This window comes from Arachis ipaensis, chromosome B8, assembly GCF_059453495.1.
Source record: "Arachis ipaensis isolate K30076 ecotype BB chromosome B8, ASM5945349v1, whole genome shotgun sequence".
Lineage (NCBI taxonomy): Eukaryota > Viridiplantae > Streptophyta > Magnoliopsida > Fabales > Fabaceae > Arachis > Arachis ipaensis.
Genome location: NC_142443.1, coordinates 131,913,035 through 131,985,123, shown reverse-complemented (window position 1 = coordinate 131,985,123; position 72,089 = coordinate 131,913,035). Strand labels below are relative to the sequence as shown.

At 32.0% G+C, this 72,089-nt stretch overlaps 6 protein-coding genes and 1 long non-coding RNA gene across 12 annotated transcripts; 5 read left to right on the top strand and 2 right to left on the bottom strand.

Moving 5' to 3' along the window:
* The first annotated feature begins 13,735 nt into the window (after window positions 1-13,735).
* On the top strand, window positions 13,736-20,124 carry BB (RING/U-box superfamily protein). Its single transcript, XM_016315791.3, has 8 exons — window positions 13,736-14,095; window positions 14,594-14,793; window positions 15,823-16,051; window positions 16,436-16,470; window positions 17,952-17,996; window positions 18,851-18,978; window positions 19,506-19,614; window positions 19,698-20,124. The coding sequence occupies exons 2-8, from the start codon at window positions 14,650-14,652 to the stop codon at window positions 19,746-19,748; spliced, it is 741 nt and encodes a 246-aa protein (XP_016171277.1). The 5' UTR covers window positions 13,736-14,095; window positions 14,594-14,649; the 3' UTR covers window positions 19,749-20,124.
* A 5,680-nt stretch (window positions 20,125-25,804) lies between these two features.
* On the bottom strand, window positions 25,805-27,897 carry LOC110266072 (uncharacterized). 2 transcript variants are annotated; one of them, XM_088497090.1, is made up of 2 exons: window positions 27,163-27,897; window positions 25,805-26,765 (listed from the first exon to the last, which is right to left on the bottom strand). In XM_088497090.1, exon 1 carries the CDS (start codon window positions 27,409-27,411, stop codon window positions 27,208-27,210), a length of 204 nt encoding a protein of 67 aa, XP_088353216.1. In that variant the 5' UTR covers window positions 27,412-27,897; the 3' UTR covers window positions 25,805-26,765; window positions 27,163-27,207. The 2 variants fall into 2 exon arrangements, with proteins under 2 accessions (XP_088353216.1, XP_088353215.1); XM_088497089.1 differs by having other exon boundaries at window positions 25,805-26,834; window positions 27,163-27,896.
* A 12,166-nt stretch (window positions 27,898-40,063) lies between these two features.
* On the bottom strand, window positions 40,064-44,316 carry LOC148549881 (uncharacterized). Its single transcript, XM_088495828.1, has 5 exons — window positions 44,172-44,316; window positions 43,039-43,958; window positions 41,538-42,094; window positions 41,183-41,465; window positions 40,064-41,101 (listed from the first exon to the last, which is right to left on the bottom strand). Exons 1-5 carry the CDS (start codon window positions 44,314-44,316, stop codon window positions 40,064-40,066), a joined length of 2,943 nt encoding a protein of 980 aa, XP_088351954.1.
* Window positions 44,317-45,449: 1,133 nt separating this feature from the next.
* On the top strand, window positions 45,450-47,940 carry LOC148549880 (uncharacterized). 3 transcript variants are annotated; one of them, XR_015896170.1, is made up of 4 exons: window positions 45,450-46,489; window positions 47,185-47,313; window positions 47,557-47,694; window positions 47,790-47,940. It is a non-coding gene; the product is annotated as an uncharacterized LOC148549880 (long non-coding RNA). The 3 variants fall into 3 exon arrangements; XR_015896169.1 differs by lacking the exon at window positions 47,790-47,940 and adding an exon at window positions 47,034-47,116 and having other exon boundaries at window positions 47,217-47,313; window positions 47,557-47,665; XR_015896168.1 differs by lacking the exon at window positions 47,790-47,940 and adding an exon at window positions 47,034-47,119 and having other exon boundaries at window positions 47,217-47,313; window positions 47,557-47,665.
* A 602-nt stretch (window positions 47,941-48,542) lies between these two features.
* LOC107611515 (uncharacterized) lies at window positions 48,543-52,541 on the top strand. Of its 3 annotated transcripts, none has more exons than XM_021109883.2 (5): window positions 48,543-48,988; window positions 49,068-49,202; window positions 49,375-49,481; window positions 50,099-50,787; window positions 51,916-52,541. In XM_021109883.2, exons 4-5 carry the CDS (start codon window positions 50,230-50,232, stop codon window positions 52,399-52,401), a joined length of 1,044 nt encoding a protein of 347 aa, XP_020965542.1. In that variant the 5' UTR covers window positions 48,543-48,988; window positions 49,068-49,202; window positions 49,375-49,481; window positions 50,099-50,229; the 3' UTR covers window positions 52,402-52,541. The 3 variants fall into 3 exon arrangements, with proteins under 3 accessions (XP_020965542.1, XP_020965543.1, XP_020965541.1); XM_021109884.2 differs by having other exon boundaries at window positions 48,735-48,988; window positions 50,203-50,787; XM_021109882.2 differs by having other exon boundaries at window positions 48,735-48,988; window positions 50,104-50,787.
* Window positions 52,542-57,931: 5,390 nt separating this feature from the next.
* On the top strand, window positions 57,932-59,041 carry LOC107611517 (uncharacterized). The gene has a single exon (XM_016313432.2). It carries the CDS (start codon window positions 57,932-57,934, stop codon window positions 59,039-59,041), a length of 1,110 nt encoding a protein of 369 aa, XP_016168918.1.
* Window positions 59,042-59,173: 132 nt separating this feature from the next.
* On the top strand, window positions 59,174-60,193 carry LOC107611518 (uncharacterized). Its single transcript, XM_016313433.1, has one exon. The coding sequence runs from the start codon at window positions 59,174-59,176 to the stop codon at window positions 60,191-60,193; it is 1,020 nt and encodes a 339-aa protein (XP_016168919.1).
* Window positions 60,194-72,089: the final 11,896 nt, after the last annotated feature.

The window sequence follows — 72,089 nt, the reverse complement described above, 5'->3', positions numbered from 1 at the left end:
AGTCCGCTTAAGCAAGTGTCGGGGGTTCGAATCCTGCCTTGTGCATGCAGCAACCCATTGGCCAGCGGCAAACCCTTAAATGGAGCTCAGTACCGCGACGGATTAGTCCTTGACCTGCCGGGTTGGGGGATACCGTGGAAAACCAAAAAAAAAAATTTCGGAGATGTGTGTGACTCCGGATCCATGATGACAGGTGGAGAGCAAGTGACGAACTCATAGTCGAAGGGTCATGAACGAAAGGATTCAAGTCTTTTGGAATCAAACAAGGCACTTGACAAGAATGATTAATTACATTGACCGAATAACTGTTGACATGTGTCTGTAAAATAGTGGTCGAAAAGATCTATAAATAGAAGTAACGTGAGACTGATGACAACGGGTTAGAACTTTAACCTATACATTCCAGAAACTTCAAACGGTTCACCAAGTTTGATCCTTTGAATAAGGCTCTTTCCATGATTTTATTTTATAGTCTTTATATTTTTGTACTTTATAGTTTCTTGTAAAGTTCTTTTCTAAACATTGTCAAATTCTCTTTTATATGTTGTTTTCGAAATTCTATATATATATATATAACTGAATTGTAACACTTTGAAGTTATTGTAACAACTATACACAAGTTATAATAATAGAATAATTAATTACTAATTCTTGTGTATGCAGTAATTTATTGACTAATAATAAATTTTTAAATAAAATTTAAATTTTATAATAAATTAGTTCTTAATCTGTTTGACTGAAAAATATAGTGAAAAAAGAGAATAATAAAAAAAATAATAGAAACTGTTAATTCATATATCAATTATTAGGTATATGAGTAACATTCCTTTTATTTAAGAAGTTGTCACCTAGCTTGGGGACCAAAACCTATGTAGTACCAATTTTTTAGGTCTACAACTGGGATTGTAAGTTATGGTAATAATTCAGAAAAGCCTTCGAGGACTTGCCAGTTGCCACAGCTGTATGTCACATAGCTAGTGTCTGTCACTACTAACTAGTATTATAGATTACTTGTTTTCTATTCTTTTTAACCTTTTCAATTAACCTACATTTATAACTAATATTAATTAAATGTTATATTAATTACAAAAATTATTTAATATTTTCATCAAAATTTAAGCCCCCAAAGTTTGGTACAGTTAGTAAAGAAAAATTTTATATTTAACAAAAATTTAAGCTTTTTTATTTATTCAATATTTAGAATCTTTCAATAAATAATTTTATAAGTTCAGTATCTTGTGTGGCCTAAAAATTACCTGTGCTCTAATAGAATAATGGACACAAAATTTACGTAAAACTTTCTTTTTACAGAAAATTCACGTAAATATTTGTTTATAAAAAAGAACCAAAATATAGAATTTCATTTTTTTAAAACTAAGTTGTTAATACTACACTGAATTTTGTTCGTACCTGTTTGCTGCCACACTTTACTTCTAGTATTAAAAAAAAAAAAACTAATTATTTTATGTGGCAAAAAGAATGTATAGGTTACGGAATTGGAAATGGCCACTACGGCACTGCGTGGTATTTACTATTTACATTTATTATGCTATTATTGAAATTAATTGATAAGTGCACGCAGACTGTGAAATAGAAAGATGTGATGCAAATCAGAAAGCACCGTTTTTATCAGGAAAAATTAAATTGACGTGCAGGCAACAATTCCATCTGCCTGGTTTAATTAGTTTTTCTCTATAATTAAAATTTTCCAAGATCAACTTTTTTATTTCTTTAATAGAAAAATGATGGATGGAGAAGTTTAGCAAAATTAGGCTTTAATTTTGATGGGAAAGACAAAAGTCGGAGCTTGAAAAAATAACCCAAGAATATTCTATTTGTGTGGCTGTTAATAATTTTTTTATTTAATTAATCTGTTGATTTTATAATTTTATTAAATTTATAATTAAATTTTTATTTTTTAATTAAATTTTTATATTATTTTTAATTTTATAATTAAGTTCTTATCAATGTAAAAATTATTAAAATTAATAGAATATATTTTTATAAATTAAAAGTACTTATAATTAAAAATTTAATTAGATATTTAGATTTAGGTAAAATTTTTACTTTTTAGAAGTATTTTATAAAAGTTAATTTTTAAAAGATGACTTTTTAAAAGTTGTTCATTTATGTTCGATAAATCAAATTAAAAATAGCTCTCAATAAATACAAGAAATAACAATTGCATTTAGTAAAATAGTTTTTAAAATTTAAAAATACTATAATAGACATAAATATAAATATTAAATTTGAAAATTAGTTAATATATGAGATTATATTAGATTTTTAAATTTTGAAAAGTACAAGCCAACTTTAAAAAGTTCTATCTTAGGTGCTTTCAAAAGTAACTCGATCTTTTAAAAACTACAAGTACAAGCACATGGTATTTTTTATTTACCAAACACAAAATGAGGAGTTTAAGCTTTTAAAAAGCACAAATATCTCTTCAAAAAATTTTACCAAACCAAGCCTTAATCATATATTTTTGAGAAGAATATTTTATTAATTTTAACGCTTTTGATACAAAAAAAAATCAAAAAATTAAAATTAGTATAAGAACTCAATTAAAAAAAATATAAAAACTTAATTATAAATTTATAAAATTATAAAGACTAACAAAATAATTAAAATCATAATTTTTCACGTAACTATTATAATTTGAGTTAGTAGCCTACAAGAAGACCAATTTAAAATGAATTCTTAAATACCCCATGCCATTTTTTTTGTCATGAATACTTCATGCCATTTAGATCACTCCATAAGTGCAGCGGAGGCTTGGCATAGATGGAGGATTTGTATGCCTTTCATCAAGTTGCACTTAGGATCGATTCCCCGCAATAGTTGGGTATAGTGTGTGAGTGTGTATGTGTAAAAAAAAAATTACTCTTATAAGTGTTCCTTCTTCTTTATTCTTTCTTTCTTTGTTATAGGGACCTGATAACCACAATAATATTAATGCGCACTTCTATTTCTTCACTTACATCCTCATCTTTCAATTGCAGGGACCTGATTAGGATACCGAATTATATTTTTAGCAATATTTGATGAAGATCAAATATGAAAATTTGATGTTATAATTTTCTTAAGAACCACAATAATATTAATGCGCACTTCTATTTCTTCACTTACATCCTCATCTTTCAATTGCACCACCCGATCCTTTTCATCCTCCAAAGCTATCTTGTCTCATTTTCTATCTGCCACGCTCACAATGTGATCACACACAATTAGGATTTCTCTCACAAAATCCTAGCAGAGCACCTAACTAAACCATAGCATCTGGGCAATTTTCTCAACATCAATTTTGCTAAGCAGGCCCTATAACAAAAGAGTAAGTCACGTCACTCACCATGTTACTGTTCTAGTGATGGAAAATGGACATGAGACTAATGTAGTGCACTTTTATGAATTTAGGAGACTAAATTAGAGCAATTAAAATTTTGAGGACTAAATCAGTGAAACTCATGAATATCAGGGACCAAAGTGGAGTTAAAATCTACATATACATGTATCTCAGATACACCACACCTGAAATATGACATATTTGTAAAATTGAGTATAACATTCGACACTGCAAGAAATTCGTTGAATACTATTGGATTTACCGATGGAATAACGAGAAAAATTCGCTAATAAATATATTATTGTCGGATTTTATGTTGGATATAATCCGACAATAAACTCCTTGCCGATAACTATATACCAATGGATTTACTCATTTGACGGTAATTTGTGGTGGAATTAACAGCGGATGTAACTATAAATGTGATGAAAAATCTCTTGATGGTTATCGTTAGATAACGTCCGACAGTAAATTTGGCACCACTCGTTATGATTTCGCACCAGGTTACCATATAAAATCCGAAGGAAGCTTTATTCTTTATTTTTTTAATATTTAATTAAATAAATGTTATCATCGAATTTAGCCGATGTTAATCCTGGTAGCTTTAATTTTTTTTCTAAACGTGATAAAACCCGATAGTCAACAACTAATAGTCAAATCCCAATTAGTAAAAATTAAGTAGTAATTCATCTGAAAATAGTGATCTATATGTAATGTGAATTAAGTGTACAGAATCAAAATGCGAAGAAATAAAATTCTCTTAAACAAATCAAAACAAAACCCTAACGACTATAAGTCTTGATAATCATCGTCATCATCATCGTCATTCCCCTGGTCTTGTTGAGGCGGCGGTCTAGGTGGTGGTGTCGGTGCCTATCCTGACTCCTGTGTAGAGGAAGAGGAGTCCCCTCCAAGGCTCCACCAGCGGCGCTGCCACTAGCAGCACATCTGCTCGTAGTACATCACCATCTGTCATCGCATCTACTGAATCTACTCCAACTCCCGCCTGAGCTCCACCTTCAAGGACTCTGTCTCTGCATCACGAGCATCCCTCTCTTCCGTGCATGTGAGAATCTCGTTATATCTCTCCTCAAACAGATGCAGATGCTGAGCTTGGTCTTGAAGGCTCTTTGGGTGAGGTTGTGAACCAACTCCCACAAATCGACGACCTCGGGATCGGCAGGGCTAGTGCATGAGGTGGATGAAGCTCTCAAGGTCGAGGTGCAAAGGTTGCCGGCAAAAAATGTCTTCAACCCGTAGACACGATTCTTGTACAGCTCAAATGCGATCTCGCGCCACACCGCATCAGGATTGACAACGAAAGCTACAGAGGTGTTGCCGTCCTCCCCACTCCATTAAGATTGTTGGGTCAAGACCTCCAACCTCTGTGTGTAGGATTCCTACATATCACGATATATGCAAAAGTGATTAGGACGACAATTAATTGAAAATGAATATGTGTTATGATTTAAACCATGATGTTGGGATCCATGAAAGGATTCCAGCGTTATGGTATCTGTCACTGAAGGTGGCGTTGTCAAAATAGTGGGCTGCTGAATGAGTGGAGGAGTCCTGGTGAAGCAACATGACGACCTCCCGTAGGCGGTGGTGGCGCAGCAGGACCTACGTAATTAGGGTTAGGGACCGTGATGAACGGCTGTGTACTGGTGCCTATGACGTCCTAAGGGTAACCGAGGTAGAGGGCGATGAGTGAGAAGTCACAAAGGTGCCAATAGTCACCCTTCCTCTACCCTGACCACAAGGCCAGCTCAGGACACCTTTACATGTCGTCATGTCTACCTGAAACAATGTAATTATATCAATATATAATTAAACAATCACGTCACAATTCAAATCATATACTTTCTATAATTATATATTGGCACCTTTTCTTTTTAAAATCATACTTTGACCTATTTACTTTCAATAATGATATTTGAGGTCCATATAATGCCAAAAATCACATTCCTTACTCATTTACTCTTGAATTTGCAATCAGATTTACATACCCTTCAAAGACAACTCAATTTAATCTCATACTATGTTCTTAGATAACTAAACATATCATTCTCTTCTAAATTTTCTCAAATTGACCCAAATAATGCTTAGGTATATCTTAAGAATCAAACCACACTTTACACCATATGAAATCCATTCTTTTCAAATCAATAAAGATATTTCGAACCTAAATCATACATTTAAACTTTATTCTAAGTATGAGTATAAACTAATTGTCAAATTAGTGCCCTTTTAATTAAGTACATAAACTCTTTAAATTACTTTATCTTCAATAGGTCAGCAACCTATATTTTAAGTCCTAAGGATCATAATACCTCAAGCAAGTCACCCTCATCATTGATATTACATCATTAAGATTCTTAATAAGAGAACACTTAAATTTAGTAACACGTTTACTAATTAATTTCACCTACATTTTTTAAAATTTTTTGACAAAACCTCTCCTAAAATATAGGTATATCCACCTTTACGGTTCCCATAAATCCAATGAACCTCTTATTCCACAAGTCTTCAATCAAAACTCAATTAATTTTACCAAATCTTATAAACATAATATCAAATTAGAAAATACAATAATATATCCAAAGCTCAAATCTCCCTTATCAAATTAAAGAACCAAAGTCCCTTGGAGATTCAGATTTTACAAGTAGCCTTTCCTAATTCCCCAAATTCAAATAAAAAATATATATCATGATTTATTAACATCGGAAGATGCCATTTTTTCAAACTTTTGAAATATTAATAATTATAATCAAACTAAATTTATCAGAATAAAACTCAATATAATGCTCAACTACCACATTTTCTTTAACAAATTTAGTGTCAAAGTCTATGTAAATCTCGAAGTTAAAGCCAAATCCTTAACAAAATCTTAGGGTTTAACTACACTAAACTAATCAGTGAGTTATTTGGAGACAGTGGCAGCGTAAAGAACTTTTCTAACATGGTGGTGGCAGCACGGGCAATGCAGTCACCAACATGTAGGTCTGCATTCAGGGTTTTTTTTATATAAATGCAAATGGAAAATAGAAAAAAATAGGAAGAGGGAGGAGGACAACCTACCTGGAGGGAGGAAGGAGGCAGCTCCAACGAGTAGCTACGGCAACGACAAAAGTGGTAGTGAAAAAAGCAGAAGCGACATAGCAAACCACGTGACGCAAGGAGTTCCAACCCAGTCTGGAGGCTGTTAGTGGTGGTCGGTGCTTGCAGAGGAGCTACCAAAGGTGGTTTGGGGAGAGAGAGAGAGAGAGAGAGAGAAGAGGAGGTTAGAGAGACAGAGTGTGTTTCAAAAATGAGGGGGAGTGCGTGGATTTTGTATTTAGGGCAAGATTATGAATAAATCCAATGGTAATGCATTGTAAGTCACCAAAACGCTACATTCTACTAATTGGAAATCTGCCGGTAAATCTAACGCTAATTTTTAGGCCTATTTTTTTTGTTTTCCCTCCAACTATTATTGGTGAATTTACTGTCGAAAATATAAATCTTCCAGTAATAATTTGAATTGACAAATTTATTGCCAAGTCCACCGGTAAATTCGATGCTAATGTGCGACGCTAAATCCAACGAGAAATCCAACGTTATTTGGGAAGTTATCCCACATTGAGGTAGTGGTTGAGTTGTGGATAGTATTTGAAGTAGTGGTTGCCAAGATGTTGCTCGCCCATGCAAGTTGGGTTGAACATGGGTCATGGAGTTATTCAGCAATTATTGGGCTTTCTTAAGATGACCCAATCTTTGGGGCCCATGGTTCTAAGTTATCTTTGGCTAAGATATGAACAATTCTCCTATTGGAAGTCAGACTCAAAGAGGTCCTACTTCAAGCAAGTCGGAGGATCGATCTTCATGGTTGTTTTCTCTTTATACATGGAGATCGATTTGTAAATCTATACTCTTTCTTGAGGAACTCAACTCTTAACGTCCTTGTAAAGTGGTCAGGATTTCGACATGATGGTGAACAAATTAAATTCTCGACATATTTTAATAAAGGTACCGCTTCAATTGTTTGTGCATCTTTTTAGTTACCTTGGTAATTGTGCACAACATTTAAATCAAGACAAAATTACTATTTTGCCCTTATTAGGATTGTGTATATATATGGTTCCTCCCTCGTTTTCTTCTTTCTTTTCTTTCGTATCAATTGTCGCTTATTTTCCTATTTCTTTTCATTCTAAGTTACTTTAACGATTTGTTTATCACCTATATAACTTAGTTAAGAATATAATTTTGATACACTGATAGTGTATATCATCCTATAATTACATTTGTTCTTTTAGGCAACTATTAATACGTTAATGTGAAAAGTAATTATTTTTGTTATGTGACATTATATAATTAAATATATATATGTAAAACTACTTTATGTTGATAGGGTATTAAATTCAATAGTTTTTTTTTTTGTTTTCTACAGTATCTCCCAGCCCGACAGGCCTAGAACTAATTTGCCACGGTACTGAGCTCCATTTAAGGGTTTGCCACTGGCCAATGGATTGTTGCATGTGACAGGCGAAATTCAAACCCCCGACACTTGCTTAAGCGGACTAATGAACTAACTACTAGATCAACCCAACTTAGTTTAAATTCAACAATAATGCTCTGCATCCAAGTAAGTTTTCTAACCAAGTCCAACCATGTTATTTTGTCTCATGCGCCGCGCCACCTTTTCTTTCATGCTTTCATAACAGACTTTTAACGTAAATCTATTAAACGTAAAGCTTCCTTCTTCTCTGATTTCTCTTTAGATTTTTGTTTTCTTTTTCGTTTTCATTGTGTTTCACCTTTGATTTCTTCTCTTTCTCTTTAGATTTTGATCTGCATTTGAATAACGTATTATTCTTCTGAATCGAATAGCGTATTATCAAAACAATGAATGATTCAAGTTCAAATCAATTGAATGAGTGAGATTTAGAATATTCTTCTGAATCGAATCAAGTGGACGAGGTTTGGATCGGTCTTCATTTTATCTCGTTTCATTCTTCAATAATTTTGAATTGAATAGAATGGAATACAATTGAATAAAGTGATCATGAATCTTTTTATTTTTGATTGCTAAAGCCAGTATTCAATTTTTGGTTCATTTGGTATTATACAATAGTTTTGTTTTGATAATATTTTCGGTTCATTCTAGAATGCAAGAGTTTCTGAATTTAAATTTATATAATGGATACTTTTTGGTTCATTTGTTATTACACAATGGTCTTGTTATGATAGTATTTTGGTTCATTCTTCAATAATTTTGAATTGAATGGAATGGAATGCAATTGAATAAAATGATAATGAATAATTTTGTCCTTCTTTGCTAAAATCAGTGTTGTTTATAATTTGAATTTGGATAGAATGTAGGAATTTCTGAATTTATAGAATGCATATGTTTTGGTTCATTGGTTATTACATAATAGTCTTGTTATGACAATATTTTAGTTCATTTTACAGTCCAGGTGTGTTGTTCATGAATAATTTGTCCCAAAAATTTGGATGATTTTCAAGACACTCGAAGAAGCTGAAAAGTTCTATAAAAATTATCCCAAACTTGTTGGTTTTTCTACGAAAATAAGAAACACCACTTGGAAGGGAGATGAAATTAAAAATCAACTAATTACATGTAGTAGAGAGGGAAAATAGAAATTCAAGATATCTCCAACTCTGAAGACAAACCTCTCAACTGGAATAAACTGTTAAGCCAAGATTTATGTACATATATTGAAGGATGTTGGTCTTTGGATCATTTCTAAAGTTGTTCTGAATCATTCACACTCTTGCTGTGCAGATCGAGCAGAGATGCTTAAACAATATAGGGAGCTAAGCATGTTTGTGCGTCGTACCATTGAAAATAACAAGGAAGCCAGAATTAGACTGAGTAAAACATACCAGTCATTTGTAGCAGCAGTGGGTGGTCATCGTGAACTAAGTTTTATTGAAAAAGATGTGAGAAATTACATTACAAGGGAAGTACGGCATGTTTCCAAACAAGATGATGCCAATGAATTTGGGAAGTACTTATTAAGAATGAAAGAGAAGAATTAAATTTTTTTTTTTTGAGATTAACCTTAAAGTTGATCACTCTATTAAAAATGCATTTTAGGCTGATGTAAGAAGCAGGACAACATATGAGCATTTTGGAGATGTTGTTTCATTTGATACGACTTACAACACAAACAGGTATTCGGTTTATTGTGATATAATATTCGGTTCATACGCATAACCAGTTTCGGTTCATAACTGTTGGTGTCCATTTGTAGGTACAATCTGGATTTTAGTTTTTTTGTGGGTGTGAATCACCACGGTCAGTTGACACTTCTTGGATGTGCTTTGATAAAAGAATGAGGATATTCAGTCATTCAAATAATTATTCAAAAGTTGACTTCGTTGCATGGGAGGAAAGACACCAAAAGCGATTTTTACCGATCAATGTGCATCAATGCAAAAGGCTATTGAGAGCTGTATGCCAACAACAATTCACCAGTGGTGCATTTGGCATATCATGAAGAAGATCCTAAGTAAATTAAATGGTTACAAGTGACACGAAAAAATTGAACAAAAGATGAGTCATATTTTTTGGAACTTTTTTACAAAAAATGCATTTGACAGAAAATTGGAATAATTTTCTCACAAAGTACGGTGTTTGAGGCAATAAGTGGCTTTTAGGTAACTGCGGTTTCATTCGAATTAATTGATGTTGTTATTTTTTCGGTTCGAACGGGTATAAATTTTGGTTCAGTTTCGTGTCTGCTTTTTGAATTGTGTCCCATTTTACAGAGCTATACGAAGATCGTCATTTATGGATTTCAGTTTATCTCGATCACCACTTTTGGGCCGGGGTGAGAAGCACACAAAGGGATGAGAGCATGCATGCTTTTTTTAACAAGTTTATCACACACAATAGCTCTTTGATTCAATTTGTGAAGTAATATGATAATTGCCTAGAAAGCAGAGAGCAAAGAGAGAGAGAATTTGATGCTGCAGATTTTCATACCGTGATACCAACAAAATCACCAATAGAGGCTCAATTTCAACACGTGTATACTCACGAGAAGTTTAGAGAAGTTCAAGCACAATTTAGAGAAAAGATGAATTGCATCACAAGATCAATGCATTCCACTCTATGTGTTACAGCATATGAAATTGTAGAGCAGGTTTCTAATTCAACATTCAACAAGTTTGTTGTTACATACAATGCAATATCACGCGAAGTAAAGTACCAGTGTTTGTTGTTTGAGTCAAGGGGTATATTGTGTTGTCATTCTCTGAGTGTTTTAAGCTTTGAGTGAATAGATAAAGTGACACCGGAATATATATTAAAACGTTGGAGCAAGAGCGTAAAGAGGACACACACATCAAGAGCAGTCAAGACGAGCCTTTATTGGAGCCAAGAAGCAAGAGATTTGACAATTTGGTGTTTTGCTCGTACAATATTTATGAATTTCATCAAAATCTGAGGAGTTAACTGGAATTTTGCACCGAACTTTTGATAATGTCATGGCTGAGATGCAAGAATATCAAGCGAAAAGTAAAAGTAAATGTTCGTTATCTTACGAAGACGCTACATTGAATGATGTTAACGACCTTCAAAGTCCCCCACGTGTTAGAACAAGAGGATGTCCCAGGAATTGACTGAGATCAAATATGGAAAAAAGATCGCAAATGCAACAAAGAAAAAGAAAAAGCCCGCTCTAAGTGAGGTAACATTAATTTGCTTTTGATTAGAGAAAAATGCGTTTGTGCATTTTGCTAATATATGATTTATTTCTTTTTGCAGTTGAACCTTTTAGATGATGGATCAATGATTTAGTCAAGCTCCAACCTTGATCATGCACATGATATGAATTATTTCGGAGAGGATGATAGAAGTTTCAGTATTTATTAAAATAAATTTTGCTAATATAATGTTTTTCTTTTGATGAAAATGAGGGTTATTTTCTGATTTGTGTTATGTTTTATTGAATAGTCACATTTTGGTTTTTTAAACTAGTTTCTGTAATTGTGTTGTGGTAAATAGTTTTATGTGTTTATTAGAATACATTTCGATTCATGCATGACTAAATTTCAATTCATTTGAGTTTTAATAATATAATGATAGTTAATTTCTGATTTGTTATGTTTTATTGAATAGTCGCTTTTTGGTATTTCAAATTAGCTTCTGCAATTTGTGGCAAACAGTTTAGGTATTTCTGTAATTGAATAGTCATATAATGATGTTCATTTTTCGGTTCATTTCATGTATAAATTTTGGTTCATTTGTATTTTTGCCTCTCTTGAGGTTTGATAAATACATTCAATCTATTCAGTGTGAACCTAGATTCATTCAAATTAATATGATCTCAATACAACTCAGTCATTTTCAACAAATAAATCAAAAAGAATTTAAAAAAAGTTTTCAAATATATACATTAACATTTACAACGAGTGAAAGAAGTGTTTGCCTCTTTACAATTTCTTACAAATTACTGTTAATTATAGATTGAACTTATTTACTTTCTATATTTTCGGATGAGAATTTACAAAAAGGACTTGAGAGTGTAGCGAATGGCTTTGAGATTCTTATGGCTTCAGATGCCTCAATGAGTTTGTCTCTTAATTTATTTACCTTATCTAAGAGAATGGTTGGACCATATTTCCGCCTGAAAGCATTTACTTCTTCTTACAATTCAATTGAAAGAAATTACTTAATTTGAACCCAAATGAAATAAGAAATGAACTGAAATTTATTAATTTAGAAATTACTTACCTGTTTTCAGTTGTTACATTTGTATTTTCTATTTTTTATCTTTTCGAGATCAATTGTTTCCAGCCATTTCATGACATATATTCCACAATCATAACTAAGAAAGAAATAAGAAAGTAAAATATGATTAATAGGAGAGACACAAAAAAACACAATAAAGCATAGTAATAACAGTACTATTAGATGCCCTAGTTACAGAGAAAAACAAATGTAAAAGATAAAAAGTATAATACCGCCTGAAATTAGACCCAGTGCATCTCCAATTTTGGCAGGGGTTATGTAGATTTTGCCATAACGAGTGTCCAAGAATCCATGATAGAGATAAAAGCAAAGAATTTTTCTCTCAAGAGCTTGTGCGAGCTTCAATTCTGGGATATGTCTCAATGCACTGAATCCCATTTCTTCAACGATAGCTTTCTTTTGTTCACTCAATTCGGCGAACACCCTAGCTATTGATCATGTTGAGTATCTCAAATCGTGAGTTTTTTACAAGGATTTGAAATATTATGTTATGATATATTTATAATACAAAAATAGAGTTGATTTAATCTGTATATACTTACATTGTAATTCGACTTCTCCTTTTTTGAGATGGTCATCTTTTTTATTTTTCTGTAAGAAATAAAAAAATTTGTCGATACTTAACAGTAGCATCAAATGAATCTCAATTAATTCACAAATGAACCGAATTTGGTTCATATTTGAACAAAAAACTAAACAATCCCACATAAAACAAGTTCAGCAAATTCAAACGAAACCAAATCAAATGAACGTAAATTAAACTAAGAAATAAACCTAAATTTCTTAAGGAATAACAAATTTGGTCAATACTTAACAATAGCAACAAGTGAACCTCATTTAATTCACAAATGAACCGATATTGCTTTAGATTTGAACAAAAAGTCATAAAGACTCAACCAACAAGAAAAATACATTTAATTCATTTCTGCATGTAAATGAACTCAATTAAATTAAGAGATGAACTGAGTTATTTATTAGAACTAATAAACTATCAACACAGTTTCATTCAATGCCCTAGTTACAAAGAAAAATAAGAAAAAATGGAATCAGAAAAACTTGATCTACTAAACGAACGAATTCGATCCACTAAACCTTAAATCGAACTAGTAGAAATGCGAGATTTACGAGAAATTAACTGAATATAATGACAATAGTTTTTTCAGTACCTTACGGAATCGTTGTTCTTGTTTTTGTGTATTTTTTGTTGATGAATTCAAACACACTACCAGATTTTGCAATTAGTTTACGCAGAGAATTTGAAATATTTTTGAAAGATTTTAAAAAAAATTTAAAATTTTTTTATTGCGATTTTTAATTTGAGAAACGAACGATTTTTTATATTAGAGCGCGAAGAGAAGTAATAACATTTGAGACTTCTAGTACGCATAATTATTCTTTAATAAAAGTAGATTTTTTTAGTGTCAAACTTACTTGGTTAGATAATTAGACTTAGATGCAATATCATTTGGATGTGTAGCCCAACTATAAATTCAATAGTTAATACTAACTTTTTGTGCCGTTCTTTTTCAAAGTTTAATGTCTGTTGAGCAGTGAAGCAGCAAGTGCAACGACAACAACTGCAGAAAATAAAAGATATATAAATAAAATAAAATAATAATAAAAAAAGGAAAGATAAAAAGCAAAAGGAACCCAATAATCTGTGGTCTGCTTCTTCGTCTTCTTCGTCTTTCTCTTACTCCTTTTCTTTCCTTTGGTTTTTATAGAGTCTCTCTCTCATCTCTCTTTCTTTCTTTCTGTGTCTCTCTGAATTCCTGCACAAAAGAAAATCTTAATAAAAGAAAAAATATATATAAATAAAGAGAGAGAAAGAGAAAATTCCAAAATATTGAAATTGAAACCTATTTTTGTTTTCCCTCTTTTCTCTCTCTATCTTTCATTTCTTGGAACCTAATTTCTCCTTCTTCTTCCTCCTCTTCCTGAACCTAACTCAGTAACCCTTTGCATTCTTCCAATTCCGAATGTGAAACGAGGTAAGAACACCTTTTCCTTCTCCTCCGTCTTGTTCCCGAGAAAATTTCACCACTCACACACGCCAACATTACATTTCTCCCAATTTTCTCTCCAATCTCATCACCATCTAGGCAATCTATCTACAAATGAAACTTGCTTTTTTTTAAAGGAAATTTTGTATAATTATGTTTGGTTTAACGGCAAAAATTTCCAGTTTGGTTCTTATTTGTTGCTACCTTGCACCTGTTATGTTTAATTGTTTTCTATTTATTTATTTATGTTTGTTGGAATGAAAAGAGGCTGATCAAGTAAGGGATATGAATGATGCTATTTTGATCTTTAGCTTCCAAATTAGTTTTTATGCAGTTTTTACATTGTTTAAGGGTGTGTTTAGAAGATGATATTTAGATTGAATTTAATGGTTTGAATACGGACATAGTTTATGATATGATATTATTTGTAATGTTATACTAAGGTGGTGTCTGGTTTATGTGTAATAATGTGGCTCTTTTTTGCAGTTATTGTTGTTGTTGAAGAGTGAAAGTGGTGATTTTTTTTCAAAATCTTAGCGAAAATGAATGACGGTAGACAAATGGGGTTGCATTACATGGATAATGGCTTCCCTTATGCTGTTAATGATAGCAACTTTGTGGATTTCTTCCAAGGAGTGTCGCACGTTCCAGTCAATTATGCCTTTGCTGGCTCAATGCCTGATCAGGTTTCTTGCTTGTACTTGTAATTGTCAACTTGTTCAATGTTTGTAGTTTTGGCTACAATCTTTTAGGTTCATACTGCCCTGTGTATTGAGAATGCAAAATGAGTTTGGATGCAGGAACATTTGAATTTTTACTTTGTCATTATTTATTTATTATTTATTTTTTAATTTGATTTTTACTGGATTGAGTTTTATCCCGGGATGTGGGAGTGAAAGCATTAACTTTTATCCTCTAATATATAATTTAATTTTGATGCATTGTAAGTGCAGAAGTTTCTATAGAGACATTCAATTATCTATTGTCAAATCATCATATGTGTTTGATTTCTGCAATAATTACCTCAAAAGATGTGCATAAGATGTTGTATGATCTGGGGATAGTGAAAACACTCTACAATAGTAGTTTATCAAAATTAATATCTAATGTTATTATTATTGTACTGGTATTTAAAAATTAAAATAACCCTGCTGGCACTTAACAGTTATGTAACTGAATAAGGATGTTTGAAAAGGATCTTGGTAGGTATATGTTTTTAGTTGATTGGAATAGTAAAGTCAAGTTCAAAAATAGTGTGATAATGATAGTAACTTCTCTATTATTTCAACTGTGGCGATGGATGGATAGTTCTATAGTTTCATAGAAACTCTATTCAATAGTTGACATATATGCTATTATTCCTAACAAATGCTTGTTGGTGTATTCCTAACATAGATTTGACAACATCACATGCTTAACATTGAATGGAGTGTCTATGGTAGGTAGTTGCCAACCAAGAAGTACTCCTGTGTTGAATCTTGGAAGCAATTATGTTCTACAGAAATGTCTCCCTATGATTAATTTATATTTGTTTATTTTGAAATTTGTTGTCCCATTTGTAAGTGTATCAAACTACATATGAAAAGAGTTATCTCTTTTTTTTAAAAAAAAAAAAAAAAAAAAACTTATAATTGACTGTTTGCTTTATGTTTTGTGTATGTTCAACATTACCTATCAAACATGAAATATGACTTTGTATCATATGCACTGTCCAGGAATGCGTTTACTGGTCGATGAACATGAATCAATATAAGTTTGGATTATCTGGTCCAGGAAGTACATCCTATTATGGTTCTTATGAGGTAAATGATCATTTGCCTAGAATGGAGATCAACAGGGCAGAGTGGGAATATCCTTCAGTAACAATCACTGAGGAGCCAGCTACAGCAGATTCTCCACCCATAAGAGAGGGAGTCACAAGCATGCAGACCATCCCTGAAGAATGTTAGTCGATATTCAGTTACTTTTACGGTTTTACCATAAGAATGTATCAATGTGGTTATTATAAGTGAATCTACCTTTTGAATTACTTTTTAGCTCCATGCAAACACCACATTAGTTTATTTTGTACATATTTGAACACTGATGCTTTTGGTTGTATTTTTATAGAGAAACTGGTTTTTTTTTTTTTTTTTTTGGGGGGGGGGGGGGGGGGCGTAAATTTCTAAATTATATAATGGATTCTATTCTTTTAGATCTTTACAAAACCTTTGACATGAAAACCTTATTTGTTTTAGTTGAATTGAAACAAGTTTAGTTTCTCATGGATCAGGAAAATATGATAAGAATGACGCTATATATCTTATTTCATTTTACTTCCGTTTGCAGGCAGTCCAAATCATCATGAGTCCGATGGCAGCCAGGTAAGAAGCTTTATTATTAACAATGCCTAAATTTTGGACCTTAACTTGTTGATTGCTGTTTTGATATTTATCATTTGTCCCTGTTTGAAATATGGGACATATTATTTCCTATATGTTGAAAAATTTGGGGTTAAAGGCGCATAGTTGAAGTCAGGAATGGGGTAATTTGCCACATATTTTAAGCTTAAGCGAATTAATTGTGAACAAGAAATAGAAAAAAAAAAATCCAAATGCAAAAATGCTTTTCACAACAAGTGGACATTCAAATGGCATAATTTTCCTCTTAAGCATGAATATTCAATCCCAACCCTAACATTGGACTTAAATTGAACAGAGGATTGCCTATAGAATAACCATGTCTTCGCTTGTTAGGGTATCTTTTTGCGCATAACTTCAATGAAGTTAGAGAATAAGAACATCTAGTGATGAACACGTGCTTTAAATATTATTCATCACTCTCATCATCCACTGAGTAGACTAATTTCTTTTAATTGCCAATTTCCCTATAACTTGAAGTTTTACTTTTATTATCCACGAAAATAAAGGGAATTTCAAGTTTGAGCTTCATTTGTTTATTTCTTTTTAGATCATTTTTTTATTTCCTTTTAGATTATTTGTTCTATGTAACCGAGCCTCCCAGTGGGACAAGACTTAGTAATAATAGTAGTTGTAGTAGTAGTAGGAGCATTCGGTATTGTATTTCTGGATAAAAATGTCGAGACCCTTTAATATACATTATCTCGTTCATGTGGACCTTTGCTTGTTCCCACCATATAACCTTCAATGTATACCAGACGTTTATATCAAGAATTGACTCTATCATTTAGCTTTATGAATGAACTGACCAGTGATTCTGACAAATGAAGTTTATAGAAACATGACTAGCTTAGCCAATGGTACATAAAAAGAAAAAAGAACTAATAATTATGGTAGTTATAGCTCCTATGATGAAACTTTCTATTATATGTAAAGCAAGGCTGTTTTGACTGGATTTTTTTTTTTTTTTTGTGGGGTGTATGTGTGCTTGCGTTGGGGGGGAGGGGTTTGATTCAAAATGTGATGCAAAAAGATGCTATTTGAATACTGCAATACTATTAAATCGTGATACAACATTTTTCTTTTATACTCGCTCTATAAAAATCAGGTTGTTTATGATAAAGGTTTAAACTTAGATCTTGGATCAGTCTTGCATTTTATTTTTTATTCCTGCTCCGGTGAGGGTGCATTCAGTGATGCTGTATTAGGCACGATAGGGTAAACTGATACACCATTCTATGCTGTTATATGTCTCTTTTGGTTCATACAAGTACATATTGTACAAACTTACCCATAACGACCCTTTTATATGTCAAAATCAAAATGCCACATCATTTAATCATGCATGAGTTTTTTTTTTTTTTGGCTTAATTTTAACAAGTAAACCTGTAATTTCTATGTTGTTTTCAACTTCTATTTCAGTTGCTTTTGTTGCATTGCTGCAGGTCATATGGCAAGATGACATTGATCCTGACAATATGACATACGAGGTGCGATGTGCTTAGTGTTTCACACAAAAATACTGATGTATGCTTGCATTCTTTATTTTTTCCCTTTTAATCCATTGATTATCATGTTTAATTGTGGTTTACTAAGTATCAGATTCTATTAACTCATGCTGAGTGCATACATAGTTTAGGGTATACGTGAGTATATTTCAGAGAATGGAGATTATTTTGTAAGCTTTGTATCAATAAAAAAGAACATTATCACTAATATAGTATAAAGAAGATAGGAGAGCAAGAGATGCTCTTTACAGAAACAAGATCAACTAAGATAATAATATTGGATTTGGATCTTCTAAATTTTGGATTTCATTTTAAAAGGTAAAGTGTGATCTCTCACCGTTTATTTCATAAGTGGGATCAAGAGAGAACATGAGAGAGAAAATATTTAAGGATGAGAGATCACATTTTACCCTCTAAAGTGAAAATCCAAAATTTAGAGGATTCAAATTCATAATATTAATAATACTTGATAAAGAAAACTATTAATGAAGTATTCCAATCCCTTAACGTTTCTGAGGGGGAAATTCCTCTTAAAAGATCATGCTTTATTGCTTTCACCAAATAGAGGTCAACAGTCTTGTCCTATTTGAATTAGTACTAAGAAAACCAGAAAGAAAGATGGTACTGCTTTCTAGATTAAAGAATGTCAGCATTATTGGTAAGAGCAACTTTGAGAAGGTTGCTGCTTTGTTTCACAATCTAAGCTGTGCATATTATATCTTGGAACTTGGTATGTTTCGTTTTTGTAAGTGGTGACCTTTGATTGGTATGTTAAATACAAGCAGAATTAAGAATCATGGGGATTATTAACCCAAATAAAAATCTATATATTGTAGGAACTACTGGATTTGGGGGAGGCAGTTGGAACTCAAAGCCGAGGTCTCTCGCAAGAACTTATTGATACACTTCCAACCTCCAAGTACAAATTTGGAAGTTTATTCAAACGAAAAAATTATGGTAAAAGGTAATTTCATGGATCTCAACCTTTTTTTTTTTGGAGTAGGTGAAAATGTGGGTAATATGGATGTGAATGAAGAATATTTAAAATTACAGATTGATTATTGCGATGAAAATGTATGATAAGAGAGAGATATCCAAACTCTGGAAATAGATTTCTTCTGTACTGTTTGGATGAGGATATTCAAATTCCTAAAGTTTGATCTGTCATCTCTAACTTTATCTTTAGCACTTCCACATATTACTGGGTTCTGTTTCTCCTTTTATTTATTTATTTGTTTTGACTAGTCAAGAATTTGAAAATTTGAAACTTCTGCTTTCTAGTTTTTAGGATCCAGCAACATACTTGTTCTTGTCCCTTTTATCTGTTATTGTGGTTTTTGGATACATTTTTATACCAATATAGCTCTGGATACATTCATAAAAGAGAATATATGGAGTATACAAAATGCTATTTCTGTGGTGGCATATACATAGTCTTCCCGCTCTTCCTGTTTTCATCATATGATATTAATCGAATTGCATCGACCCCAGGTGTGTCATTTGTCAGATGACATATAGAAGAGGTGACCAGCAAATGAAATTGCCATGCAGCCATGTCTATCATTGTGAATGCATTACCAAATGGCTTGGCATTAACAAGGTCAGTCCATGGTTTATTGTCATCTAATATGTGCACAATTAGTTGTCTCCCTAACTCCCTCTCATGTCATTATTTTCTTTCAGAAATGTCCAGTTTGCAATATTGAAGTGTTTGGTGAGGAATCAACCCATTAGCATCAACATGGGCAAAATGGAGATTTCCGCTTTTAAATCCTTACACATAGCCATAGGTAGTTGGAGTAGAAAGAACTGTGGCAGCGTGTCACACTATACATGTTTTTGTTTACTAGAAACAACCAAAAACAGTCACATATTCTAGCGGTTAATGTTAGGTTGGTTTGTCTTTTTTCTTTTTCTTAAAAAAAAAAGGTTATTTATTCTTAGTCATGTCCCTTTTTGTTCTTGTCTCGAGGATTGGGAGTGAGAAATGTGCTTCTCAGCCATTGGTTAACAGAACTGAAGAGCTGTGATATGTCTTCCAAATGTTGCTCGTAACTCTTCATATGTTAAAAATACTTGAAAAAATGAAAAAGAGAGAATGATGTTTTTATTGGATCGTTTATTAAAAGGTAGATAGAAATTAGTTGCCTAATGCCTATTTGTGTAGCCTGCATAAGCCCATCTGTTCTACCTAATTCCATCTTTATCCATTCCAACCTAACCTATTTCTGAAGAGGTTGACTTAAACTTGAAATTCTTTTGGGAAAGGACGGCATTAGTAAAGTGGGAGTTTGTACAAGCTTCGAAGAAGATGGGCATATTGGAGTTGGTGATGCGTTATTAAGGGACTCAGTTTTATTGTTCAAGTGGTGGTAGAGAATTTTGAAGGAGGACTATCCTCTTTGGAAGAGGATAGTGTGTTCTTGGTAATAATTTAGACCCCTCTTCTATGAATGATCAAATTAGAGAGAAGGTGATTAAGGCATATGAATTAGAGATGCTAGAGGAGTTACAAGGGTCTTCATAGATAATCCTTTGGGTAGAGGGAGAGATGATAGGGTTATTTGGAAACATGACAAATCAGGAGTTTTTCTAATAAAATCTCTAGTTATAGGTGGTGCAAGTTATAGCTTCACATTGGAAGCGTGGAGAGGATTAGTTTCGCCAAAAGTTGAACTACTTGTTTGGTTTGTACCGGTGGAAAAAATTTAACACAAGATTATTTGTGCATATTGAACATTTTAACCGAGGAGAGCAACGCATTTTGTGTAATGTTTGAGTTATGGTGTGGATGGTTGTTGCATGGATTTTGCCTTCGAACATCAAGGGCTGTTTTATTCGCTGCATAAAGCATGAAGGGAAGAAAACACAGCAAGAGAAATGATGGACGATATTGGTGAGTGGCATTGAAAATATTTGTAAAACAATCAAAATCAACACAGTAAGACTTGATTGAGTGGTTCAATCTTTGAATCTTGTAGTATATGCACTAGGGTTTGAATTTGGTTTTACCCAAATCATTACAGAACACTTTAGAATGAGTGTTGTGATATAGTATGACCAAATAAATAAATATATTTGTTGCTTCAAGTATATCAATTTTTTTTAAAGAGACAAGCATTGTGAGGATGCATTATGAAAATATTTTAGACATTAATTTTAATAAAATAATAAAATAACAAATAAACGGTATAGGGAAGCATTATAACTATATATATTCGACTATTCGAGTATTAATCTATTTTTTATAAATTAAATATGGATGATAACAATAAATTTGAAATTAACCAAAATGATATGTATGTTATACGAAATGTGATAACTTTCTCTGATATTTACATTATATATAATGGATAAAATGTGATATTTTTTGGTGAGCACTACTAGCGAATTGACGTGGTTTTTGCTTGTCCCAAATGTTCTAGGTGCATTTTAATTATATTTTGGCCTTTTAAGAGCTCTTCATTGATTTAAGCCCCACTTTAGTCTCTAAGACTGACGAGTTGCATTGATTTAGTCCTCGAGATCCTAATTGCACCAAATTAGTCCTTCAAATTCGAAAAAATGCACCACGTTAGTCCTTTCCCCAATTTCCGTCACCGGAGCATTAACGCCGTCAGTGACGTGGCAATTTCTTGCCACGCTGGACAGAATGAAACGACGTCGTTTCTAATTTGTCACTAAACATCCCTTTGAACGACGTCGTTTGTATGTAATGCGAAATAAAACGTTAGGCACCCTTTTTTGTTTCTACTCTTCATCTTCTATTTTTCTATGAGTGACGCAGAGAAAAAAAAAACTTCTCTTCCATGAGTGATCCAAAGTAGCAACAAGTGGCTGCAATAGGATTTGTCGAGACCATTAGAACACAACGTTCGCTGTGCAACTATCGGAAGAGTTCGTTTGCCACTACAGGGATCTTCTATGTCGTCACTGAAGTTAGTGAGGATCAAATTTTTTTTTCAAATTTAATGGAATGCTGTGATGGTTGTTAATCATGATTAAGTGTTTTGTATATTGTCAGTTCACAAGTTTTAAAGTTGATTTTGTGTTAGGATTTTGTTTTGATGTTTTGTGGGACTGTGTTTAGGGGTTTCTTTTTATGCTCTGTTCCAATGGTGGAAGAATCAGTACCTTCGCATGAGTGATCATGTTTTTTTTTATAATATTTTTTATGACTTTTATGAATGTTATTGATGAAAACTGTCTTAAAGTTATCAGTGTGTGTTACTGTTGATTAAAATAAATTCTTTTGAACCATGCAGATGGATGCGCAGTTAGATATTATGTTCCAACATGGGGGAAAGTTTCAAAAAGATGAGAATGGGATAACTATTTATTCCCCTGATAAGAAGGCCTGTGTTGGTGACATTGATCAAGATACTTTGGATGTATTCTAGGTGAGGAATTATTATAAAGAACTAGGATATGATAAGATAGAAGAATGTTGGTGGCATGTTCCTAGGAGGAGTTTAGACAGTGGTTTAAGAGCTCTAAATTCTGATAATGAATTAAGAGAGATGTGTTTCATGGCTCAAGAAAATGATGGACTGATTGATATTTACTTTGAGCATGCAGTGTCATCACCAGAATTTCTAGAGGGGAAGGAGATTGTTCTGTATGTTGAAGATGAGCATGATGAACCCACAAAAGATAGCCCTGCCAAGCCTAATGAGAAAGATGTAACAATGCCTGGTAATAAACCCCTAGCAAGCAAGATCCATGAACAAGCTATCTGCCTTCTGTCTGACAACAATGAACCCAAAACCACATCCAAAACAAATGGTGCTTTATGAATGACATGCAAAAGGTAATAATCTTTATTCATTCATTATCTTTATTTCCTTCCATGGTAAATAGTGTAAATGAACTTGTTGATTTCTTGTATGATTTCTTGTTGGTAATAATCTGAAGGGATTCTAGATTATAAATAGTGTGAATGAACTTGTTGATTGGTCTGAATTGGACTTGCCTTCTGCTAAGAATTTCTGGTATGGGACTGTCAGTATTAGGTGTGAGTAGTGTAATATAGGGACCAAAACAGGGAACGACGTAAAAGTGGGGGACTATTATATATTCATTAAAGAAATGTTAGGGACTATTATGGGTTCATTAATTGTTATTATGTATCACGATAAAAGTGAAATAAGGCGTTGTCTTCGCATGCAGGGCCTTATCACTGCTGTCCAGGAGGTCATGCCACATGTCCACCATAGGTGCTGCTGCTGCTGCTGCTAAGACTAAATCCAATCCCAAGGAAATGCATCATCAGGATCAACTGTTGATCCAAATACTGTCACACCGCCAAGTCAACCTCCTCCAGATCCTGCACCCCAGGCTGTTGATGTGCAAGAAGTTGAGATCGACATTTCTCAACCCAACTTCTCAGATGCACAAGAGTCTCAAGAGGTAAATCATTTACTCTATCAAACTACATTTCAAATTTTTGTGCACAATCAGCCTCATCTTGGATATTATTTTATTGGAATAGGCACTACCTCAAAGGCCATCCAAGTTGCAGATCAGGAGGAAGTCCTCACCACCATCAGGACTGGTTACCATGGATCCACTGCAAGGAGCAAGCTCAACCACATCTTTCAGATTGGCCAACTTCTTGAAATTTGTCCCAACACCCGGCTTCAAGCCTCCGAGAAAGAAGAAATGAAGATGTAGTTGAATTAGAAATCTTTTTGTGAATCATACTCTTATTTTTTGGCTTCAGTATATGACAGTAGACCAATTGTTATATTTGAAAACATTGTAAGGTTGATGGCACTATCTATCTTTGTTATTGGTGTATTTTGGATCAAGAACTAGCTTTTAATTAGGTTGGGGAGGTGTCACTGATATGACAGTTATTTTGCTTGTTAATACTCATGCTGGAAACTCATTGTTAAGTTAGCATCTTATTATTATAATGACAAATTGTTCTACCTTTAATTATGCTACTAACAGGTTCTTCTTTATAATACTTTTTCCATCATTTTGTTGGATGACAAAAACAGAATTCTTGGTTTATATTTAGAGCAAGACTACCAACTTCAAACAATTCACAATGACACTTTTTTTTTTGTCTACTTTACAATAATCCTAATCACATTAAAACATAATCATCCTCAAACCTTAAATACCAACATGAAAACAGCAACAAACATTATAAACAGAGCCAACAATAACATGTACAATTTATGGGTCCTAATTTCAGCTTCTAACTTTCCAATTCTCCAGGCCAAATTGACCCTCAGTTCATCAACATTCTCGGTAGCAGTCACCCTTTCACTGATGTCTTCTTCTCCAATGTCAGCCCAGACAAACAAACCACACCACCTTTTTTCACTGACATTGTAGTTAGGACACCCAAAGAATGGCTTGTTAGGGTTAGCCTCTGTTGTGGACCACCGAAGAACAGGCGGCATCCACACCCACACCACTCTGGAACACTCGATGCTCTATTGGTTCTTCTGGAGATCCTTTTGCTTGACCGCATGGAACTGTGCCTCCCACTTGCACTCATGATCCTAAACCCAAAAAACTGCACAGCGAGAAAGAAGACGAAGAACTAGAAAAAGTGGGTAGAAGAAGAAGAGGAAGAAGTTAGGGCAGAATTCTTGGTTATAAAAGGGGACAAGGACTAAATTGGAGCTAATCAAATTTATTGACATGTCATCTAACTGTTGCTGGGTCCAGCGTGGTAAGAAATGGCCACGTCACTGACGGCGTTAGTGCTTCGGTGACGGAAATTGGGAGAAGGACTAATGTAGTGCATTTTTTCGAATCTGAAGAACTAATTTAGTACAATTGGGATCTCAAGGACTAAATCAGTGTAATTTGCCAATCTCAGAGACCAAAATGGGACTTAACTCGTAATAACAACTATTAGCGAAAAAAAAGTGTATTTGCATTTTTGTAGTGGCAGATTCTTTTCAAATCTTATCCATTAAAAATTTAAATAACAAATGAAATTAAAGAATTTTTATTATATAAAATAATTTTATAAAACACACTTCCATTGAAATATTCAAAAGCAAATTTTACTTTGAAATTTCTATTTTATTGTTCTGAATTCTTCTCTTCCACTACCCTTGACTTCCCTCTTCTCCTTTTTCACGTCTACTCTTACAATTCAACTTCTCACCTTGCCACTTGCCTTTTTTGAGCTTCCATTAATTGCAAGCTGTTCCTTTTTTTATCCTTACAGTATCTTTTAATTCTTTTAATCTGGAAGACTAAAAGCTAAATAGTTACTATTAAAATTTTATTTAATAATTTATTATTAATTAATAAATTATAATATATATAATTTAAAATTTAAACTCTTAATATTTATTTAAACGAAATAATAATTATCAGATCAATTTTAATTGATCTTTTTTAAATTACTTTATTTACTTTATTTAAATTTTTTTTCAAAGAATATGTGAAAGAAATTGAAGACAAGATTATCAAAGTTACAATAATATGAACGAGTTCTTTATATAGTTAAAAATTATTGTCTTATGTGTATCATCTGCACATATAACAACTTCTTTAAATATGTATCTCGTCTATATTAAAAAAGAAATACTTTTAATCCTTCTTTATTTAGCTCATCTATGTTAGGAATGAGATACGTTCATAAAAAAATCTTCCATGCTAAGAACGAAATAAATAATAAAGTATAGAAACGTAAATTAACTCAGGCATGACTATAGATATAAATTTAATATTTATTTTATTTATTTAAAAAACCGAAGAAATGTTATTAAGTAAATATGATTTTTTTGTACTTTTTTTAATTTTTTTAAGAGTAATTAGCTATATTTTTGTCAAAATAGATCCCAACATTTGTTTCTGACAAAATAAATTCCAAAAAATAGGCACCGTTTAACAAAATAACTTTAACGTTAACAGAGTTAACGAAAATGTCTAGATGGCACGTTAAGTATTTACTTGGAGGGTTAGATATAAAATTACAATATTATCTTTTTTTAGATAAGAGATTATTAAAATTTTCATGTGTTCTTCAATCACAGATGACCTCATACCATAGCTATGTACCTTATAATGACTTTTTATCTCTTGGCTCCTTTTAACATTCAGTTTAATTTTTTTAATCTCTTTTTCTACTTCATCAATCCAAACAAAGTATTCACATCTCATTTTCAATTTCTATCAAAATAAAAGAGAAAAAGAAAAAATTCAACAAATCAAAAGAATCACAAGCTCAATTTCAATGAGTTTCATTCAAAACGACATACATGCCAAGATGGACAACGAAAAAACCAATGCCTAAAATTGGCCTAAATATTCAATTTTAGTATCATCACCTCCTAATAGCAGACGCAAGTTCCATCAAATGGTTTTTCTTTTGGCGCAGTCCTTATAATTGTTCTTGCAAATAACAGCGTCGTTCTCTGTTAATAAATTTTTTTTTTCCATTTTTGCTCTACCATCTACTTCGGATTTTTTTCAAATTAAAATATAAATCAACCCCACATATATCATTCTAACTCTTTAAGTAAGCACTTAACGTGCCACTTAGATATCTTTATTAATGTTCAGAGTGAAACGTTAACGTTGAGATCATTCTGTCAAATAATGTATATATTTTGAATTTATTTTGTCAAAAAATAAAAGTTAGAATCCATTTTGACAAAAACATAATTTTTCCGAGTCAAAATGACTATTTATTTTTTTATTTACTTTTTTTTTTAATTTCTTAACACCAGCATGTGATCTACAAACAGGTGGCACTGTCATTGTGGTCCGTACCTTGTGGAAAAACAAAACTTAGGATCAGCATACCAAATCCTTTGTATCAGACAAAAAAAAATACCAAACCTGCAAACCAATAACATACAAACAAATGTAAACATTGAAGACAAAGGCAATTTTCCCATTTTCCAATAATATGACAAACCACAAAATTCTATTACTTTATAATTATATACCGCCATTGACGAGGAATCACTATTCATCAAATGTTATTACCCAAAAAAAATTCATAAACAACTCACAAAGTTAAACATAAATCCCGCAACAAGAGGGCAAAAATAATGCCTCCAAAAACAGAATAAACTCGCAAACATTAACACCACCAAAATCAAAAGGAAAAAACTAACCCCCAAAAAAAAGTAAAAATTAAAATATTTACAATAAGATCTAAAACCTTGTTCAAATCAGAAGCCATTATTCTTCCTCGTGAAAAAGTCTTCTAGCTTGCGTTGTTGCAAAGAACACAATCCATGATCCTTAACCAAGCTACACGAAGTCGAGGGTAAACCCTGTTGGTGTGAATTCTTGATTCTCTCACCATGTCTTCCATGGTTTCAACAAAAAGATTCAAGCTTCTGAGTGGTGGAATATAAAGTGTTAAAGGGATGGCAGAAAAAGCCACAGAGAAGAAAAACTGCAGCATTTTTTTGTGTGCTTCTTTTCTTATTTTCCTCAAAAAGCTTCTGATGATGATGATCAAGGAGGCACACCCAAAAGAAGAATTCTGGAACCAGAAACAAAGTTTTATACTTTAGATCAAAGGGTATCTGGATTTGGTTTTTGTTTATCAAAACTCTTGGATCTCAAAGATTTTCTCAAGAATTGACTCAAGAGGAAAGAAAAGAAGACTTAAAATTCTCACTCTTCTAAAGGGTATTGGTCTTTTAGAAAACACAAAGGGCAAGAAAGAGAAAGAAAAAATAATACAGTAGTAAAGAAAAGCAAGTTCTGGATCCCTAAAGATTATTGAACCAACCGAAAATTGGAAGGTGGAGAGTATAGTATATATCTAAATCATCAAACCAAATTTTCAGAGGGAATTAAAGTTGTTATGGATGGTTATTAATGATAATCACATGATAGAGATATATATGAGAGAAATTTCTTTTATTTAAAAAAAAAATGGAAATTAAGAAAGGGGACGTATAACGTTTTCAAAGACCTTTAACTTTATGTTGTGTTGTGGTTGAGATGCGTCCTCTGAATTGTGGGGTCAATTTGTTTATTTTGTTTTTTTATAATTGTGAAATTATTAGCTTTCTAAAATCTAAATTATTCTCCCAATCACAATCATATGGGCTTGTTTGAATGAGTTTATAAGAAAAGATCTTTTTTCGAGTTATCTTTTTTTAAAAGATTTTATAAAAAAGTAAAAGTAATTTTATGTTTGGATATCTCATCTAAAAAGATCTTTTTATTTATCAATTATGTTTGGGTATAACAATATAAAAGTATTTTTTTTATTTATTACATGAAAAACATATTTTTTCTAAGAAAAAAAATCTTTTAAAAAAAGATATAAATTACAACTTCTCAAAAAAAGATATTTGGAAAAAGTCTAGGAGACCAGTAACTTTTTTAAATTCTGGCCAATATGTAACCAGTAAAGAAAAGTGAGCTTGAATGAAATCTCACACCAATCTCACACCATTAAAATCATCATTGATGGCTACAAATCACAAAAGTTGCTGGTCTCCTAGCACTCCTTTTTTTTTATTTTTTTAGTGTTTTTATTTTTACTACTAAAAATTTGCTAAACACACTAAAAAAATAAAAAAAGATATTTTTTATTAAAAAAAATCTTTTTTTAACAAAATAATGACGCCCAAATAAGCACGGTATTGTTTTGGTTTATCCAAATGCTTTGAAAATATTTAACGGATAAAACATTTATGTATTGTTCTTGTTTAGAATTTAGATGAATATTTAAAAAGAATTTAAAAATATATATTTTCTTATTACAAAATTATCCATCATATTTAAAAAGTTTGAAAAATTTTAATGAAAATAAAATAAATTAACAAAAAGTAAAACAAAATTTTAAAACGAAAATAAAAAATTTATTCTCTTCAAATCAATTTTGATTTTATTCAAAATTTAAATATATAAACAAAATTCAATTAAAAAATAGATTCTATAAATTAAAAAAAAATGGCGTCAATGAATGGACACCTGTGCCCGCTTGTTCACAAAGCTATTCCAAATTCCTTATTGAAAATTCTGGTTGTGTAACGTGGTTTCTTTTCTTCTAGTGGACACAAAACAAGAGAGTATATCGCATTTATTTATTAATTTATAGATAACCTTTGGTACATATCTATTTATATTTAATTAACGAGGTGTGAGGAGATGATGCAAGTAACTGCAGCTGTAACAACATTTCAGTTTTTTTTTTTTAATTTATGTTCATTATTTAATAATTAATTAATTAAATTTATAATAATTTTAATTTTAATTTTATGATAAAATATTAGAAGATAATGCATTTAGAAAATTAACATATTTAATTTAAAATATAAAAATATTAATTTTAGTAAATTTTTAACTAACAATAAACAACTTTTAAAATATAGTTATAACTAATTTTATATTTATTAAATTTGAATAATCTTTAGTTATATAAAAAGATAAGAAAATTATCTTTATTTTTTGAGTTCAGTGTAAAATCAAATTTAAATTCAATTAGGTAGATAAATCTAAAGTTTATAATAGAAAATCGTATTGTAACCATTAATTATTCAGCTTGACATACTAAATTACTAACAGTATTTTATGAATATCTCAAGTTATACTTATTCGATTGATTTCGTTTAAAATGTGTTGTAAGGCTAACTCAATTATCTATAGATTTGTATCTAATAGTTATTTTCAAATTCAAAATATAGAAAATTTTATAGAATTTTCAAAGTAACAATTTAGATTAAAGATTTTATCCAAACACGAGTTAAATTCTCCTAATGCAATCTGCAGATATCTAAAAACCATTTGAGTCCTTTTTTAATTCTATTCTCCTTTTCTATATAAAAATTCTAAGTAACTTATCTTCTCTGTCTTCTATTATATCTACAAATTATTATTCATATACCATTTTCACTTCATTATAAGAAAAATCCTTATTTTTTCTTAGTTTTTTTATTTTTATTCTAAATTATTCGCCAAACTATTCACAAATTTTATTCATATATTGTTTGAGAAAGTATCTTTTTTAAACTATGCTAAATACGGAGACTAGAAATATGGGAATTTTCTTTCTACGATAAAGATAACATGGACTCAAAGATTTGTATAGGATTCCTATCTTCTGCAATCTCAATATTTATATTGAGTTTCATCGAAAGAATGAAATCTATCTCTTAACCAAAGATTTATACCTGCCTACGTTGAAACATGCATCAAGTCTAGCTATGGAACAAATCTCTCTTTGCTCACAAATAGTATCTATTTATATTGTAATATATATATATATATAGAATTTTTACAATTTCACTGGAAGTAAAGATTTTATACTACTTTTTGTGTGTGTGTTATATCTTAAATATTTTTTAATATAGAAACTAGCATCGCATGTCATGATATAATGTCTTTTAATTGCATTCACATTAAATATTATAATAACCATCTTATGTGCATTAAAGAGATGAGAGAATTATGCTTTAGTAAAGAAAAGTGACCCCAAAGACAAGATAATTAAAGTGATCATTCAATAAGGAAAGGTGATTGACAAACTTTTAGGATAAGGACTTTCGGTAAAGGAAGAGGACAGCCATCAATTTTATACACAATTTGAGGTTAATACCCTCCAAAGTCAAAGTAATGTTAAAAGAGTGCTTAAGAAAAGTTAAGGTCAATTTCATGCATCGTAAGAGTTTATATCAACAAGAAATCGTTTTCTTTTTATGTACAGAGAAATTAAAAAAAATGTCAAAAAAATTCAAGTCAAGGTTCATATGTTTGTATTCTGTATATTTGATAACATTATAGGCATTCAGTCATGAGTCACATGTATAATAACATAACTAAATGAGAAACATCTAAAAGTCACACCACTCCAACTAATTGAAAATATTGCATCATCACTATTTTTATTTTAAAATTCAGAGTAATTGGAGATAGATACGATAATACCAAACAGATAAACTATTGAAAAACTTTTATTTCTCGTCCTTCTCTTCGTACCATCTTCAAGAATGACGCAGTGCAAAACCATATACTACTCAATTGAGTTAAAAAAACCAGTACACTATAAAATGATTAGTAGCGAGATATCAAAGACATAGATAGAGAATATTAAACACTTGCTCAAATTCATATTAAAAATAAAAAATAGACGATTATTTTAGTCATAGAAATTCACATTAAGGGAATTAAGATTCTTTATGTGTCTTATTTAACTTTATTGAATTGTTACAATTGTGACTATTATATTTGTTTCTTTTTTTATATGATTATTTGATATGTATTGTTTTGTTTATAGTCTAGTAGGCTCATTTTTTATGATAATATCACTAAGTTCACTTATATTTCTCAATTATTAACAATTTTAATAAAAATTAGTTATTCATTATCTTTTATAAATTATTTTATATAAAAAATTTATTTTAACGATTTTGTAAAATTTGAGTAACAATAACTAATATAACTCAAATAAGATTTAAGTTTAGTTTAAAAATATATTAAGGTGTTACAATAATTATTTTAGTGAGATTTAAATAAGGCTAAGAGAATAATAATAATATTCAAAAAAATTTCTCAACTATGTCATCGGTTCTTTAACTAATCCAATTTTATTTAAATTAATTAATTTCTTTTTTTTTATAGATTAAATTAGGGAATTTTTGTCTAGTGGTATAATAAATTAAATTTCGGAGTGACAAAATTATAGCTTTATTAGAGTTTCATTTGCTTGTTTGCTCTTTTCTTCTTTTCAGTCAAAAGAAAAGAAAAGAAATATTTTTTTTTTCAAAATGGCTTACTTTTTTTTGTTGAAATGACGGGCCAAATTTGTAAGTTAAATATTTATAGTATTTTGTTTTTCTTTTGATGATTTAGCATTTATTTACAAAATAACTATATCACGTTAACTATTTTTATATTTGGAAGTCATTGAATGCTTCATATATTCAATTGTCATATATTTCAGGAAGCCTTAGGTTAAGAAAAAGTGAAGTACTTAAAATTTGTCAATATATTCATAATCATATAATATAACCCGTATAAAAAATGTAGTCATGATTTCTTAATCACATTGCACTCCCAAAAAATTTCTTGATCACATTGACGGTTGAAAACCGTACCATACATGTCGTTTCAACTCCAAAATTAGAATAAAAGGGTGCAAGTTAATTATACTTTTTGTTTATCTTTCTAGTAATTCCCTGTTAGGGGTTTACATAGTTAAGGTTTTTCGAAAATCAAACATGATACCAGGTTAACGAGAAATATAATTAGTTTTAGATGAGTAAATCAATCTGGTTTCAAAAGATCAAACTGGTTATTAACAAGTTTTAGAAATAATAATTAAACTGCTTTTTAATTGGTTTTAAAAAAATCAAATTTTATACTAAAAAATGATTTAAAAACATAAGAATCGTTCCCCCCCCCCCCCTTAAATTACTAGTTTTATACTCTAAAAGAATTTTGAATTGGTTAACCGGTTAAACAGTTAGTTTTCACCAATTTTATTAAGAGTAATGTTAGAGAGATAATATCATAAAATTATTTTATTTAATTTAATATTTATAATTTTTATATATAATATTTATAATTATATGTTTATTATATTTAAAATAATTTATTTATTTAATGATAATTAAAGAATTCAAAATAAAAAAACTAATATATTAAAAAAAAAACTAAAAGTGATACTAAGAAAAAGTTACAATAAAAGAAAGTGCTTTGTTACTAGAGTTTGGTAGGTGCTTTGCTACAGTTTTGGTGTAAAATTCTTATTTTGTGTGATAATATTAATGAGTTAGATTGGACTCTCATGGCAGCATCTGTTGTCTCTGCTGATCAGAGGAGGACTACAGAAGTAAAAGAGGAAGAAAAGGTTGTACGGTTCGAAGATGAAGATATGAAGGAAGATATAGAGAAATGTTCAAAAAGCTTAGTCGAAAGGATCTTCAAAGATTGCCAATTCAGCTTAGGAACTATGGAAGCAGCTCTATATACAATTTGGGAATAACCGGAGGGATTAAGGTATTGAATCGGGGGGATATTTTTCAGTTGTTTTTTTTTTTTTTTTTTTTACAAAAAAATTGATCTAATCATAATTGAGAAAGGGACACATTGACTATTCAAGAACTATATTTTGAATGTTAAACGTTGGAAGGAAGATACGGTTATTGCAGATGTAGAATTTGCCATAGTCCCTATATGGATTCAATTTTGGAGATTGTTGGAGCAATGCAAAACAAAGAGTCTAGAAAAGAAAGTAGGGGAGGCAATGAGTAGAGTTATGAAATCGGACCTCTTTTAAATTAGGGAAAAGGAGGAACGGCTTCTAAAAGTTAAAGTGAAAATGGATATTACAAAACCGATTAGAAGAATTTTGAAAATCTCATGTAGCAACCAAAAAGTAATTGAACTGCAGCTGAAATATGAAAGAATTGGCAATTATTATAATTATTGTGGTTTTGTAGGGCACGAAAAATATGAGCGTGCATACAGAATTTAGAAGATTCGGAGAAAGGGAAAGTAAGGGATATGTGGGGGGATTGGTTGAGAGCTGAATAGGTAGGAAAGAGAATTGGAGACAAAAAAAAAAACCACAATCCAAAATCAGTTTTCTAACAATGAGGAGAGGAAGCACACAACAACAAAACTTACACCAGTTAGTCTTATTCGTGTTTTGTAAGCCTATCTGTCTATAAAGGCAATGTTCGGATTGACGAAGATAACAATGAAGTATAGAGCAAATTATAAAAGAGCACGAAAAATGGAGGAAGAAAGTGGTTGAAGAATGTAGAGGTGAATTGGAGGAGGTTGAGAAAGAGAAAGAAGCTAGGCAGCAAGTTAACTCTAAGAAAAATTCATAGAGCATATTCTCATTTGGTGCTTCGGCGGAATTAGGAAAAAGGAAAGGAAGGAGAAAGATCAACTTGAAAAAATTGGTAAGGAAAGGAAATGCATATAAACCAATAACAGATCTCAAAAGGAAGTCAACTAGCAGTGAATATAGATATAATTTGAAGAGACACTACCAAGAGAACACCATTTCAGTGAAGATAGATATAATTTATATAACCTTTAGTACATACCTCTTTATATTTAATTAACGCGGTGTGAGGAGGTGATGCAAGTAGGCAACGGTAACAACATTTTAGTTTTTTTTTTAATTATGTTCATTATTTAATAATTAATTAATTAAATTTATAATAATTTAAATTTAAATTTTATGATAAAATATTAGAAGATAATATATTTACAAAATTAATATATTTAATTTAAAATATAAAAATATTTATTTTAGTATAGTCTTAACCGACAATAAATAACTTTTAAAACATAGTTATAACTAATTTTATACTTATTAGATTTGAATAATCTTTAGCTATATAAAAAGATAAGAAAATTATCTTTATTCTTTGGGTTTAGTGCAAAATTAAATTTAAATTTAATTAGGTAGATAAATTTATTACAAGTTTATAGTAAAAAATTGTATTATAATTATTAAACAAGAGTAAAGTATCGTTTTTGTCCCCAACGTTTGGGATAAGTCTTATTTGTGTCTCTAACGTTTAAATTGTCCTATTTGTATCCTTAACATTTATAAAAGTGATTCAATGTTATCTTACTATCAATTATACTAATAAATTAGATTATATTTTCAATTATTCTTACTTGGATGTATTCATTTTCAATTAGGTCTCACTTGGATGTGTTTAATTTTAATATTATACCCACTATTTGTGTTTAGATTTAATTATGTCCCTAGAAAAGTGAATTATGTAAATGTTGTAAGAATTAGTTTCAACTTTTGATGAGCTATTTTTCGGAGTGGATCATCGATTCTATCCCAGACATTTGTATTCTAACTTCAAGAAGAGATTTTTAAAATTCAAACTAAAGCGCTCATGATGTGTAATTGACGGCAGGATAACATTGAATCACTTTTACAAACGTTAGGATACAAATAGGATAATTTAAATGTTAGGGACACAAATAGGATTTACCCCAAACGTTGGGGACAAAAACAATACTTTACTCTATTAAACAGTCAGCTTGATATATGAATAGTATTTTATGAATATCTCAAGTTATAGTTATCCAATTGACTTCGTTCAAAATTTGTTGTAAAAATAACTCATTTCTCTATAAATTTATGTCTAATAACTATTTTCAAATTCAAAATATAAAAAATTTTATAGGACTTTCAAAGTAACAATTCAGATTGAAGATTTCATCTAAACACGAGTTAGATTCTCTTAATGTAATCTGCACATATCTAAGAGCATAGTTGTCAAAATCGAACCGGTAATTGAAGTGATCAGGTAACTGAATTACTGAGTTATTGGTTCAACCGGTAGATCACTGGTCGAACCGGTTAACCCGGTATAATTAAATAATTATATAAATTTTAATTTTTTTTTTATTATAAGTACTTATATTTTGTTTTTATAAAAATAATTATCATTTTTAAATTTTAATACTTTATAGTCACAAAAAAAAATTAATACTTTATTAATTAGTTTATATTTATTGTATTATTATATTATTATAGGTGAAAACTCACATATGGTCGTTTTCATGTAAAGATATTTAAAAATAATTAGATGATTTGACAAATTTGACTAAATATCATCTAAGGATTTTCAACTATCAAATTCATATGAAGACAACTGCATGTGAGTCTTTACCTATTATTAATTATATACTATAAGTATTTATTAAAAAATAATATTAATAGATATCATATAATCATGAAAAGAAAAAAAAATTGGGATTAATAAATTTTTTATTTATCTTTTTAATTTATATATATCTAATAAAATTTATAGTTAAATAAAATATAATTGATTTAAAAATGAGTGACTTTAATTAAAATAAAAATAAATTGAATATAAATAAAATAAAAAATTGCTATATATATATATATAGCATTACTAGCTTGGTGGTAAGATTGTTCTTGCATGGTGGACTTGCAGAACTGTGGTGCGTCATAAATTTGTTTTCAACTAGATCGAGCGGTTCGGTCCAGTCTAATTTTTACCATATTTGACTGGATTTGGTCGGTTCACTCTCGGTTTGATCGGTTTGTGACGGTTCTCTACTTTAAGCAGTCCTAATTTTGGACTAGATTGGTATTGGGTCTGATTTTCTGATTGAATCAACTGGTCCAGTCCGATTTTAATAACTATGCCTAAGAGCCATTTGAGTATTTCCTTTTTCATTCTATTCTCTTTTTCTATACAAAAATTCTAGGTAACTTATTTTTTCTGTCTTCTATTATCTGTACAAATTATTATTCATATACATTTTTCACTTCATTATAAAAAAAAGCCTTATCTTTTTTCACCTTCTTACTCTCGTTATAGATCATTCGCCAAATTATTCACAAATTTCATTCATATATTGTTTGAGAAAGTATCTTTTCTGAACTATGCTAACTACGGAGACTAGGAATATAGAGATTTTCTTTCTCCGATAAAAATAACATGGACTCAGAGATTTGCACAGGATTCATATTTTTCGCAACCTCAATATTTATATTGAGTTTCATCAAAAGAATGAAACCTATCTCTTAGCCAAAGATATATATCTGCCTATATCGAAACACGCACAAAGTTTAGTCATAAAATAAGTCTCTCTTCGCTAACGAATCGTGTCTATTTATATTGGAATATATATAGAATTTCTACACATTTCACTAGAAGTAAAGATTTTATGCTACTTTTTTTTTTGAATTATATCTTAAATGTTTTTGAATATAGAAACTAGCATTGTATGTCATGATATAATATCTCTTAATTGCATTCACATTAAACATTATAATAACCATCTTATGTGCATTAAAGAACTAAGAGAATGATGCTTTGGTAAAGGAAAGTGACCCTCAAAGACAAGATAATCGAAGTGATCATTCGATAAGAAAAGGTGATTGACAAACTTTTGGGATAAGGACCTTCGGTAAGAGAAGAGGACTCCCATCAATTTTATACACAGTTTGAGTTTAATACTCTCCAAAATCAAAGTAATGTTAAAAGATTGCTTAAGAAAAGTTAAGGTCAATTTCATGTATCGCATAAGAGTTTATATCAATAAAAAATCGTTTTCTTTTCATGTACAGAGAAGTTAAAAAAATGTCAAAAGAAATCAAGTCAATGTTTATATGTTTGTATTCTGTATATTTTAATATTATACGTATTCAGTCATGAGTTACATGTATAATAACATAAGTAAATAAAAAGCATCTAAAAGTCACACCACTTCGACTAATTGAGAATATTGCATCATCACTATTTTTATTTTAAAATTTGAAGTGGTTGGAGATAGATACGATGATACCATACAGATAAATTATTGAGAAATTTTTATTTCTCATCCTCTCTTCATACCATCTTCAGAAATGACGCGGTACGAAATAATACACTACTTGATTGAATTGAAAAAATCAATACACTATAAAATGATTAATAGTGGGATATCAAGGACATAGATAGAGAATGTTAAACATTTGCTCAAATTTATATTAAGACTGGAGAATAGACAATTATTTTAATCATAGATATGCACATTAAGGGAATTAGAATTCTTTTATGTGTCTTATTTTATCTTTGTTGAGGGCTACAATTGTGCCTATTATAGTATTATGTTTGTTTGTTTTATTTATATGATTATTTAATATGTATTGTTTTGTCTATAATCTAGTACGCTCATCTTTCATGTTAATATCACTAGCTCTACTTATATTTCTCAACTATTAACGATTGTAATAAAAATTAGTTATTCACTATTTTTTATAAATTATTTTATATATAAAAAATTTATTTTAAAAATTTCGTAAAATTTGAATAACAATAACTAATATAATCATTACTAGAAAACTAGTTATTACAGACGGATATTTCCGACGGATTTTATCTCACAGAAATACAAGGGAATTTCAGAGAGGTTTTTTGTCAGAAAACAAAAAAATGAATTAGCATAAATTACAGACGAAAAAGAGAATCCGTCGGTAATTTCGTCAGAAAAATTAAATTTTTTTTCCGTGGAAAATAGTTACAGATGGAAAATCCGTCTGTAATTTAAAGTTTCCGTCGAAAATATTGAGATAATCCTAATTTTATCACACTCCATTCGAACGTTGCCAGCAGCCCTCATCTCTCGAACTCTTCTCCTCCGGTAGAAGGTGTTGTCGCCGCCGGCGGGGACAGACCGTGGGTGCCTTCGTCATCTGGGGAAGCTCTACTCGGCCCTCTTCGCATCGTTACTCCTCTCCTCGCCGTCGTACGAAGTTCTGGGTTCCTCCCCTCTCTGACCTTTCGATTTATTTTTAATTTGAAGTTGTTTCTGATTCTCTGCTCCTCGCTGTTTTTTATTTAGGATAAAGCTAGCGTTTGCCTTTGATTTTGTGATTTCATTTCCGATTTTGTGATTTAATCTCTGCTTCCTTTAATTCTCAAAGGGGCTTGATCTGCGCTTTTGCCTCTTATCTCTCTCTCCTTTCTCTCTCTGAGTAGCCAAACAACTTGTTCTTGTTCTTGTTCAGGTAGTAGTTGCTGCGTGTATTGGCTTTGATGTTTGTGCAAAGGAGTTGACGATTGACCAGCCTTAAAGTTTGGTAAATGTGGTGATTTATATCTTCAAAATTTGCTTCAGGTGCGATTCTTCACCACCACCGCTTTCAGTTTTTCAAACCTAATTTCTCTGTTTATTCTTTTGTTAATTGTTATAATTACTGTTTTTTTTATTTTTTATTCATATTAATTTTTTGTATTGTTTGCTTGATGGAGTATATTTTCTTCTACGATAATAAGCTTTTTTTTTCTTTTTTCAACATTTTTATTTTCCGATTTGATTTGATTTGTTTTGGGATTCATGGACAATAGCTTTCTTCTCAACCATCAATTCTGCATCATCCTTGGTGTGAATAAGAGAATCAATCAGAGAAACATAGTTGCAAATGTTATTGAGAAGCTGTTGAAGTATGTTATTTGGTCCAATGGTCCTGAAACCGAAAATCCCAGTGTTTCCAACAAGCAATGTGCTGGGAAGGATTTTGTTGTGCTTGTTTCAAGGCTTCTTGTTGTTGAACTCTTCCTTCGTTATAATTCCTTTGAGATTCAAGTTGGAACTTCACCCTTGGGCTCTAATATTACCCTCACTTCTCTTAAGAGAATTAGCTTCTAAACCTTCTAATAATACAATTTTTAATTCTTGTATTTATTAGGATCTTTATTTTTTATTTTGAGTAAAGTATCGTTTTTGTCCCCAACGTTTGGAGTAAATCCTATTTGTGTCCCTAACGTTCAAATCGTCCTATTTGTATCCCTGACATTTGTAAAAGTGATTCAATATTATCCTGCCATCAATTACACATCATGAGCGCTTTAGTTTGAGTTTTAAAAATCTCTTATTGAAGTTAGAATACAAATGTCTGGGATAGAATCGATGATCTACTCCAAAAAATAGCTCATCAAATGTTGAAACTAATTCTTACAACATTTACATAATTCACTTTTTTAGGGACATAATTGAATCTAAATACAAATAGTGGGTATAATATTAAAATCGAACACATCCAAGTGAGGCCTAATTGAGAATGAATACATCCAAGTGAGAATAATTGAAAAATATAATTTGATTTGTTAGTATAATTGATAGTAAGATAATATTGAATCACTTTTATAAACGTTAAGGATACAAATAGGACGATTTAAATGTTAGGGACACAAATAGGACTTACCCCAAACGTTGGGGACAAAAACGATACTTTACTCTTTTATTTTCATTTTGGTGTTAATCCTATATATATTCTTATGGTATATCAGTGGCTAATTAAAGAGATGAAGATTTAAGCTATTTCTTGTATTGATTTTACTTGAAGTATCTGAATATTATGTGTATTCAAATGTACAAGAAATCATCTCTTTATAGAGTAATTACAAAAATAGAAATAACTAGAAAATAGAAAAAATACTAGCCTAAAATAAGAAAAGATTTCTAATCATAAAATCCCTAAAAATAAGCTAAACTAAAGCTGGAAAGGATATTATAATTAATTCTATTTACAGAAAAGATTCATGAAATAAATTAGGAATCTGATTTTGATTTGATTTAGTCAACACTCCCCCTCAAGCTAGCTTGAAGATATCCTTCATTGACAGCTTGCTTATTATGCTATCAAAGGTCTTCTTGGGTAATCCTTTAGTTAGAACATCTGCTAATTGTTCCGTGGTCGGAACATATGGGATACAAATCTGTCCTCTCTCAATCTTTTCCTTTATAAAATGCTTGTCAACTTCAACATGTTTAGTTCTATCAAGCAGAACTGGATTATGGGCAATCAAAATTGCAGATTTGTTGTCACAATTCAACCTTATTGGTGGAGAAATGGGAACCTTTAGTTCTTGTAAGATTTTCTCTACCCATAGTGCTTCACATATTCCATGAGCCACTGCTCTAAACTCAACTTCTACACTACTTCGTACCACAACACTCTGCTTTTTACTCCTCCAACTAACCAGGTTTCCTCCAACAAAGGTGCAATATCCAGATGTTGACCTTCTATCCATGACATTCCCAGCCCAATCTGCATCTGTATAGGTTTCTACTTGAAGATGTCCATAGTTTTTGTAGAGTAACCCTTTCCTAAGCGATCCCTTCAAGTACCTTAGGATTCTAAAGACAGCATCCATGTGTTCTCGGCCAGGTGAATGCATAAACTGGCTTACCATGCTCACAGCAAAGGCTATATCCGGTGTATGGGATAAATAGATTTGCCTCCCCACTAAGCACTGATATCTCCCTTTGTCCATTACATTTTCTGGTTCAGCTGGCTTCCATTTTAAGTTAGGCTCTATAGGTGTTTCAACAGCTTTACAACCAAGTAATCCCGTCTCTTTTAAAAGATCTAGGATGTACTTTCGTTGGTTCATAAAAATGCCTTCCTTAGACCTTGCAAATTTAATTCCAAGGAAGTATTTTAATGAGCCAAGTTCTTTGATTTCAAAAGCTTTGGCAAGCTTTTCTTTCAAGTCTTTTAGCTCCAAGCTATCATCACCTGTCAGAATAATGTCATCCACATATACAATTAAGATGGCAGTTTTATTAACTGCTGAATGTTTATAGAAAAGTGTATGGTCAGCTTGGCTTTGAGTATAACCAAGTCCCTTCACCACCGTTTCAAGTCGTTCAAACCAAGCTCTTGGGGATTATTTTAATCCATAGAGAGATTTCTTTAGTTTGCACACTTTATTCCTCCCTAGTTCTGCCTCAAATCCAGGTGGAAGTTTCATGAACACCTCTTCCTCTAGCTCCCCATTCAAGAAAGTATTCTTTACATCCAATTGATGTAAAGGCCAATTGTAACTCGCAGCAAGAGATAAAAGAATCCGCACAGAGTTGAGTTTAGCAACTGGAGCAAAGGTCTCTCGATAATCTACTCCATAGGTTTGTGTAAATCCCCTAGCTACTAACCTAGCCTTATACCTCTCTATGCTTCCATCAGCATTGCACTTGATTTTGAAAATCCACCTGCAGCCAACTAATTTTGTATTCTATGGCAGATCTACAATCTCTCAAGTTTCATTCTTCTTAAGTGCATGCCACTCTTCCATCACTGCTAATTTCCAATTGGGATCATCTAGTGCTTCCTCTATATTCTTAGGCTCAAACAGATTTATAATTTTAGAAGTAAAAGCTCGATGTTTTTGAGAGAGATTTTGGTAAGAGACATAATTGGAAATAGGATGGTTGGTGCTGGTTTTGAGTACCTTTTTGGTGCATGTTCTAGTTTCTTTCCTAAGTGCTATTGGCAAATTATTATTAGAAGTAGCAATATCAGATTTACCTGGAAGATCCTCAGGTACTACAGTTGGGCCGTCTTCCGGATTTTCAGATTGGGTTGGTACAGAGATGATGGGCTGGTCTCTATTCTTCTTGGGATATTTCCGAACATAACATCGAAGCTCCTTTTCTGATTGTGGTATTTCTTTTTCTGTTTGTGTTTCAACTAATTCTGGCACAATTTCAGAATTTATTTCCACATCTTTTTTGGCAATTATTTCAGAATTTGTTTGATAAGTGAAAGTTGTATCCTCAATATGTAAGATAGGAGTGGGTAAAGGTTCATGCAAAAAATTTTCTTCACTTAAACTCTCACCCTGAAGAAATTTTTTCAGAAAAAATGTTTCATGTTCCAAAAAAAGTAACATCCATGCTTACATGACATTTCTTTGTGTGTGGATTGAAACATTTATAACCCTTTTGACTTGGGAAATAGCCAATAAAAATGCATTTTTCTGTCCTTGGATCAAGTTTACTTCGGGGTAAAGGTGTATGCAAAAATACAGTACAACCAAATACTTTTAAAGGTAAATCAGAATGCAACCTACATGCTGAAAAATTCTTTTTAAAAGTATCCAACGGTGTGCAGTAATTTAACACACGCGTAGGCATTCGATTTATGAGATAGGTTGCTGTTAGGACAGCATCTCCCTATAAATACTTTGGAACATTACCCTCAAACATAATGGCACGTGCTACTTCAAGAAGATGTTTATTCTTCCTTTCAGTAATGCCATTTTGTTGGGGTGTATTAGGGCATGTAGATTGATGTTGAATACCTTTTTTTTTAAGAAATTCACCAAGATTTTTGTTAAAGAATTCAGTACCATTATCACTTCTTAAGATTGAAATTTTTGTGTCAACTTGAGTTTCTACCATTTTTGAAAAAATACTGAAAAATTTTAGAAACCTCAGATTTTTCATGTATGAGATAGATCCAACATAGTCGCGTGTGGTCATCGATAAAAGTCACAAACCATTTCTTTCCAAATTGAGTTGTTATTTTCGATGGACCCCATACATCACTATGAATCAATTGGAAAGGTTTAGATGCATGATAAGGTTGAGAGTAATAAGGAACTTTATGACTCTTTGCACGAATACAACTTTTACATTTAAGTAAGGAAGAATCAATATTCTTAAACAAACTTGGAAACAAATGTTTGAGATATGAAAAATTAGGGTGTCTTAGTCTATTCTGCCAGAGCATTATTTGGTCCTTTATAGGCATAGAACTAATACCACTAAATCCTTGAGCTACTTTATCTTCCAAAATATCCTCAAAATGATAGAGCCCGTCCATCATCTTAGCACTGTCAATCATCTTCCCCGAGGTCCGGTCTTGAAAAATACCATGAGTGTCAAAGAATGTCACAGCACAATTGGAATCCTTGCAGATTTTACTAATAGAGAGAAGATTACAGGAAAACTTTGGTACATGTAGGACATTTCTTAGGTCAATATTTTTGAACAATTTAATGGCACCTTTTCCAGTAATGGATGAAAAACTACCATCAGCAACTCTAATTTTCTCATTTTCAAAAGAAGGAGAATAAGTTTTAAATAAAGGAGAAAGGCTGGTCATATGGTCAGATGCACCTGAATCGACAATCCATGGTGCATTCAAGTTTGAAGTGCAGTTAAGGGATATAAGAATACTAAAATTACCTGTTTGAGCCAAAGAACCACTAGGAGTACTAGATAAAGAACTGGAATTTAACAGCCTTATGAGCTGTTCAACCTGTTCCTTACTCAAGGATGATTTTTCAGCCTCATGAGCAGTTGGGGTAGCACGTATTTTGGAACCAGGTTTGCTGCCTTTAAGATGTGCTGATTTTTCATGAATCTTCCAGCAGATTTCTCGGGTGTGACGAGGTTTATTGTAGTGGTCACACCAAAGATTGGAGGGATGCTTCTGATTTAATGAACTTTTAAGTGCAGCAGATGCCACTAAGAGTGCATTAGACTCCAAAGAAGTCTGTTCAGTCTTGCCTTTTCCAATCATCACAGCTCTACGAGTTTCCTCTCTTCTAACCTTAGCAAAAACTTCTCCAATTGAGGGTAGGATTGCTCTTCTAATAATTCTGCCACGAACTTCATCTAGCTCCACATTGAGGCCTGCAAGAAATTGAAATATCCTCCCTTCTTCCACTGTTTGTTGGTAGTGTTTGGTATCAGCGGCTGAAATTCACTTGTAGTTATTGAAGTGGTCAAGGTCCTGCCACACCCGCTTCAATGTGTGGAAATATTTGGTGACATTGTCACTCCCTTGTTAAATTTCTCTAGCTTTTAGAGTAAGTTCATAAATTTGGGATTTATTCCCAAGATCAGAGTACATCTCCTTGACACTATCCCACAATTCTTTGGCAGTGGTATAGTCCATATAGTTACTACTGATATCCTCCTCCATTGAGTTCACCAGCCATGTCATCACCATGGAATTTTCGGTATCCCACACATTATATTGTGTGTCAGTGACGTTAGGCTGGTTTCGCTCACCGGTGAGATATCCAATCTTCCCTCTTCCACGAATGTACATCTGAACTGATTGAGACCACCTAAGGTAGTTTGACCCATTTAGTCAAAATGTGGTGATCTGAACTGAATGGGAGTCACCACTAACTAGTACCCGTTGCTCAGATTTTAAATCTGATGGAGTAAGAGCTTGTTTGGGTGAGCTTCTAAGAAAAGATCTTTTTTGGAGTTATCTTTTTTTAAAAGATCTTATGGAAAAGTAAAAGTAATTTTATGTTTGGGTATCTCATGCAAAAAGATCTTTTTATCTATCAATTATGTTTAGGTATAACGATATAAAAGTACTTTTTTGTTTATTTATTAGATGAAAAACATCTTTTTTTAAGAGAAAAAGATCTTTTAAAAAAAGATATAAATTACAGCTTCTCAAAAAAGATTTTTTATTTTTTATTTTTCTAGTGCTTTTACTTTTACTACTAGAAATTTGCCAAACACGCTAAAAAATAAAAAAAATCTTTTTTCATTGAAAGAAGATCTTTTTTATCAAAATAATGGCGCCCAAACAAGCGCTAAGAGTGGTGTTCTCCTTTTGTTCATGATTAATGACTGAGGAACTGTCAGCCATATCTATAAATCAGAGGCACAGTGCAGAGATTCTGCTCTGATACCAATTTGAAGTGTCTGGATAGAGAAAGTCTAAGGGGCCAGCAATTTTGTTAAAATTTGGCCAGCACTTAACCATCAAAAGTAAAATAAGTAATTTTGCACTATTAGATGTAATCTCCCACCATTAAATACACACATGATGGTTGATTGATGGCTATATATTACAATTTCTGCTGGCCTCCTAGCACTCCTCGTCTGGATCTTATGTGTATTTAAATGTATTGGAAATTATCTCTTTATAGAGGAATTACAGAAATAGAAATAACTAGAAAATGAAAAAAATATTAACCTAAAATAAAAAAAAATTTCTAATTATAAAATTTTTAAAAATAAGCTAAACTAAAACTGAAAAAGATATTATAATTAATTTTATTTACAGAAAATATTCATGAAATAAATTAGGAATATGATTTTGATTTGATTTAGTCAACAATTTTGTATAATATTTTAATTTTTTGTTATTGAATTTGGGGTTAATGAATCTAAAAGGCATGGTCCCATGTTGGATTTTTAATATAGATATAGGGAATTAGATTGGAGTCATATTGGAAACTATTTTGATATGTTCTTCTATATTCTGTATCTCTTTCTTTCATGTTCAGCTAACTATATCCAATTATTTTATTTATTATTTAAAAAAAAATTGAAAAAAAAAAAAAAGAACTACCCTCTTCTGCTGCTGCTGTGCTGCATGTTGTTAATCTCAAGCTCCTTACTTGTTTTGATAATCATGTTTGCTTACTCAACAATTTGTCTATTCTTTCCTCAATTTCATTTTTTGTACGCATGAATCGCGCGGCTCTAGCTCCTAGGGTTCTAAAGTTTCCCTCTTCAGCTAGTTTTAATACATGCATGTAAGGTGTTGATGTGAGCTGTGTTGTAATTATCTCCACATCCATAAATCCTTGTCTTTTTCATGGCATTCTGCTTCTGCCCTAGCTACATTTGATTTTCCATGGAATATAGTATATATTAGCATCTTATATTATTGTGGGAAGGTAGATATTTAAATCTGAAAGGGGATTAAATGTTAATTATTTAAATTTAATTTTGATTTAGGACAGGATACTATGGCCTTGTTTTGTTTGGTTCATGTAGCCATGCAATGTTTAGTAGTTGTTGTTGTAGTGGTGGTGGTTTTTATGGTGACACATAACTACACTTTTGATTAATAATATTGATGGAAGAGGTGAATTTTCTTTCAGATTTCATGCCTTTGAAAATGGATCCTAATTTCAACTCCAGTTTCCTCAATGGATTTAGATTCAGCCAAGTTCCCACTATCCCCAATGTAGAGGAACAGTGCCCTGATCCTGTAAATGGGTTGGAAACCATGAACATGTGCTTCTTTTCTTGGCTGCGTGTTCTGCTTAATATTATATTACTCTAACTTGTCTTTGCTTGCTGCTCTTGCTTATTGCCACGTTGTTTTCTTTTAGATGAGTTATATGAATCTCTGACTTTGTTTTCTCTCTTGTTTGGCTAATGTATTACTTCTACTTTTACTACCAGTTGCAATTGGGCCTCAAACTGATCTGCTAAGGACTCAAATATACTCAAATAGCAATCTAGTGAGTTTCTCATCCTCTTGGTTAGTTTGGTTCATTAAAGGTTATCCTTTGCATTTCACTTGTGTTTTCAGCTGCCTGGATGTTAAGTATATTGGTTAGAAGAACTGGGCCATTTCCAGCAATTTTCTGTCTTAGATAACTGATACTTTTAAAATATATTCTTAGAATTTTATGCTCATTTTTTATTTTTGATATAGGAAGAAGGCAGTGTTTTACAGTGTTATTGAAGTATATTGTGTTTAACTAAGATGTAGAAGACACAAATCAAACTATCAGATTTGTTATTAATTAGATTTGTGTATCTATTTTTTTTTTTTATTTTATTAATGCATAAATCTGACTCTCAATTTGTGTAATAATCCAAAGTAACTTTCATTTATATTTTATAGGAAATCAATACTACTTTATCTATGTATGTATCTGATATGTTTCCTGCAGCCATTTCATAGGGTTATGGTTCCGTGGGAATTTGAAGTTTTAGATCCATTTGGTTTCTCTTGTTAAATTTCAGCACAAATTTTTTTATATATTTGATGTGTCGCAGGAGATATCCAGAAGTTATTTGAACTGATCGTGATTACTTTGATCCTATATTGATTTCATTTCAGAACATTTTGTCCCTTGAGGGTGGTAACTGATTCTTCTGTCTTGTGAAATACATTAGCATGGAAGTCTCATTCTTTTGTTATTTGCAGATAAATACATCCTTCAAATTTTTTTGCTACAGTTTTTAAAGATACAGAAGTAGTTGAACTTTTGCTTCAATTCTGACATCTTGTTTTGTCATCTACAAATATACAACCGTTTTGAACTTGTGGTTACTGGTTAGTGATATTCTTTGCTGAACGAGTAATGATTATTTTTTAATTACTATTTAATTATTATTAACGCAATGGCCTAACTTGTGTTTAGTGATATTGGGCTTTGCTTGGTTGTGGCCTGAGCTGAGAATATGTTAGAACCCCTTTGCATGAACTACATTGTTTTGAGGACAATACTGTTTTCTGGTACAAAGCTTCATTAATGGCTGTTTTGCATGAACTACAACTTATTTGTTTGTGCTGCAGTGGAGCTCAGGATTGATGGCTCCATTAATGGTGAGACAATAGCACATGCTACCATAGGAGAAGTTAGCAGTAGCTTTGCTGATGAAGATAAAATTGCTAGCAGTTCCTTTGATCCAGCTTACAAACAAGATCAAGATGGTAATATAACACAAGATTCTTCTGGAGGGGACACAATCCCCTCAGGAATTCCTGCTGTATCGGTTGTGTCAGCTGATGAGCCATACTTGGGTCAGGAGTTTGATTCAAAATTGTAAGGCAAAGGGCAGAGACAAGGGTCGGTTGCAGGGCCATGATTTTGGTGAGGAAAGTTAGTTCCGGTAAATGGGTTGTCACAAAGTTTGTAAAGGAGCACACACACCCTTTGACACCTGGAAAAGGCAGAAAGGATTGCATTTATGAACAATATCCGGTTAGTTAATGTTCTTCCTTTACTGAAATATGTATATGATAATATGTGAGTTCTTGGTCTATGCCTGATAGAAAGATTGCATCTGGAACAGTGCTATCAACTATCTGCGCAGCCCTCACAAGAGTTTGAATTCAACAGCTAATACTAATGAAGTTCCCATCTTATGCCTTTACACAGTTGATCCAAAATTACTTTTGAGTGAACATTCTCAAATACAAGATTCATTCTTTCTAAAGTACTTCATGTTTTCAGAGTGAAAATATAGTTTCACAAAGATGCAAAAATTAAGAATATATATATATATATATATATATATATATATATATATATACTCACCTTATCCCTGAATTATTAAGATGTTCCAGAGTCATAGTCATATTTGCAGTACTATTAGTAATAAGATAAACTTGTCTTTTATTAAAAAGAAAAAGGAAAAGGCTCTTATAGATGCATTTGTTTTTCTCCGTTAAACCATGTCCTATGAAGAAACTTAAGTGATCTTTTGAATAATCTCTGATACTCGTATTTGGGCTTTCTCCACTTACTTACCTCTGTTTTTTTCTTTTGCAATTTTCAGAATGAACATGATAAAATTCGAGAACTATCTCAGCAATTGGCTATAGAGAAAAAACGGTGTGCAGCTTATAAAAGGCAACTTGAATTGTTATTTGAACACATTGAGGAGCATAATAATAGTCTTTCAAAGAAAATACAGCACATAGTACGCAATGTGAAGGAGATTGAAGCTGAAGAACAACAGCGTCATAGATAGGTTCAACTATTAATTTCTAGTATTTGAGGTATTTCACCGGATGAAACACAATCAATGACCAGTGTTGAAGGTGCTACTAGGAAAAATCATGCAAGAAGTATATTTGCTGACCAAGGCATGGATTGATCATTTTAAATAGTTATTATGAACAACAGGGGCACAGAGCTGAGCTATATGCTGCTCGTGTTGCAAAGTGCTTAGCTGCTCTGGAGGGACGTGATAAGGTTTATGTGGATGACCTGAAAAAAGCTGTAAGGTTTCTTTAAGTGCAAGTTTCGCACATCAATGTTACTTTCTGATAACTTATTTAACATTTCTTTTTTGATACAGGTAGAACTGGTTATTCTTCCCCAGTCAATTGTTAGTGAGAACCCACCAGAGCAGCAAAATCAGCAGCCTCCCCCTCCACCTCCACCTCCCCAAAACCAAGAAGGCGATGAACAGAATGAAGAGGAAGAACAAGAGGTTGAGTAAAGCATCTTTCAAGTCAACAAAACTTTGATTACAATATGTTTTTGAAAGCAATAGATGTTGGCCAGAAAATATATTAGCCATTCCTGTCCAGTGGGTTTCCTAATTCTTTTAGTATCCACCTTGTTGTTCTTATACAATTTTAAATATTTTTCATTCTGCACAGGATGAAAATGATAAAGAGAATGAGCAGCAGCAAGAGCAATTACTTGAAGAGTTTATCTTTGATGCTGAAGATGGCTTGGTAGATGAGATGAATTGTCGGGCAAAAAGGTAATATAAAAATCAGGTGAATTTGTCGGGCGAAAAGGTTTTCAAAAATAAGATTTAAAAAAAGATAAGATAAATTGAATTTTAATATTATATGAAATTTTTTTTAAAAATAAAACTAAATTATATTTTTATATCTTTAATTAATTTATTTATTATATATTTAAAGAACATGCATTAATTTTTTATATATTATAAATTTTAATTTTATTTTTTTTTATAATTTCACATATTTATTTAATTAATTATGAGAACCTCAGCAAGTTAAATTAATAATTTGCGGTTAAACCCATGATCTCATTAAAAAACTGTTAAAATTACTTTGGAAGTGGCGGTAAACTAACATCTTATTTTGACTTTTAAAAGATAATAAGATTAATTAAATATTATTATTATTATTATTATTAAAATAAGATAAGAAATAAGGATAAAAAGATTAACTCAATCATATCTAAACGAAGAACCTAAGATAGCATGTTGAGTTGAATAAATATATAAAATTTCTCAATCTTTTCGGTGTTTTGCTGCTAACAAAGACAGATTTTTCTTTAAATTCATGCTTATTCGCAAACCTTTTATTAAGAGTCAAAACTCAAGATGTTATTGTTCTTTTGAGCTAGACCAGTTCGTTAGCTCTGGGGGTGGCAATCTCATTCTTCCTGCTCTAACCGCTACCAGTCATCAGAACCATCCGGACTAGGAATAATCCATTTTCTTTCTTCAGATCACCTCGTCTCACACATTCACTGTGATGGACTCTTGTGACAAGATGAATGGAGGAGCTGTGAATATTGTTTCTGGTGGTGGTAACAAGAAAGGGAGTGATAATGGCAGCTGCTGCAACTGCCAAAAAAGTCGATGCTTGCAACTTTATTGTGAATGTCTTCGTGCTGGAAATTTGTGCAACAATTCTTGTACTTGCAAAGCGTGCGAGAATAATGAGAATAACAGGGATAAAGTGTATGAGAAGAAAAAAGAAATAGAATTACGTGATCCAGAGGCGTTTCAATCCAAGATTATTATTGGTGGGAACGAAGCAGCAAGGCACAGAAAAGGATGCAACTGCAGGAAATCAAAGTGCAAGAACAAGCACTGCGCTTGCTTCAGTGCTGGAGTTGGCTGCTCTAATCAGTGTAAATGTGACGATTGCATGAATGAGTATGGAATCGTCAACAACCAACAAGTACATGTTTTGACTAATGATAGTAATAATAATGGCAGCAACAACAATGGCAGCAACAACATCACGGTGGATAATGGATCATCTCAATTTCAACATCTATTTCCCGAGAATGATGACTTCTTACAGGTATAATTTCTACTAGTATTGTCCACAACAGTTTAGTGTGTGTTTGGATTAGAGTTGGTTAAACTGAAGTTTGAATGAAAGTGATTTTGTAAAATTGATTTTGGATAGAAGTGAGTTTGTGCCAACATGATTTATGTTTGGCAATTTTATACTAAAATTGATTTTGATAAAATGAAATTGTTTGGATAATATTAATTAAAATCACTTTTAGATAGATAATTAGTTAATTACTAAAAAATTATAATATTAAATTATAATGTTATTTTTTAGTATATTTAATCCTTTTTTATACTTCTTTTAGTATATTTTTTATATAGTATTTTTTATAAAATTCTATTTTAGTTTGTTATAATTTTTTATTATTATAATAAAATTAATATTTATTTATTAAATTAAAAATAATATATAAAATAACATATTTTAGTACTTTTTATGAGTATTTTCAATAATCTTATTTTGTTTACTGTTTTGGGTTCTAACTTTTTACTAATTATGTTTTTATTATTATTTATGATTAATTTTTTATTTAATTTATCATTTTCAATAGGAACAATAATACAGATGATAACAAATTAGAATAATAAACAGTGAATAAGAATTATAATAATAAATTTTACAATGTCAAACAAAAAAATATTTTATAATTTTTTTAGTATTCTCAGTATTCTTTTATTTAGTATTATTTTAGACTGTAAAATTTTATTACTTATAATTCTATTGTTATGTATGATCAGTTTTTTATTTATTTTATTATTTTTAATAAGATTAATAATTGATATTATAACAAAATTGCAATAACAAATTTATTAAAAAATCAAAATATAAAAGAAAATACTAAAAATTGAAAAAAAAAATTAAAATATTTGAAATAACTTGAAACAAAATTTGAAAATTTAAAATCACGTTGAAGTGAACGCAGAAGCAAGAGTTTTTCTTCCAGTAAACATGCTTTTAAGCTGCAAAATCACTTCTGCGTTTAGAGGAAAAAGGTTGCCAAACATAAAAAACAGCATTCAAAGAACTTCAACGCACTTTTATCCTCTCCAACACATTTGTCAAGTACATTACCTAGTTATATTTAATTAAATTGCTTTACCATCAAATTTAATTTTTATATATGTATATCAGAATATGCAGAATTCTGAATCAGATATGGATAGAATTTTTAATGAGGTAGAGCAGGCGGCAGATTATTATTATCATGGTCAGCAAATGTCACTGAGCAGCCACAGCGAGAATGAAATCAACAATAACAACGTGAATTTGCCATCAAATCAGCAAGATAGCCATGTTCCTGCTGCTGTTTGTTATAACTATAATCTTTATGGAAACATTATTCAAAACAATGTTGCTGCACCTAATTATATTCAGCATCTTACCCCAAGGCAGATTTCTCCAGTCGAATACAACAACAACAACACTATTGATGATCTTGATTTGCAGGGACCATCATCATCTTGGTTCTATGGTGAGCCCTCTTCCCTTCCTAGCTTCTTCACTGACACAACAATTCAGGATAGTAATCAGCAGTATAAACCGACAATGAATCAGAGTGCACAGCATCTGACAAACACGCAACCACATAGTCATCCTAATAATAACCGCCTTCCATAATGCGAAACTAGAACAAGGGTATGAGTTTAATTATTATGTGTGGATTTAAATTTGTACATCATGAGTTTAAAGTAATATGTGATCAAGACGACTATTGTTCATTATTTCTTGGTTAATTATTGAGAGTTGAATTTTTTTAATTGGGTTTTAGTTAAAAATTGAGGGTGTGTTTGGTTAAAAATTGAGAGTTGAAAAAGAGAGAAGCGCGTTTGAGTCTTTTGAATGTCTTAGGCTTAGTTTGGTAAAATTTTTACTTTTCAAAAGTAACTTATAAAAGTTAACTTTTAAAAGATGGCTTTATAAAAGTTGTAGCATTTATATTTGGTAAATCAAATTAAAAATAGCTTTCAATAAGCATAAGCAACAACAATTGCATTTGATAAAATAGTTTTTAAAATTTAAAAATACTATAATAGACATAAATACAAGCATTAAATTTAAAAATTAGTTAACATATGAAGTTATATTAGACTTTTAAATTTTAAAAAGTACAAGCCAACTTTAAAAAGCTCCTTGTTAGGTGCTTTCAAAAGCATCCCTAATTTTTAAAAGCTGCAAGCACAAGCACTTGGACTTTTTAATTGATCAAACACAAAATGAGGTGCTTGTACTTTTTAAAAGCACAAACACCTCTCCAAAAAACTTTACTAAACCAAGTCTTAGTTTTATGTTTGGTAACTTTTTTATCCTTTGAATGCAGAAACCCACTGATTATCAAAAGTTACAAATCCTAGTTTTTGCGCTTTCTTATGTTGGACTGAAATTTATTTTTTATATACCAATTATGTTTATGTTTATTATTTTTTTATAATTTTTTTTCAATACTCTTATGCATATTATTTTTTATAAAATTTTTATTATTTTTTTTATTTATGAGTTTTTTACTCTTATTGTTATTTATTTTTGTATGGAATATTTTTTTTGCTTTGTATTATGATTTTGTTAATCTTATCAAAGTATTTAAAAAATTAAAATTTATTTAAATATCTAAAATAAAATTATAAAATAATATAAAATAATTATTTAAATTCATTTTTTTTTATTATTTTTTATTTAAAAGTGATTTTGAATAATGTAATCCAAACAATATTTCGTTTACCAAATATAAACTACGTTAATACCAACTCATTCTTAATCAAAATCAATTATATATAAACTTTTGCCAATGAAGTTAAGATTTTGACATATTTAATAAAAGCAACACCCTGACTATCGATAATATTATCAAAAAGCGATGACATCTTTGTCGATATAACTATTAAAGTACCGACAAGTCTTTCGTCTATTTATTTTGTTCATCTTATATTAAAAAATCGATAATATAGCTGTCAATTTTAATAGTTATATTTTTTTATTATTTTTTTCACTTGAAAATAATAGACAATGCAAATAAACTTTTGCCTATAGTATATAATATGGTGAATGCTACCCAATCCCCTCTAAAATAACATGTAAGTTACCCTTCATTATGTGTCACATTGTAATTGGTCCTTATCTTAACCATAGTTGGGACGTCAACGTCATCGCCATCTACTGCCCTCCCACACAACCTCTCTTCCCAGTATAGCCAGCGCCTCTTTTTGCCATGGATCACTTCTTACCCACATAATTAATGGTTAATTTGGTTATTAAATTTTTTTATTAAAAAAATATATCTTTATTTAATTACGTGATGGAACATATATTTATATGTAAAATATAATTAAATAATAAAGTACGAATAAATTAAAAATTAAAAGAATAAAAATACTATAAAAAATACTTATAAAAAAGTTAGATTTTATCATTTTAAACTTGTGTTATTAATTTTAACAATTTATTTTTTTAAAATAATTTATGTACGATAAAAAATATATTTTTTTCTGATTTTAATTATATTTTTAAGTACTCTAAATAGAGTTATTATATTATATTTTACATATGAATATATGTTCTATCGTGTAATTAAATAAAAATTTGTTTTAATAAAAAAATTTAATAACCAAACTAAACATTACTTAGGTATGTATTTCATATTTATCTCTTAAATATTTATACAATTTATTTTTTAAACTGTTATATTGGTCTCTTCTCTAATATAATACACAAAATAAATTTTTATAAAAATAATTTGTTTAATTATTAATTAAATAATAAAGTACTAATAAATTAAAAATTAAAAATATAAAAATACTATAAAAATACGGTAAAAAAGTTGAATTTTATTATTTTAAATTTCTGTTATTAATTTTAATAATATATTTATTTTTTAAATAATATATGTATGATAAAAAATATGTTTATTTATTTGGAGTACAAATTTTATTATTATATTTGTATGTTCATGATTTTAATTATACTTTTAAATACTTTGAAAAGATTTATTTTATTATATTATATTTTACATATAAATATATGTTCCATCACGTAATTAAATAAGGATATGTTTTTTTAATAAAAAAATTTAATAACCAAATTAACCATTAATTATGTGGGTAAGAAGTGATTCATGGCAAAAAGAGGCGCTGACTATACTGGGAAGAGAGGTTGTGTGGGAGGGTAGTAGATAGCGATGACGTTGGCGCCCCAACTATGGTTAAGATAAAGACCAATTACAATGTGACACATAATAAAGGGTAACTTACATGTTATTTTAGAGGGGGTTGGGTAGCATTCACCATATAATATCTACCATTTATAAAAAGTATCCATATTTTTTATCTACGGTGATTATTTTTCACAATTTCATATGCAAATAGTGTTTTGATACAAACCATACAAAAATGAACTAAAATGATTGCTTATTTACCAAAAGATTTGTACATGGTAAGCAACATCGAAAAATGGAATGTGGTTCTTGTGTTGAATTACATCTACTTTTTTTTTTCCACTGTTCAGGTGTTGGGTTAATACCAGTAGGGTTATGAGCACATCCATGAAGTAGCACAAAAGTTCCTTCGGAGGCTGCCTATAAAAATGGAGTAGCATACAATTAGGCAAAATAGCACTTCCATACAGAATAGAATTGAGCTTAAAAATTAAATGAGAAAATTTGTGTTTCTATTTCTTATTCAAATTTCTATCACTAAATCAATTACTTGACAAACACAATTTTACAGTGCAACAACATATCTTAATCAAAAGAATGATATTGATTATATACTTCAAGTGAAAGTTAAACTTGGAAACAATATATTAATTTTGATAATAAAAGAAGAAAGCATAACAGGCATAAAAAACTAAGATAAATGAGCAAGAAAGGAAAAGATTAACTAGAAATTACAACAAAACACAGTTCTTAATTCTGAATTAGGATATAACCTTAATAACTTCTATCATGCCCTCAAAATCCAAAACCAACTGTCCGGGATCAAATAACGGTACTCAGTTTCTCAAGTTGTAATAGGGTGTCCTATCCTTACAAGCTGCAAAATTGAAGTTACTAGAGAAGGTTCTGAAATCTAAACTGATGTAGATCCAATGGTAACACTAGAGAAGCAACTAGTTTGTTGAAGCAATGGTTTCCCTTAGCCTTAGCAAATTGGAGATTTCAAATTGCACCAAGAATGTTACCACTCTTCAGGGAAGATTACATCAAGTTTGCATCATTCAGATCATTACAAACCACATGTGCCAATTTTAGTGTTTTGTTACTGTGACTATTAGGCCTTTAAGTGTGACTATCTCAATTTTTTGTTACATCAAAGTGAATGTATTTTTCTTTATCAGTTAACTTGTACTGTGCTATTCTGGTTATTACTAGCTCCCTTTTTTAATGTTTCATTAAATCATCAAGACAAGGAGGAATCTGTTTTATCTTGCATTCATTCGCACTAGAAGAAAATACGTTTGGTACAATTGGAAGATGAACATTGATACTTGACTAAAAACTGACAAAGAAAATTCAATAGGACAATAGTATAAGTTCAATATTTGGTGTATTGTACCAAAAGGTTTCATTGCTCTGATTGAGCCTCAGTAGGCTAAGTACTTTCCTGTAAAAATAAAATAAAAAACATCTTGTTCAATATTGCAATAATGCAAGGGCTATCTGTGACTTATACTTAATTGCTTGCAGACTAAAGATGGTTCTCCCACAATTGGTGAAGCTGTATTAAACACCTTTGATCATGATGCTCCTAAAGAAGCATATTGGTATTGGATTGGTTTAGCAGCTCTTATTGGTTTTACAGTTTTGTTCAATTTTCTCTTCACCCTTTCACTAATTTACCTTGATCGTAAGACCTCACACTCTAATTAATCTTAATTTCTATTTAATTACTTCTATCACTTACTCACTAACTAACTATCTATTTTTCAAATCTTTTGTTAGCCATTGAAATTAAACAAAATACTTTTTAATATTAAATGGAATTTTACATAACCTAATCACTAAAATTATAATCATTTAGGCAACTGATTTTTTATTTGCTCTCTTATTAATTCTATTTCTTAGACAATTGATTCTTGCCACGTAATATCATTAGAAAGTAGTTCTTCTACTTTACCTTCACTCATAACGGTATTCTTATATGTGGTGAATAGTAATAAAATTTCAATTCAGAATAATCTTGATGGCAATGTTAAAGAAATTATTGTGTAGATAGTGTTTGCTGTTTTATTGTGTATGATATAGTAAGTGATAATAAAAAATAAATATAAAATGTGTGTCAATGTATATTTTGTTGCTGTTTTTTTTTACTCCTATTAGCTTCCTCCTTTATTGATATCAAGAATTTGTTATAATTAATTATAAAAACAATAGCAAGCTATATAAAAAAATCACATGTGAAAAAAATAAAATTAAAACTGAGATTTCATACCACACACAATATTAAATATAAATTTAATAATAAAATAGAGTGATAAAATGATAAAAAAATGGAAGAAATATATGCAATAGGTGATTCAGATGGAACATTGTTTTAAAATGATAGTGAAGGGTCAATACTTCCAACAGATGGAATATTGCATGAAAATGATGGTGGAAGGCCAGTGCTTCTAACAGATAGAACCTTGCGTGAGAAAATGGTGGTGGAGGGCCAGTATTTTCAGCAGAAATAAAAAACATTTTCACAGAGCCAAAAATGAAAATAAATATTTTTTTATTTTGAAGTCAATTTTTTTAGAGAAGTGATAGAATGATTTATCAAAGAAGAGAAGTCATATATTTCTAATTATTAAAAAAGTTGTGAATTAACTTCTCCAAAGCTTAAAAAAATTTTGGGCAATTTACGCGTCTAAATTGTTTGACCCCAATATTACGCAAATACATTGTTTCCAAATTCAATACGCAAATGCATTGTTTCACTATTTTATGTAAACCGCTACTGGCAGTAGCGGTTTACAGGTGTGCATAAACCGCTACAACCAGCCGCGGTTTATGTGTGTGAGTGTGTGTGTAAACCGCTGCTGCCAGCAGCGGTTTACGTGCGTGTGTGTGAGTGTAAACCGCTACTGGCAGTAGCGCTTTACGTGTGATGGGCTGAATGGGGCTGCCTATATAAACCATAGAGGGGCCAAATGTGGAGAGGTAGAGTGTTATTCACAAATGGAGGGGGAGGATAGTTTTGTGGCTCTGGTTCACTGCTCTGGAAAAATTCAAAAGAGCAAAAGGCATGGTGTAAAATTCACAGATAGAGAACCGCTTAGTGTTTTTATCCGATCGTCGAATACGTTGGCGGAGATTAAGCAAAGCATATTACGAAAGCTCGGTACCTGTGGGACGAAGTGGGTAAAAAAATTATTTTACAAGATTCCCATTGACGTTGTCTCAACTGGTGTGAGATATGAGACCTTCGTGATTGGGTCGGATGAAGACTTGCAGGTCTTGTTTCACTGCAGGCGTAGTTTTCCGGAGGTGAGGATAACTGAGCTGTTTGCGAAGTTGGAAGATGGTGTGGATAGCTCTGGAGCATCGGCACCTAATCCTCAGTCGACCCCAACTGGTGGTGCATCAACATCGATGCCTGTGGTAGCAGTGGCCGTTCCGAATACGGAGCCCGAACGTGTTGGGGCTGTTCATGCATATATTGGTCATGTTGTTCCTGATTTTGAATGCGATGCCGGACCGGATCGAGTTGAGAATGCACTGTTTGACGATGATTTAGATGAGGAGCCTGTCGATATTGGTGGGGATAGTGATGATGATATTCCAAGAGGTGGACGTTCAGCCCATGGAGGTTCCGGTTCTGCATCACAAGAGTACCCTCCCCACCTCTCTTCTTTGAACTTGGAAGTCGTCGGCCAACAGCAGAATGTAGATGCAACATTCGATGGGCAGGGCATGCATGATGGGACACCTATGACTGAATTTCAGATTGGCCAATCTTTCCAGAGTAAAGAGGAAGCCGTGTTGAGTGTAAAAGATTACAGTATTCGGCGTGGAGTTGAGTACAAGGTTATGGAGTCCGACAATCTGAAATACCAAGGGAGATGCAAAGAGTTTGGTAACGGGTGCACGTGGTTGATTCGAATAGTCATGCGGAAAAGGAAGAGCACATGGGAAGTTAGGAGGTACAACGGTCCGCACACGTGTATGGCCACATCGATATCAAGCGACCACAAGCAGCTTGATTATCATGTCATTTGTGCGAGAATCTATCCGTTGGTTCGAGCTGATGCGTCGGTGTCGATCAAGGTGTTGCAAGAGGCAACATAGGCGACTTATGGATTCCGGCCTAGTTATCGGAAGGTGTGGTTGGCGAAGCAGAAGGCAGTAGCGCAAATATATGGCGATTGGGAGGAGTCATATGCTGATCTGCCTCGGTGGATCCTTGGGGTCTCATGCACGATGGAAGGTTCCATTGCTCTACTAAAGACGTCCCCGGTTAGGGTGGGTGACCAAGTTGATGAAGATAGAGTCTACTTTCATCGGATGTTTTGGACATTCCCTCCGTGTATTGAGGCATTCCGCCACTGTAAGCCGCTCGTAAGCATCGATGGAACACACCTCTATGGCAAGTATGGCGGGACATTGTTGTTGGCGATCGCTCAGGATGGTAACTCGAATATTTTGCCTGTTGCGTTTGCACTCGTGGAAGGGGAGAATGCAGAGTCTTGGTCGTACTTTCTTTCGAACCTTAGAAGGCATGTCACTCCACAGGAAGGTATTCTCATGATATCCGATAGACACAACGACATCAAGGCTGCACTAGAGTCTCCCGATAGTGGTTGGCAACCTCCACATGCTTATCGGGCATTTTGTACTCGGCATGTTGATGCAAATTTTGCCCTCACTTTCAAGGGACGGGATGCGAGGAGGTGTCTGGTGAATGCCGTGTATGCGAAGACAGAAGCAAAATTCGACTATTGGTTTGATATAATGAGGACGGAGAACCCGGCCATGTGCGACTGGGCAAACAGAATGGAGTATGAGAGGTGGACACAGCACAAGGATGGGGGGAGAAGATATGGTCACATGACCACCAACATTTCTGAGTGTGTGAACTCTGTCTTGAAGGGCACAAGAAACCTACCGGTGACGTCTCTGGTTAAGTCGACATATCTCCGATTGGCGGAGTTGTTTGTTGTCAGGGGTCAGACGGCAGAGGCACAGTTAGGGTCCGGGCACCGGTTTTCACAGGCAGTAGTTAAGGCCATTGAGCGTAACCTGAAGGATTCGAGGTGCTTCACCGTGACTGTGTTTGATAGACATCACCTTGACTATATAGTGGCTAAGACGACGCCCACCGGCAAATTCTCTTTGGGTAGCTATCGGGTTTCTCTTAGGGATCGCACCTGCGATTGTGGATACTTCCAGGCGCTGGACTATCCCTGTATTAGTCTTCGTGATTTAGTTCGTTTGTATTAGTCTTCGTGATAAAAAGTGTGTCTGTTTGTATGAGTTATGAGTTTTAAGTATTCTTCGACTAAATGTTAATGTTAATATAAGTAGTTATTTATCAGTTTACTAGATATATCGTATTTTATTTCCGTTATAGCTGTACTTTCGTTCAATATAAAGTAAAAACTAACCAAAATAAAATTCATCCAATGACAATCAAAATAAAGTCCATCAACGTTAAAGTAAAGTAGAAACTAACCAAAATTAAAGTCATCCAACGAGAATAAACATAAAGTGCATCGACATAAACATAAAGTAATAACTAGCCAAACTAACTGTCATCCGAAGAGCATACACATAAAGTCCATAACCAGAACATAAATAACATAACGAGAAATGAAAAACAACAACACACGGTCTTAATCATCGCGATCATCCCTAGCTGCATCATGAAAGTCACCAAGGAGATGAGATCCTGTCCCACATCGGGCGGGACGCCTGACTTGAGTCGGTCGGGCCGCCTGCTGTCCAATGTCATCACCTGGATGGTCTAGACCAATCGCGGACTGGGGGGTTCCCCCCATGGTGAACCACGTATCCAACGGGCTACCTGCAGGCACATTCAAATCTACCACATACTCACCCTGATAATCAGCTGGCTGGGAATGCATATCCGTCATGTGTGGCTGGTAAGCTGCGGTCTCCAAATGCACCTCGGGCATCTGCGGCTGGTAAGACTGGCCACCAAACTGCACGTTGGACGTGCCAGCATCATCCCTAATCAAATCAGCAAAATCTGCGTAAAATCGTGGACTCACCAGCTGATTATCTAAATCCATAGTCATCGTCGGCGTCTCAGGCTGCGCATACATGTGAGAGCTGGGCTCTGGCATCGGAGAGTAAGATCTGCTGGTGAATGTCCCCCCTCCAGCCTGAGTCGCTGCGGTCCCACTAAACCCACCACCAAACTGGTAGGATCCGCTGTTCTCCCGCGTCTGGCACTAGACCTACGAACACGGTGATCGACCTCAGCTCTAACCTCTCCGCCTGCATCATCCTCCTGCATCGCATCATGTAACCATCGCCACTCTCTCCCGGTGTCCCTAGTACCAACACGACGGCGTCTCTCCACACGACGGTTATCCGGCATATCAGGTAGCTGTGATCTGCATGGGACCTGGGAGGATCCTCTCTGAAACGCCTCTGGAGGTATCTGGGTGCCTCTGGGATCCGCGAATGCAGCCCCCGGACTAAGGAACCGCTGAGCCTCGCGGAACCACCAATCTAGGTAATCAGCAGATGGGCCAGGATCTGCCACTCGATCAATGGAAATGACTGCATCAACTCGGTTCCCCTAGTGCAAATGCCAGACCTGATTGTAATGGGGGAACCACCTGTCCCCTCCCCTCCCGTCCTTAGCATGCAGCCAGTCTACGTTCAAAGCGTCCTCGGGGATATGCTGTACTCCATCCAGCTGTGGAACAACCCTGTCAACCTGATGCCACTCGATGACCGCAAAGTATATCAAACTGGTCACCGCTCGCCATAGGCGACTATGCTCCTCTGTAAGTATCTCTGGATGGACAACGGCAAGTACATCAAGTGCGGAGTAGGGCTCCCATACAATCTGAAATTTCAAAACTCATCATACATTACAACAACAAGTATATATCTAGTCACGACTAGATAGCAAAGCAAAAATGAAACTCTAACTGCTATAAAACTTACATCACGAGCAGTCAATCGATCCAATGCAAGCCGATACCTTATGACTCTCTGCTCCTTTCCATCGTTAGGAGGTAAGTAGGCAGACCACCTAAATTTAAGTCATATGAGACACAAACTACCATAAAAACGCCAAAGAAATTTGTTAACAGTAAAAAAACATAACGCATACCTAGATGCCAGCGGGAAAGAGAAAGCCTCAAACCCTTCCGGCCTCAAAGATGAAAACCGCCAGAATATCCAACTCTGTAGCAACTGGAGCGGGCCCACAAGATTAGTCACATTTCTGTTCGCTACCCGACACATGCATCGGTACAGCCATGCCAGAGCGGCCGACCCCCAGCTATACCTCCCCATGTCATCAAGGTTTGCCACAAATGGCAACCATCGTATATGTACCTGGTTCGCACTCTTGTCCCCAAATAACTGAGTCGATAACAGCATCATGATGTAGGCCCGTGCGTAGATGCGGACAGTCTCCTCGGTCGCATCTGCTGGTAGCACCCTAAACCTATCGCGAAATCATGTAAAGTGTACTGTCATCTGCTTGACCTTATTCGGTGGAGGCCGCTCACCAAATAGGTCCTCAAACCACTCCCAAGCTGGTCGGCCACCCTCCATGTATGTCTCAAACTCACCAAGGCAACCACTCACAGCCTCCCCATCCACAGGCAGCCCTAGCTGAAATGCCACGTCCTGCAATGTCACTGTGCATTCTCCGAAAGGCAGGTGGAACGTATGCGTCTCAGGACGCCACCTCTCAACGAACGCACTCACCAGTGGCTCATCCAACCAGAACCATTCGCTGTTTAGCCTTGCCAAATGGTACAATCCAGCCCTCTCTAAATACGGGATGATCCTATCATGCTTTTAGTCTTGAGGAATTGGAAATACTTGAAAATTCTATGCAAAATCTTGCTCTAAAATGCATCAACACCACTTTTTGACAAAAGATGCTTTCATGGCTATAATTTTTTATACACTACGAATAATTAATTTCTTTACTGCTATCCTCTGTGTAAAATAAGTATGATAAGATTTTAGAGTTAATTTTTTATGGCTATAATTTAGTTAATTTTTTGTTATAATTTTTTTTAACTTTTATTTTTTAGAGAGTAGTTAAAATTTACAATTTAATTAAAATTTAAAATTTAGAGTTTAAGAATTAACAAATAAGATATATAATTTATAGAACAAAAATAATTTAAAAAAATGTTAATATTGACTATTAGTTAAAAGCAACTATATTACACGTATACCAAAAATCAGTCTCTAATTCTTCACCCGTATATATATATATATTGAAATATAAAATATACATTTAAAATGAATCAAATCTATAAATACATAGCCAACGAACTATAATTCAAATGGCATAGTTTTTTTACTAATTTTATCTTTTATTTTCTTTTTTGTAAGCTCTTTAATTGTAATTTTTAATGAATTTTTTTTTTGTTTATATGAGTTTTTTCCTTCTATTTTTTATTGTACTTTATTTTTGTTTTGCATAAAAAAAATTTATTTTTTGTTTGAGTCTATTAAAATTTGTAGGTAATTCTTGTATATTATATTTATTATTATAATTTTGTTATAATATGAATTATTAATTTCATTAAAAAATAAAATAAATAAAAAATTAATTATAACTAATAATAAAATCATAAGTAATGAAATTTTATAATCCAAAATAGTACTAAATAAAGAAGTATTGAGAGTACTAAAAAAATTATGAGTAATATAATTTAATAAAGTATATTTTGATATATTATTCATATATTATGTTTATTTTTTATATAAAGTATATTTTGTTAATTTTTATATTTTATTTTTAATTTAATAAATAAATATTAATTTTTATTATTATTTAATAAAATTTGTTTAAATATTCATAAGAAAATAATATAAAATAATTATTTATATTCATATTTTTTTGTAATTTTTTATTTAAAAATAATTTTGAGTAATATAATTCAAGCGATATTTATTTTATTATAATCTATTTTGATATAAAATTACCAAACATAAATCACGTTAAAACCAACTCACTTTTAATCAAAATCAATTTTACAAAATTATTTTATACAAACTTCTATTTACAAACTTCAATCCAAAATTTCAAATACACATAGTAGTTAATTTTTTGTATGCACGTAACATTTTTGAGCTAAAAGATATTTGGTTGCTGATTCTTAAACACAAAATTTTATGATTGTTGTGGCAAGCTTGAATTTAAGAGATGCTATATAGCAAAAAGAATCATAAGAAGGTAAAACAAGAAGGAGAAGATGAACAAGAAGGTAGCGTTTGGTGGAGAGACAGAGACGGAAAGACTGAGACTAAGAGACAAAGACTAAGAGACAATGATTGAAATAAATCTCAGTATTCTGTTTAGTGCAAAATGGGAGACAGGAATTGAAACAAGAATAAAATTCAAATTTAATTTGCACAAAAGATAAAATTGGAATTAATTAATTGAAATGAAAGTATTTTACGTATAAAATGTTATTAAAGTTTCAGTCTCCATCTCTAAAAATTTCAGTCCCCTGTGTCCCTACTTTTTGGAGGTACTGAAATACTAAAATTTTAGAGACAGAGACAGAAATTTTAGTATCAGTCTCTGAACTAACAAACACAATATTGAGTCTCAGTCTCTCAGTCTCTGTCTCAGTACCTCAAAACAAACGCTACCGAAAAGAAAAAGAAGACGATGATCATGATGATGAAGAAGAGGAGAAATAGGAATTTTGAGTTATGCAGAATTTATCAGAAAATAACACCGAAATTTTTTAACCGTTACACATAAGTTTTTCAATTTTGACACCAAAATTTCTTAATCTCGACACAAGTTCTTGTTAAAAGGGTGAAACAAGAATTATGAGCAACATATTGATGACTTTTCTGAATATAAAATTTACATTCATGTATTTTTGCGGATAATTGAATCTAGTTTGTGTGCTTGTTTTGAACTGAGTTTGCTTGTGTGCCGTCATTATTAAGTTATTTTGGTGTATTCTGGATTTAAATAAGGTGCAATTGATCTATACTTGTTTTGAATTGTATTTGTTTGTGTATCATCATCATTAAGTAATTTTGGTGCATTCTGAATTTAAATAAGATGCACTTTGTCTCATTGACTTGGATTTAGTGTAATTAGTTCATGCAAGATAATTATAGTACTTCTGCTGTCATTTAATCCATATTGATGACTTTTTATTTAAAATTTACATGAATGTATTTTTTTTGTAGATGATTGAATATAGTTTATGTGCTTATTTTGAATTGAGTTTGTTTGTATGCTGTCATCATTAAGTAATTTTGGTGCATTCTAATATTCTATATTTAAATAAGGTTCACTTGGTATGTGCTTGTTCTGAACTGAGTTTATTTGTGTCGCCATTATTATGTAATTTCAGTGCATTTTAAATTTAAATAAGGTGCACTTGGTCTTATTGACTTGGATTCAATGTAATTAGTTCATGCAAGATAATTGTAATGCTTCTGGTGTCATTTAGTACATAAAAATTGCAAAACACATGAAAGTTATTATACGTATAAAAAAAAGATGACGATGATAACAATAACAATATTAATAACAATAATAATAATGGCGATGATGATGAAGATGGAAGAGAAGGAGGAGGAAAAGGAAGCTAGGATGAGGAGAAATTCAAATGAAAAAAGGAGGAGGAAGTAGAGGTAGGATTCAACGGCAACATGGGTGAAGAATAGCGTATGCATGAATTTAAAACTCTTGAAACAACTTATTGGGAATAAGACACCATTCCCCCTTGAGAAAACACCTTTGACAAAGAAATAAAATAGACACAATTACAACACAAGAATTTAACGTGGAAACTCCAATTACCGGAGAAAAAAACCACGGCCGTTGTCAAATGACAACCAGAGAATATCACTATGTGAAAATTGTTACAACACATAGACTTCTTTCTCTCTAATACCGGCACCCCAGTACACCCACACTCTCTCAAAGCAAATATCTAACTACACCTCACAACACTCTCTAATCAAAGAGTACAGAGGAAAAGAAAAATCAGATACAAGCTTAAAGTATTTCTGACTGGTGCAAAAACAAATGGAGAACTTAGCCTCATATTTATAGCCTAGGCCACCCACTCCATTTGCTATCATAAGCAATGTGGGACTAATTCAACCAAATCCTAACAATCTCCACCTTGATTGAAATAGTCACACATTTTCAGCTTCCATTGTCAACACCGACAATTCTTTGCTGCCATTGTCTATACCGACAATCATAGTTCAGAGAACTATCATACTCCACCATGAAAGTATACTCACTTGGAATTAGACCACTCCAAGCATTTCGTCTTGGTACAGATCGAAACCTTGCTGAAAATTCATGGTGCAACTTCCAAATTGGCTTTTCCTGGAAGTTCTTCAGCAATCGACCTAACTCCGCCACACACCTTGCATCTCAACGCCAACCAATGCCCGTGTGCAATTGTGGACCCGATTGCCACAACTTATCCTTATCCATGGCAGTGCGGTAATACCATGAGGATACTTCTTGTTAGGGGTGTGCATGGGCCGGGTGAAACCGGGTTTGATGTGACCCAGACCCGACCCGAAATATATACCGGGTCTATTTGTTAGACCCGAACCCGATCCTAGACCCGATAAAACCTATACACTTTTGGGCCACGATTATACAGGGTAAAAATCGGGTGAAAACTGGGCCGTTAACATTATATTACCTTGATACCTTCTTGTAAGTTAGCATGTAAAAATATCCAAATTTTCAAGACTCCAACCATTATTTGATATGGTAAAATTCACTTAGAAAAATATAATAAGAACTAACTCTTCTCTAAAATTAAAGTATAACCATAATCAATACTAATATTGCCTAATAACACCAAATATTTAAATCAATACAAATAACACAAGATTATGTATTAGTCTAAAGTCTTATGCATTTTAAACATAAAACATTAACTTATAGTCTTATATATAATGACTAATAACACAAAATATTAAGGTTTACAATACTTAAATTTCACATAATAATAGCCATCATCCATCACTAATAACACAAAATATTAATTGTGTATGATGACCGGGCCACCGGGCCGATTTCGGGTGACCCGAGCTATGGCCCGGACCCGACCCGAAATAATGACCGGGTCTACTTTTGAGACCCATACCCGGTCCTAGACCCGATGAAATCACATCAAATTAGCCTCTAAAGTGTTCGGGACCGGGCCGGATCTTCGGGTCGGGCCGGGCAATGCACACCCCTACTTCTTGTCTTCTAGAGAACATCATCTTCTCTCATAGAGAGAGCAACCAGAGATCTTCTCCTTCAACGCCTTGTGCAAACCTGATTGTATCAACACATCCTTGACTTGTATTTGCCACAAGCCAAAATTGATTCTTCCATCAAATTTCTCTATTTCAAGCTTCACAGCACTTGAATATCCTGACATTGTTGCAACCGTATACTGGAATAGTATAACTCAACTGTAGACCGTGCACTAGGAAGGGTCCCCAGGAAAGAGAGGTGGGTCACAATGGACACACTTAAATACTAGGTCTTTCCTTAGCCAGAACCTTTCCAAACTGCACTCTCACAGTGTCACACTGCCTTCCAGCAACAACAACAACAACCAAAGATCAACCTCAAGCCACAAGACAAAATTCTTTTCTGATGTGGAAGGTCAGACTAAGCTGCAACCACAGAGCATACTAAGAATAAATCCCACCAAACCGAAGCTCTGATACCACTTATTGGGAATAAGACACCATTCCCCCTTGAGAAAACACCTTTGACAGAGAAATAAAATAGACACAATCACAACACAAGAATTTAACGTGGAAACTCCAATTACCGGAGAAAAAAACCACGGCCGTTATCAAATGACAACCAGAGAATATCACTATGTGAAAATTGTTACAACACATAGACTTCTTTCTCTCTAACACCGGCACCCCAGTACACCCACACTCTCTCAAAGCAAATATCTAACTACACCTCACAATACTCTCTAATCAAAGAGTACAGAGGAAAAGAAAAATCAGATACAAGCTTAAAGTGTTTCTGACTGGTGCAAAAACAAATGGAGAACTTAGCCTCATATTTATAGCCTAGGCCACCCACTCCATTTGCTATCCTAAGCAATGTGGGACTAATTCAACCAAATCCTAACACAACTTAGTTGAACTTGATTAAGTATTTTATTTGATTATAGAGCTTTATTCTATGAGTTTCTGATTGACGGTTACATTTAAGATTTAGAATTATAATGTAAGATATAGGGTTAAAGTTTGTTATTTTTTATGTTGTGTTTTTTTTAATTTAAATATATTGAATTTTAGGGAGAATGATTTTGTATTTTAAATATAGAAGAGATAAAACATGAGATATTAAATTTAATATTGTGTTTCTTATCTTTACTCTATTTGAGTTGAACCCCAAAATGGTCTTTGAGATTGACGTTGTACACCAAAATTATTTTTGAAATTTCAATTGCACCAAGTACGTCTTTGAGATTGATAAAAGTGCACCATATTAATCCTGGACTCATTTTTCATTAACAGCATGATGACATAATTTGATGATATGAACTATTAGTGACATGTTATTATATTGAACTGTATTCTGAGATATGCATCATATTCTAAAATTGCATGCTTACAAAATCCATTTTCATTCTCTTTTGTTAGATTGTTTTCTAGGTAAATAAGCTATGATACAAGAAAATATTGAATTAGTATAATGAGCTAAAGTGATCAATTATGTGCATATATCATGAAGTAAAAGAAACCATTCATTTGTTCAACTTTTTTGCTTAAGTTTGAATGCCTTGATTAGTAAATTCAATAGAATTTTTGGTGCTTATGGTGAGGAATAATCGTGTAAACTTTTTGAAAACTTTGACAAGGATCTAAGAGTTTTTAATTTGAGAGGAATATATTTTAGTTTTAGACTTTTGGTGACTTTCACTACTACATATTTGATTTTCACTAACATTTAAAAAATGTTACTAAATCATATTAAAATGTTACCTATGTATATTAGCAACATTTTTACAAATGTTAAATATACTCTATGTTACTAAAGAATTTTACTGACATTTTTCTAAAGATTTAATAACATTTAATAAAAATGTTACAAAAGATATTCTATAGTAATATTACAAGAAATGTTACAATAGATATTTTTTATAACACTTAAGAAAATGTTACCATAGATATTTTTTATAACACTTAAAAAAATGTTACTATAGATATTTTTTGTAACACTTAAAAAATATTACAATAAATCTTCTATAACAACACTATAATAAATGTTACGATCTATCTTTTTTGCTAACATTGAAAAAATGTTACAAAAACTCTTCTTTAAGAATAAAAAAATATTACCATAAATTTTTGGTAACATTTATAGCTATAATATCTATTTACTATTCATATTTTAATATGTAACCATTTATTTATTTATTTTTATATACATTAGAAGGGTAATGCCACTAATTTAAATGCACAAAACATTGAAGATAAATTCATAATAAACACAAAGTATAATAAAAAGAAAATTAATAAGCCAATTAAATTTCTTTTCTTTAATATTGTCTAAATTTACCACAAAACAATTCTAAAATAAACAAAAGATTATAAAAACCAAATCTTCTCTATTTTTTCATCTTTAATCAATATTAACAATTCAAACAAACAAATTAGAACATAAAATCTAATCTTTTTTAGTTTGTCATCTCAATATTGGTAACACACTACTTTCTTCTTCTTTAATCTTTTCTTATGTTGATCATGCTTCTTTTTCTCCAATTTCAAGTCGAGAATCTCTTGAGTAGAAGAAGAATAAAGAGCCTGCAAAAAGATAACTATTTTAAGACACCAATACTAATATTCTCATTGAACAAGAAGGAAAAAGTAATATCAACTTTATTTAAAGGTAAAACATGTCACTTTAACTAATCTCAATATGATTATTACAAAATATGAATCACAGATGCTATTTTAACTTCATTTTAGTTCTAAATATACCTTCATTTTAGTTCTAAATACACTACAACAAACGCGGCAGATGGCGGCGGCGGTTGACCTTTAACCGCTGCAAATCTGAAACTAGCGAGGTTGAAGCGGCGGCTACACGGGGTGTTGGTAGTCGTTTGTCTTTTAGCGGCGGTTTTTTTGTAACCGCCACTAATTGAATACAATCGGTGGAAGAAATGCTAATTCAATGTTTGCTGTTTAGCGGCGGTTTCAATCCAACCGCCGCCATCTTTAATATTTCTATTAACTTCGATATTCGGACGTTATAACTTTTTACAGACTAACAGAGTACAGACTACTTAATTTCTCACTAATTTCTTGACCCTCGTAATACAAAAATGTTGTCTTTCATAAAATTTAGAGTTTTCCGTTAGTAATTAAATTGAGTTTGCCTGTATTTAAATTTTTGATATATTCTAATAAGTTTATTTTCACAAATACGTTTGATGTTAAGGGAACATCAACCGTATCACTCGTTTTACGTTACAAAAAGTTTATTTTAATAATATATTTAATGAGGTGAACAATCTTGAAAATGAGATTTTTTCATTTAGTATAAGAACTTCTATGTTTGTATTCAGGCATAACTATAAAAGAAATACGTAAAATATGTATAAATTAATGCTAATTTCAGTTTAGCATGTGTTTATAATAGGCTTCTTCGAACTTAGACCTTACTAATCATAAATCAATTAATTGTAAAAGTAGTGAAATAGGTAATACTGCAATCCGACCATTAAATTAAAGGACACAATGTAGTTTGTTTGATTAAAAGGTCAATTTTTCTCGTCAACATCATATTGACCCGGCCAGAAAAATTCTGTCAGGAATCCACTGGCTTCACGTGACACAGGATCTGATAGGTCATCTCCAAACCATGGTTTTTTGTTCAGATTGAAGCGCTGTTTTGCAACATGTACGCCATCTTCTACTTGTTGGTCATTTGAAGTTTTATTGTCTTCTTCCGACACCTTATTCAGGTCAAACTGCATGGACATGTTAATGCCAGTGGATGAGATGTCGTCTAAATTGTCTGCTGAATCAATCTCTGCCTCATCTAGAGTGTCGTTAACTATTTCGCCTGAATATTCAGCTAGAACTGAAAATATGAATCCGCATACAAAAATATTAGTATAATCAGAAGATGCCAATAACTTCCAAGTCATTAGATAGTACTTTAGGGGAAAAAATGGTACGTGTAATTTTCTAACACAGGATTCAAAACTAAACAACAATAAACAATAATTACCATCTCCGTTGTTGACCGTTTGGGAAGATTCTTTGGAAAAAAGCTGTGTAATTTGCAATTATATAAATTTCATTTCCTCCTGTGATGCAATATCCAACTCAACTGCATGCTTGTTTGTAAAGCGCATCTATATAATAAAATTCATAGTTCGTTATCTTTTTCGGTCAACACTGTGTATGTATTAAGAACTTTGTATATAATATATTTTTTTAACCTTCAGTTCAGTAAGTATGTCTTCAGAGCTCTTTCCAGATGCACGTGTCACAAAAACATATCCAAATTTCTTCTCGTACATTGATCCACATTCATAAAGTTCCTACAAATATGAATGTTGACATTGCAAATATTAACGCAGCAAGTTTGTTATTATATTTCAACTTAACATATGTATTGATCAAATAGAGTTTAAGACAAGTTTAATAGGGTATGCTTGATGAACAAACCTACATGATAGATTCGTTAGCCATTTCCAAGTATTCATTGAAACAAGAGCGTCCTGAAATAGCCTCCAACCAACACCACACATTCATTTTGCGAAACCATATCTCTCTAGCAACAGAAATTGCATGTTCTAATGAGGAGAATGGCAAGACCATAGCCATCTCTTTAGCGAATGTTGTGCTTGCACAGTATGATGAAAAGTCCTTCATTTTCATTTGTCATGTTATGCTATCATTTTATGTGCAGTAATATTTAGTAGTGATAACAACTTTAGCATTGATTATATCTAATAGTTTGCAAAATACGATAATAACGAACTTATATCTTCATTGTAAGCTAAAAATTTCCAACAAAATCATAAAAAGAATTGGATCACAACTTTTATTTATTAAAACCCACTATTTAGTCAAGATTTAATTGAATTTTGAAAATACCACTCGTGATATAACTATCAAT

Coding starts and splice junctions, on each gene's coding strand:
- LOC110266072 (XM_088497090.1), bottom strand. CDS start 27,411: ATGCTGCAGTTTTTCTTCTCTGTGGCTTTTTCTGCCATCCCTTTAACA.
- LOC107611518 (XM_016313433.1), top strand. CDS start 59,174: ATGGAAGGTTCCATTGCTCTACTAAAGACGTCCCCGGTTAGGGTGGGT.
- LOC107611517 (XM_016313432.2), top strand. CDS start 57,932: ATGGAGGGGGAGGATAGTTTTGTGGCTCTGGTTCACTGCTCTGGAAAA.
- LOC148549881 (XM_088495828.1), bottom strand. CDS start 44,316: ATGTACATTCGTGGAAGAGGGAAGATTGGATATCTCACCGGTGAGCGA. Junction 41,466..41,537: donor TTAGCAGTGATGGAAGAGTG/GCATGCACTTAA, acceptor AGTTGGCTGCAG/GTGGATTTTCAAAATCAAGT. Junction 41,102..41,182: donor CAGAACTAGGGAGGAATAAA/GTGTGCAAACTA, acceptor ACGGTGGTGAAG/GGACTTGGTTATACTCAAAG.
- LOC107611515 (XM_021109883.2), top strand. CDS start 50,230: ATGGACTCTTGTGACAAGATGAATGGAGGAGCTGTGAATATTGTTTCT. Junction 50,788..51,915: donor AGAATGATGACTTCTTACAG/GTATAATTTCTA, acceptor TATGTATATCAG/AATATGCAGAATTCTGAATC.
- BB (XM_016315791.3), top strand. CDS start 14,650: ATGAATGACGGTAGACAAATGGGGTTGCATTACATGGATAATGGCTTC. Junction 16,052..16,435: donor GCAGACCATCCCTGAAGAAT/GTTAGTCGATAT, acceptor TTCCGTTTGCAG/GCAGTCCAAATCATCATGAG. Junction 17,997..18,850: donor CTGACAATATGACATACGAG/GTGCGATGTGCT, acceptor TATATATTGTAG/GAACTACTGGATTTGGGGGA.